This window comes from Vipera ursinii, assembly GCF_947247035.1.
Source record: "Vipera ursinii genome assembly, chromosome: Z".
Taxonomy (NCBI): Eukaryota; Metazoa; Chordata; class Lepidosauria; order Squamata; family Viperidae; genus Vipera; species Vipera ursinii.
In genome coordinates, this window is record NC_139517.1 from 12,929,715 (window position 1) to 12,998,947 (window position 69,233).

Consider the following 69,233-nt stretch of genomic DNA (forward strand, 5'->3'; position numbering starts at 1 on the left):
ACGCCTGACGGGCAGCGAGGCCGGTTTCCCCCAGCTGATTGGCCGAAGCGGAGCGGTGAGTAAGGATGGGGGAGGGGCGGCGGCCTGCAGGGTCAGCGGCGAGGGAAGGAGAGCAGCTGCCTTGGTCGCGTGGCATCCCCTTCCCCCGCGGGCGGCTGGGGGCGGGGACGTCCCGTCGCCCTTTTTTTTTTTTTTCCTTCCTTCCTCCCCTCGCTTCGTCTCAGCTGCTGCCCCCCGACTCCCTAGCTGTCTCTGCCGGATCTCCTTCCTCTCTGCGCACGGCACGCAACTCCGCCCACAGCGTCATATCCTTCCGCCGCCCCCCCCCCCGCCTCCGACTGGAGGGAAGCTGCTGCAAAATCCCTCCGCCGGAAGAGAGCCGAAGGATAGTTCCTCCTCTTAAAACTCCCCGTTTCGGAGAGAGCGGAGGAGGGACGTCGTTCCCTCAACACCACCACCACCACCCCGCGCGGAGTCACTTCCGTCCTGTGCAGGGAGGGAGGGGGGTTGTCTGACGTCACAGCCTTACGGCGGCGAACGTAAGGCGAGGGAGTCGAGAGTTTCCTCTCAGCCATCTCGCGCGCGCGATGACGTCATAGCCGCCTCAAGCGGGAACACGCCTCGTCGACGGGGAAGGCCTCGCGGAGTGGCAGCCGGCTGATGACAAAAAGGCCGCTGACGTCATAAAGTGGTCATGTGATACCATATTCCAACAAGGCAGGGGTCTTCAAACTTGGCCCTTTTATGACTTGTGGACTTCAACTCCCAGAATTCCTCAGCCAGCTTTGCTGGCTGAGGAATTCTGGGAGTTGAAGTCCACAAGTCATAAAAGGGCCAAGTTTGAAGACCCCTGCAACAAGGGAACGATTCTGGGCAATTCTCAGTAGAGGAGAAGAACATCAGGAGCTGACCCATTTAACTCGTGCTTGGCTGTGGTGCCTTAGAGCAGTGTTTTTCAAGCTTGGCTTCTTGGAAGGTGGGTGGACTACAACTCCCAGAATGCCCCAGCTGGCTGGGGGGCTTCTGGAAGATGCAGTCCACCCTTCTTAAAACGTGCTGAGGTTGCTCCCCATTCTGGCACCAGGAAGCTAAAACTGAGACCTCAAAGCAAGCTTACCCAAACTTACTAAATTGGGCACAATATTTTATACAGTATAATAAATATTTTTTTTCACAGCAGCAGTTTATTATTATTTCACAGTAGACATTAACAACATCTATAGATTATGCAAAAAAAGACAAATCAACCAGGCCAAAAAAGACTCCAGCACCTCTCCAGGGGTAATCAGCAGTCGGATCAGCATTAACTCCAAGGTCAACATCAGACCAACAGTCAAGTAAGCAATACCCCAATCAAGAAACTGCCAAAGAGCCAACAGTAAACAGCACAATCAAAGAATCCCTAAGACCGCCCCACCCACCCAGACAGGTACGACACCAGAATATAAACTGACAGCAAACAGCACTCCTTACTACCGGTAGCACTGATAATGTTACCTAGATAGGGTAATGAAACGTCTGCAAGGAAAACAAGCAAGCTCAGCACCAAGGACCTCTCAGCAGTTTATTGGTGTGGAGTGACATTACTTCCAGCTAATGTGTGCAAGGCAGTGTATGCAGAGATTTCTCTAGCTGTGCTGTTAGCGTCTTCAGAAAAGTTCTTAAACAGGATTTAGCAAGAGATGTCCTGTCTTTAGTCCCAGTTGCATGCAAAAGTTTAAGCACCTTTAATCCGTAAGTGTACAGAAACTGACATAACCTTTGTGATGTACAAAGTTTAGCTCAACAGTTCTGCCATTCACGCTCAGTTGTTTACAGATTCTAAATAAGAAAACATTCTAATTCCATTTTAAATTGTATTTGATCAAATTCCATTTTAAATTGCTTTTATCAAATTTTATTAAAATAATTTGTTGCTGGAACTTTGCATTTTGATATGGCCCAAGGACTAATCAATAAAGACTTATTGTTAAATAAGGAAACAGTGAATGTAGTACTGCAGAAATCTGGACATCCCTCCAGCTGATTTAGTGTTATTTTTTTTCCTTTTTCTCTTGTTTGTTAACAGTGCTTACCAAGTTGTAAATAAAGCCCCAAAAGCGATTGACTATACAGTTAGTCACATGAGGACAATTTTCACAAATACTACCATTCTTTTCACCTCTCAGATTGTGATTGTTCGGGCTATTTTCAACAAATAGCTGTTAAGACTGAAAACAAAGCTAATGTAATTTAAACTTAGAAGGCAGGGGAAGGCTACAAAACTCAGTAATTCCTGCTAGCAATTTTAACTGTGAGCAACATTGTTAAGAAATCAAAATTGTATGGAATAACTGAAGGGCAAGATTTGTGTTGTGATTCAGGGTCAGCCTGTGGGTTCGGCAGTTGGGTCGGACGACTCAGAGGAGGAGGAGGGGGGGTGTTGAAGACCTTGCTGAGGGGGTTGAAGATCTTGCTGATGAGAGCCCTCAGCCGGGCCCCTCCCACTTGGTCACCACGGAGACCCAGCTGTGTGAGCCTGACAGCGTGGATGAAGATGATCCACAGCTGGCCCTGTTCAAGGACGCCCGACGCAGGAGGCAGTCGGTTAGGAGTAGACAGAGGAAGGCAATGGGGCTCCTCGGAAGGAGGCAGAGAGAAGCCACGCCCTGAACTCTATAAGGGGAATGTGTGGGAGGGCTGGTTTGCTGAAGGCAACCGCTTGGATAGTTCCTGTTTCTTAAAGCTCCTGTTTCTTGGTTTGTCTTGTTCCGTTTGATTTTTTGTAGCAATAAATTTGGCAGGCGTAATTCCAGCCTCTTGCCTTCTTGTAAAAGGGGTTGTCCCTGCCTTTTCTGCAGGGCCGGTAGCAGGCTGGTACAGAACAATTTGGAATATATAAACCAATCTCCAACCCCATCCCTCTGATAGAAATGATCAGATCTACACAATAGAAATCACTGCAAATGAGCCCCTGTAGCTGACACTGGAAGAATATCCACAGGTCCGCTGTTTGGTGTTGCTTGTTGCCCCATTTCTCAGCCTTCACAACATATGCAGACTTTAACTCCCAGAATTTTGGTAGGTGAAATCTACAATTCTTATTCAACCATCTGTGTAGAACAATTGTCAGAAGAAAACCTCAGAACAAGTGACATCAGGAACAGAAATTTTCAAACTTCTCAGGTTGAGGAAACTCTTAAGTTTTTCAAAAAAATAAATAAATCCCTGATCAAGAAAGCATTTGCATTTGAGTAACATTTTTTTTAATGACAATAACCACTCATGGAACTTCGAGTCTTTCCATAACCCTAAAGTTTCACAGAACAGAGTTTAATAAACCCCGATTGAAGGTATGCAAAATAAAATAAAAAGCTGAAATAGTTTTGTCCTTTGAACTGATGAAACCAAGGCTTGAACCATTCAGCCACAGCCACGTAAAATACGTTTCGAATAACGGAAGAATGAAAAATGTGAAGAAAATATCATTTTTACTAACTGTTAGGCAGGAGAAGTTGCTCTGTTATGCTTTTGGAGCATGTGGCGTCTTGTGTAGATGCAAGGAAAAATAGGTTCCCCAAATACCAACATATCCCACAGTGAAAAAAATTGAAACTTGAGTTTGAAACCACACAGCTTGATGTTGCTGAGGTTGAGAAACACTGATCTAATTCTAAAGAGCAACACAAGTACTGTTAGTGGGGGAGATTATCTTCTATAGATAAAATAGCCCACAATTATGGAGACACCTGTAACTCTCGTTTTTGGAGAGAATGGAGAAGCCATTTCTGCCTCTAACAGAGGCCCCTGACTTCCTTCCATTGGAATGAAGCTGGATCCAGGCATGTGCAATGAAATCACAGACACACATGCCTTCAAACTGGGGGCATCCAAAAGGAAACATTCTTAAATTTGGGGAAATATGATCACCTGCCAACAGGTTCCCTGTTTTTCTGTTACTGCAAGTGGCATGGAGCAGTTCCCCAACCTTTTTGGCTTTGCGGACCGGCGGGGAAGGGCGGGGGAAAGGGGATGGTTCCGTGTGCGTGGCGGGAAAGTGCATGTGCACGGCTCCATTTGCGTGAACAGCGGGTGCATGTACATGCTCGCCTGCTGCTTGCACAAATGGGGATGCATGCGCATGCTTGTCCACCACTTCCACAGCCCAGTTCTGAAAGGCTCCAGGCCCGGTAGTGGGCCGCTGCCCACAGGTTGGGGACCCTTGGCATAGAGCAGCAGGGGTCTTCAAACTTGGCTCTTTTATGACTTGTGGATTTCAACTCCCAGAATTCCTCAGCCAGCTGGGAGTTGAAGTCCCCAAGTCATAAAAGGGCCAAGTTTGAAGACCCCTGGCACAGATGATAGGGTGCTATACAAGTCTGTTGCATAATTTATTCTAGAAATATATTTTGATAGTAAATAGAAGCACAGAGCAACATGGAAGACAACCAAATGTATTTAGGGCAAGATTTTTTTTTTCCAACCGAAATAATAAAAAAGTCTCTTGCTACTAGTTGAAGGCTGCGGCACCAACCACGAAAGAAAGAGATTAAGAGTACTAGACATTCTTATTTGAACAAGCTGGCCTGGCCTGATGGGGGATGGGGGGTCTTTTGTTATTTTAATATTTGTATTTACTGTTTTTAGTGGGCATATATTTAATCCTTTTTTAACTTTTGTAACTCTATTTTTTATGCTTGCCCTGTTCACCGCCCTGAGTCCTTCGGGAGAAGGGCGGTATATAAATAAAATTATTATTATTATTATTATTATTATTATTATTATTATTATTATTATTATTATTAGTTAGTTTTTACTATCTGTGTCTTGAAACGAATGCTTCAGGGAAAGTCAATCACAAGAAACCTGGCCCTGTGGCGTCAAATGAAGCAGATCCATTGCTGCATCTTCCGTTTGCTAGATCTGGATGGAGCACCGGCCTTGAAACTTACCTATGAGCTGTCTCAAAGGTGCCTTTTCAAAAGGCAACCGTACTGTTTTTTTTCCCTTGAGGAAGAAGTTTTGCTTCTCACCCAAGAAGCTTCATCAGTTCTGGCTGGATGGTTGATCTGACAGGATGTTTGGGGGTGGGTGGGGAAGGATATTACACTGTTTCCCTTGTCTACAACGCAATCCTTTCAGCAGTTCCAAGATTACACACCCATGTCCACACTGGTTCAGGTGACCTCCAAGTAACCTCGACAGCTTTCAGAGAGAGTAGTAATGACCAGATGACTGCAAAAAAAATATAATCTTTCCATCCATCCACACACACACCGCATCTTGTCGGAACTAATCTTTTCATCACCACCACCACCGGCCAGACAGAACTGATGAAGCTTCTTGGATGAAAAGCAAAACTACTTCTTCTTCAAGGGGAAAAAAAAAACCATTGTCCAATTGCCTTTTGAAAAAACACCTTTGAGACAACCATGGCCTAGATGACTGAGAATCTCCATAGACCAGGGGTGTCAAACTCAATTTCATTGAGGGCCGCATCAGCATTGCAGTTGCCCTCAGGGGGCCAGGTGGGTGTGGCCTACTGGGTGGGCGTGGCCTACTGGGTGGGCGTGGCTAGAGTGCGTATGGCCTACTGGGTGGGCGTGGCCAGCTCTACATCGTTCGCATCGAGGGTGCCTATAGGGGCCTGGGCAGGAGTGGGAGAGATCTGAGGGTCTCTGGCAGAAGGAGGGTCTCTGGCCAGGGCCAAGGCAGTGGGGGCCGTTCCCTCACTGTTTCCAGGATGGCTTCGTGGGCCGCATGAAACCACTTTGCGGGCCGGATCTGGCCCCCGGGCCTTGTGTTTGACATGTCTGCGGCATAGACATTTCCTATGAGCTATTTTTGCTACCCTCATAAACAAGATCGGAAAAAAAAAATAATTGGGAACAAAAACCCACTATTTTTTTCCTTCCAAGCATAAAGGTTTATTAGAAATATAGATTAATACAAAAATGCAAACAACTCCCCCACCCCACCATGCCTTACAGAACACAACCCCAGGAAGTCCATTCAAACTTGGAATATTGAAGCAGGATTCACAGCCATTTATGTTTTAGCAATCCTTTCTGAGACATCTCCTTCCTGAGCTTTTTGACACATCTTCCCTTCCATTATTTTGTTTTTCCCCCCTACCTCCGTTACAAGCCTGGTTTTGCTCTTTCTCGCCTGCCATTCCTTTGCAATCGATGGGTTTTCTGGTTGAATCAAAATGGCAACCACAGAACAGGGGTAACTTGATATCCTCGTCGTTGGATGTGTCCCTGTGCTGAATCTTGATCAGATGATCCACATCCTCTTCCTAACTCAGGCCCTGAAAGTCTTGACTGTGCGTTGGAAGCAGGATGCGAGGAATGGACGCCACCAATTCTGGGGCCCACCAACATTTTCTTCTTCAGACTGGTGAGCCAAAGGAAAAAAACATCAGGCCAGGAGGCAGTTAGCTGAGGGAGGGTGCTGCGTGGCATCCAGCCCCATGTTCATAAGAACATTTATCTGTGGTTGGGAAGGCAACATAGGATCCCCGGATGATGAAACACCTGTCACTGAAGATCAATAGGTAGGGATGATAGAGAGAATAAAGAGAACCAGGGGAAAAGATTGGAGTGCTTGGGGTGACTTTGGTGCTTGGGGGAAAAAAAATTAGACAATTTATGAGTAGTTTGAGGGATAAGTGCTTTGGGGAAGGTGGGAAGGAAAGGACTCCTATAGATACTTTTCTGTAGACTCGGCTCAACACACTTCCTCCTCAAACAGGGCATCCAGTTCAGCCAATTTTTGCTGTAGCATCTCCTCCAGTTCAGCGGACGGGGGCTGGGCCCGTCTCCCCTTTGCCCTCCGTCCTTTCCGGAGGCGGGGTTTGCGTTGCTTACGGGGAAGGCCCACCTCCCTGAACTCCATTGCCCTCTTCAGCTTGCGTTGGCTGGTGAAGACAAGGGCTCCGTTGCGTTCCAGGGGTACCTCAAATATGGTCTCAAATGACCTGCAAGGAGAAAGAGGAGATGGGACACCAAATTTAAAAAGGGAAAAACCGTCTCTGAGGTTCCCAATAGCGAGACCAGCTTAGGCTGGTAGCTGTCACACAGGAACTGTAAAACTGCTCCCAATATTTAGCAGCATGGTGTGTGTGTGTGTGTGTGTGAGAGAGAGAGAGAGAGAGAGAGAGAGAGAGGGAGAGGGAGAGGGAGAGAGAGAGAGAGAGAGAGAGAGAGAGAGAGAGAGAGAGATGCCAATGTTCACGCAATCGTTAAGTGCAGACCACATTCTGGATGTAAGGCATGGAAGTGCGATGTCATCAGACAATTTTGGCAATCTTCTCCGTGGGTGCACACAAGATCAAGAGCGAATGAAAAGGGAAGGGGGATAAAATGTGAAGACAAGGAAAAACTTAAAAACACCTCTATCGCAAAGTATTCACTGCTCGTTTGTTAAGAGAACCGCTTGACCCACCCCATGGATGAGAAGATTCTAAAAGGGACAACATTTACTAGGGCGCAGTGGTTCTCAACTTTTTCTTCACCATGGACCCCCCCCCCCCTTTCAATACCTTTTGTGGCTACGGACCAGCAAGACTTAACAAGATTTAAATCATAACATTTCTTCACGCCTTCGCAGATCCCCTGTGACAACATCACAGCCTTTCAGGGGTCTGCGGACCACAGATTGAGAAACCCTCCTATAGAAAATAGCCCAGAAATTCTGCATGACGGCAGTAAATGGGAAGCGTGAGATGAGCCTAGGCTGGCATAGTTATTCAGTGTGGAATTCCATAAGTCCTCCGTGGTCCATCAGCTAGCTAAGTGTGGTTCACTGGTGCATTAGAGTCCAATGCAATTAACATAACGTGCATGTTGCTTCCACAACAGGGAGCAAATGCTAACGCAGTGTTTCTCAACCTCAGCAACTTTTTTTTTTGTAAAAGTTTCATTAATTTTTAAAAATTACAGTCTTTGGAGCTTAGTAAACAACATCTTGTCTGGGTTCAAATATAAATCTGCTCAATACTACACAATAGTATTTTTCCCCTGATCCTCCTTTCTTCTCCATTATTTTTTCCATTTTCCCTTCATTACACCATTACAATTTTTGGTACTGTTAATGTATACAGAGTTAGATATAAGCATCTTCGTCAGGTTTTACTAATATCATACAAGTAATAATATCAATTCCTAAATCAGTATCAGTTCATTGAGCAATATCCTGTTTTTCATGCTCCTGTTAAAGTTCAATTTCCCATCAGTATTTGAAATATCTTTATCAGTTATGATTTCCTCAATATTAAGTACATTTCTGTAGCTGATAGTTTTATCCAAATCAATCCTCCTCTTCATATTTCCCATATCAAAAAAAAAGGGGGGGAATGCTATCTCAATTCTAAATCATATCTTTCATTATAACAGTCTAATTATATCTAAAAGTCTTTCGTTCTTTTAATCATTCAAAGAAGTATTTAAACATACAATCTCCCCCCTAAAAGGTCAAATCTTCTGTTTTTTTAAATCTGTCGCTTTCTTTCTTTGCCAAGTCACTTTCCAAGCCAGGGCAATTGGATTGCCCAGGAATTTTCTTTCTATTTTTGTAAAAATTGCTTGGCACAAGGGAGACAATTTAGGTAGGGTATTTTGGGGGCGGGGGGAATTCCACCTATTTATATTCCTTAAACAACTCCCAGTTCTTTCTCCCTCGATTTCTCTCCGTGATCAACAAGGCACCCCTCTTCTTCATTGCCTCTTTGGGGCGATTTTAGGCCCTTTTTAGGGCCCCCAACAGGGCGAAATCGGGCACGGAAGGCAGAGCCCTGCCTTCCTACATCCTGTTCCACCGTGACGCAAACCGGAAGTCTCAACTTCAGCAACTTTAAATGTGTGGCTTTCGACACCCAGAATTTCCCCAGATGGCATTCTGGAATGAAAGAAGTGTGGGCTTCACTCATGCTGGCCTGGGGGATTTCTGGGAGTTAAAAGTCCACGCATCTTAAAATTGCCGAGGTGAAGAAACTCCGTGCTAAAGCAACACGTAGCTGATACTTCACTAGTGTTCTTTCAACACTGCTCCTCCAAAGCAATTGTCTTCTACCATGAAACAATCCGGTACTTTTATACATGTCAGCTTTCTTCCACGGAGTGCCCTTCAAATCATTTCTCTCGACCTTCCCAGCCAATCTTTGGTTAGAAACTGCCAAAGCATTTCTTTTTTTCAAGTGTGTTGACTCTACTTGGCTACTGTGAGTCCTAGATTGAACACAAATGTTGTATTGTGCTTTACTTAACTACGGTTTGCAGAACTCATATTTTTTTTTCCCCACAAAGCTGTTGAGCCATTAAACCAGAGTGTATAGATGGTCAGGTTCCACCACCTTGTGACTCCACCATGTATCAGCCTGGGCAACCTGGAGCAGGGACCATACAAGCCATTAGCCAGCCTTCTCACCTCTTCTCGGTGGGTGTGTGATAGTTCTTGTTTGTGTAAATCTCCTCCAGACTGAACTCCTTCTTGTTCAGCCTGAGAAAGCAGAGAAAGAAAACATATTACCTAGGGATAAAGATATCTGTGAGATAGGAGAATTGTTCTGCAGAAAAAAAACATTTTCTCACAGGGTATAAAGTTATAGTCTGCTCAATTTTCAAACAAGTTGCTTAGCCTGCCATTCCATTCGATCTTGTCAGGACTGCCCACTGGGCCATACTGTCCAGAGCATCTTTGAAAAATATCTCCGAGGCGAGGTTCCAGGACTCCCTTCTCTTTTAAGTCCTGTTCTTAAAAGTCCTTCGGGAATAGGGCGGTATAGAAATTTAATTAAATAAATAAATGTTCTTCAGCGTTCAAAAAATAAAAAAGGTGGACTCTGATCCACCACCAGAAGGTGCAAGTCCTAGATCTGTTTCAATGCAATTGAAAAGCAAACGACCCAGCAGCAGAACTTTAACTCTGGGGCAAGGCCCAGCCCTTTCTGCTTACACGCTGCTCCCCCCCTTCCCCCACCCCCGGGGTTGGGCTCAGGGAGAATCTGGATCCTAGGTTCGCAGGCCGCCATTGGGTTCTTTTGAAGCTCACCCCCCGTCTTTCTGCAGAAGCATTTTCATTTGGGGCCCGTTCTCCCACTTTGTTTAGGGCATGGTCTCACCTGGCTGGACGGGGAAGGCCCATGGGGGTGAGACTGGCCTGGTGCTTGGCTGGCGTCTTGCGGATTTTTATGCAGGACACTTTCCCTACAGTGTTCTCTTGGGATCCCTGCGGGTTTTAGGGAAATTAAAGTGGGGATAAGAATGGGCGTGACGGGACCCAGCCAATCCCGAGAGAGAGACAGAGAGCGCATCTTAAGCCACCACCCCCCAACCCCTCACTGCACAGCGCTTCCTCTGTTAGGCCCCACCTCAAACGGTGACTGACCTTCATCTCATCTTCCGAAAGCATCAACCGCTGTGATGCAACCGCGCCTGGCCCAACGGCGGGCACCCTTTGCCCACCATCTGGGGAGAGGGAGGGATTCCTGAAAAGACAAAAGAAACCCATCATGTACAGGTCAAAAACAGTCCAGATGTTCTCCCCGTCGGAGAAACCTGCTCATTCGGTTCAGAGGAGGACAAGGAAAAGAATTCAAATGAGTCTTTTTTCCTCCTCCTCCTCCTCCGTTTCCAGCTGTGTTACAATTACAAAAACCCTCATCCTCCGCATGGACAACCCGGAGCTGTGTAGTCCAACACTTCTTATAAGGAAAAGAAAGCAAGCTGGCTGAACAGGAGGACCCATTAAATATGCAGCCCTTCGTGGGAGTTAGTTGTAAGAGAGGTGGAGCAAGGAAGAAAGCGAAAGAAGTAACGAGTCTCCTATGCAGATTCCAGAGCTAGTCAAGAATCGGAAATGCAACTATGCCTTAGTCTTAGGGACAAGTGGACCTCAGGGGATCCCGGCCTGGTGTAACCTTGATCTTAAAGAACAGCTTTCCAATCCTCTTGCTCAAAATCATAAAAAGAAGCAGACAATGGCCTCCAACGTATTCTTGGGACTGCAGGTCGTCCTCGACTTACGACCACAACTGAGCCCAAAATGTCTGTGGCTAAGTGAGACAGTCGATAAATGAGTTTTGCCCCGTTTTGCGACCTCCCTTGCCACATTTGTGAAGTGCACCATTGCAGTCGTTAAGTTAGTCGCCCGGCTTCTAACTGCACCTGGCTGCCGCGTTGACTTTGCTTGTCGGAATGTCGCAAAAGGGGCATCACGTGAACCCCCCCCCCGGGACACTGCGACCGTCATAAATTATGAACCAGCTGCCAAGCGTCTGAATTTGGATCATGTGACCACGGGGATAATGAACTCGGTGTGAGCGTGAAAAATGGTCATAAGACACTTTTCCCAACACTGTTGTAACTTCGCTCACTAAATGAATTGTGGTTAAGTCAAAGATTACCTGTGCACCTCCTTTAGTCCAGGTCACGCTGGCTGGGAATGGAGTCCAAGAATAAGTCACCCCAAATCTCTCAACATAAGAAAGATGCTGTAAAACGGGTCCCCAACCCCCAGCCCACTACCAGGCCCTGGCCCGTTTGGAACCGGGCCACGGAAGCAGCATGCGAGCAGCTCCATTTGTGCAAACAGCATGGGTGTGTGCCCATTACTCACGCAAATGGAGCCCCCCACCCTGTGTGCTCGCCTGCTGCTCGCATGTTAACCATTCCCTCTCCCTCCCCAACCCTGCCGGTCCACAAAGCCGGAAAGGTTGGGGATCGCTGCTATAAAAGATCCAGCCTTTCCACGGGGAGGGATCAAGGATCCTGTTCCCTTCTTGCCCTTCCTTTCAACCAGCAGCCAGGAGGTGAAGCGTTATGCCTCTGCCTTAAGGATTACTCTCGCCTTCTTGGGGTGGGGTAACATACATCTTTGGGGAACAGGGAAGGAAAAAGCTTTTACCTGGAATGCGCCGGGTCAGGTTCGTGACAGCAGGATGGCGCGAGGGAAGAGCAGGAGGACGGATCACAGTGGGCAGCGTGGACCAAGGGTCTTGGCAAGAGGCGGGCAGGGGGAGTGCTGAAGGGGTACACTTCCTTACGCAGGCAGGGCAACGTGGGACGGTCCAGTTCTCGGGATACTTCCAGACTGCAAACCGTGTGTCGGCGTTGCCGCAGCTGCGGCGAGGGAGAAAGCACCAAAGAGACATTTTGCCAAGAGCGGGCTCTAGGAAAATCAGGGCAGGAGTAGCTACGTCCAAGGCGGGGCTGCAAAGCTGGCTCTCCTTGGCTCAAGCGCCACTGGTGGATGGGGGGTCTCCCGCTCACCACCAGGCGGTTCGCTTCTTCCTTCTCCTCCTCCTCGCGGCAAGAGCTCCTCTTGCGGGGACGCGGCTCAGAAATGGCAATTTTCACCTCGATCTTGACTCCTGGGCGAGGAGGGGTGGCTGGCGGAGTTGCGGCCGCTTCGTCCACACTTGCTGGAGGACGCGGGGACGGGGACGGAGACGCCTCAGCAGGAGGCAGGGATGGTTTGGACGGGCTGAAGAAGATGTCGGCAAAGGCTTCAAGTTTCGAACGCATGCTTTGGAAGACTGGGGCCAGGCCCCAAGGCCTGAAGCGGGGGACCAAAGACGGACGCAAGAGAGTCAAAGCCGAGGTAAGACTGGATGCTTGAGAGGACGGACCTGATGGAAGGGGAAAGAAAAAGCTGTTGCACAGGAAGCGGGTCGTAGAGGAAAAGCAGAAGTATCTTGAGGGCCATTTACACGAGATGTTCAAACACTGTTCCTCTTTTCTTGCTCGCTCTCTCTGCTGCATAGCAATATTGCTAAATAGTTACAAGGGCATAGTAGTTCGCCTTCATTTTCATCCTCAACATTTGTCTCTTATGCTAGCCAGTATCTCAAGACTAATAAATAAAGTGAAGAGGAGGCATTCTCATCACCGATCAAGATAGAAAAGAATTCCTTTTCTCCTTACATTAGTGTTTCTTAACCGTGGTGGGCTGGGGAATTCTGGGAATTGGAGTCCACACGTTTTAAGTCGCCACGGTTAAGAAATATTGCCAAATACTTTGGTGTGTTGGCCATGCAGCCCTTGGCCACAGGAAGGGCGATCGCTTTTGCTATCGGTGTTTAGGTGTAACGTGTACTGTGCGCGCTGCCAGGTGACCTTTTTTTAGTTCAGAGCTCCACCAACCTGTGCAGTGCTCCTGGTCACGTAGATCTGAAGGCACCGACTTTCCTAAGTTTGACGACTGACGAGGCAATTCTCGCTGATCACTCCTGAGCAAGAGCAGAAAGAGTGTGAAGCGATGGGCAATCATTTTCGCTCTTCAGTTTAATGATGTGCCGGAACAACCTAAGACTCCCACTCTGGAGGATGTTTGGCAATCGCGGTACCTGGAAGGCTAACACACCTGGAGGGCAGCCCGTGAAGGAAAGCAACTCTCGAGATCTGTTTGGCTGCACAACCGTAATCCTGGTGAAGGGAGGAGGACGGTTTAGTCATTCCTCTACCCTAAAGTGGAAATGCTCACCTGCAAGGGGGTGGAAAGTTCCTCAGCAGCTCCTTGCCAGTGCTGGCATCCTGCCGGCGAGAGAAGAGGTCTGAACCAAAAGGTGGCCACCTTTCCCTGACCCCCACCAGGTGAAAGGTTTGCCCCCGTGTTGCATTCCCCAAGGTGATTTCCCCGCAGTAAACTCACCTGGGCTTGGTTCAACTGAGAGTCCTCCAAAGCAGGGATCGGCTGATGAGCCTCCTCTCCTGGGCTGGCCCCTGTTTCCTCTCTCCCGTTTATTATAGGGACTCCGTTCTGCAGGCGCTGCCTCTTGGCTTGCAGGCGCTCCGAATCATGGCAGTGAGGGGGGCAGAGTCTTTGGTCCCTCAACGGCCAGCCAACTGTGTGAGCCAACTGCTCCGGAGGTCCTTGGCAGGGCTGGCAACCTACCTTAGGGAGAAGCGATCTGGGGGAAGCAAGACAAGACAGGTAGCTGCCGATATCCACAAACCACACTTGTCAACCTTTTGCCTCCTGGCTCCTTGGCTCACCTGCACACAGCGCTATCCTGCCCGTTTCCTGACCAGGAAACTTTGGCCTCATTCTCCCATGTCAGCTGGAGGGGTTTTGAGGAAGGAAACAAGGCAGGCCTTTCTGAAAGGGAGCATCTTTGTGGAATCTCCTGAACGGAAAGAGAGAGAGTCCAACTTTCAAGCAACTTTCTGAACATCGGTTAAGAAGCCTCTTTCCCTCATCCCACAAGCCAGTCGTGCGTTTGCTTCAAAAGAAAAATTCTCCCTTGGGTAGAAAAGATAAAACTAGTCTCTTGCCTGCTGTGCCGGGCAGAACCACAGATCATACGATTGACTCCCCTGATTTGGTTATACAAAACATGGCACTTGAACAATTTCCTGCACTCTGAGACCCTCTAGGTTGGGGAGAGACATTTAGGCCGCGAAATCTACCCATCTGTTCTGTGCAAGTGTCCCAATTTCAGAACAGAAGGTTTGTGAAGAGCTTTGGAGAGACAAGATTGTAAGAAGTGTTCTTTTTCCTGTCGCATTCTGCCCCACCATCATAGGTCAGTACTAAAGACGTTAATAATTCAACCCCCAAAAACGCATGTCAGGTTATATCATCGTTATCCCGCAAATGGTTTGAAACAGGAAAAATAAACTTGTAGATTTGAAAAGAATTCTAAACATAAAACAACTTGGATGAATCAAAAGGTCTCTGCTTAATAAGAAAGCCTCAAGCCTGAAACAATCCCAGACAGCTTTCTGGGTCATCTGGTATGGGAAGAGACATCTGTAAAAATGACATTTTTAAAGTTGGGGTTTTTATTCTTTATTTATTAAGCAAATTTATATAGCTGCCCGACTCACGCCTAGATGATTCCAGGTGGCTGTATCATGTTTCGATTCACGCATTTCATTTGTATTCAATGAGCACCAGCTTATCACCACAGAACACCCAGTCCCAGCTAGTAATGAGGGAAACTGCCATCTTCCTATGCAAAGCCTGGGAGGTACATCATCCATTCAGCCTGGCAGCCGATCCCAGAAACCCCTTTAACATTCACTCGGGGGTTTTACAGCATCCTTACAGGCACTTGGGCTGTGGAAAAGTCTTCCAGATCAACAGCCAACACCTTTCGCTCTTCCTTCTCCATGGGAGACGCCACGTGCCACAGGGTCTCTCCCATCCCATCGCAAGCACCCCTGCCCTCTGCCGCCGTGAGCGGGGGGCCTTGTTGGAGCCGCTGCCTCTTCTTGGGTGACCACCTTTCATCCTCACATAAGGCGGGTGAAGTTCTTCTGCCTCTCTCCGGAGGCTCCAGAAGACGTACAGGGGTTCTCTCCTCCTCATCTCCAGGCCTGCAAAAGGATACAGAGAGAAAGTCTCAAAAGGACAGCCTGATTCCTCCTCCTCCTCCCTTTCTTCCCACTTCGAATTCCTGCACAAAAGACGTGGCAACCTCTCACCTGAATATGACTTTCCGCCGCCTGGCTATCCTCTCAAAAGTGGATAATGGCAAAGGATCTCCAACAGAGGTTCCTTCAAGAAGCGTGCATTCCATGGCTGGATTCAGACCCAACGCCTTTTTTTGGGGGGGGGGGTGTCAGGGATTGGGAAGCCCCTCCATTTTTCCACCAGAACCTCACTTCTCACCTCTCTGTAGAGTGAGTTAGGAGAGAAACCAAATGAATAAATGTTTACTTATTTCATGCACATATATATAGAAGGGTATGGCTGACTGATGAAAACTAATAAGTTTGAAATGCATATCAGTCTCCCTTAATTCTTTGTTAGCAATTTAAAATTTACACAAATATGAGCTGTCACCGGTGTGACTACTGCCTGTCGATGGCCTTCAGGTTAGGCTGACACAGGAAATAAAGATTTGTCCCATGTTTGGGGCCTAGCAAGGTAATCTAAAAATAGTTAACAAATATATATACATATACATATACATATACATATACATATACATATACATACACACACACACACACACACACACACACACATATATATATATACATATATATATACATACACACACACACACACACACACACACACACACACACACACAGCTTCTCCTCTGCGTTTTGAAATAATTGGCAATGAGAAAAACTATACTTCATTTAAAAATATCCCCAAATCAAGGTAAGAACAATGGCAGAGTAAATGGCTGGGAAATGCAACATTATTTTTTTTTAAAAAAAGATGGATTTTGTATGGCTAAAAGATAGCAAATTTGAGGCTTGGTATGCCCCAAAGGAATTCTACTCATTTTGTTGTAGTGAACTACTGTAAGTATTTCTCAAGGAAATATAAAACAATCACAGAAGCCTTTAAAAAAAAGAGGAAAAGACTGATAAAAAGTGATCACGTTAAATAAGTTTGGTAGCGTCAAAATGCTGAGGAATTTGAAATAGCCCAAAATACACTACTAACTAAAGACATGTTCATAAGGCACCCAACCAACATAACAGAGCCTCTTTAAAGAAGGATATTCAGTGGAAGTAATTAAAACTGTTTTTCAATCTTGGCAGCTTTAAGATTTGTGGGCTTCAATTCCCAGAATTCTGCAAATTGCAGTCCACACCTCTCAAAGTTGCCAAATTTGCCAGTGTTGAGAAACAATCAAACTGTTATGCATCCATAGTTAATAGGTCTGTTATTCCCCCACCTTCTTCAATTTGGAATTTTAATCGTTTAATTTTTTTTAAAAAAATCATTTTTAATCATCTTGGAATCAAAATGCATTTATTTAAAAGATATTCCACCCTCCACCAGTTTCTATTCTCATAAACTATTAACCGATCTGAGTATCCTAAAAAAAAACAAGAGAAGGAATTCATTTTTACTAAGAAAATAAAAATAAGCTACACTTCAATGGAAGTGACTTACTTCCTGTTTTTTGACAGCAGATCAAGTGTGTGTGTGTGGGGCCTGCTTTCCTAAGAACGATGGCAAACCCTGCTCTCATGTTTGAAAGATCTGCTATTTTAAATAAATTATTCTTCTAAACCAGGGTTCTCTACCTTGGTAACTTTTAGATGTGTGGTCTTCAACTCTCAGAATTCCTAGGAATTGGAACCCACACATCTGCCACGGTTGAGAAAAAAAAATGTTCTAAATGGTGCTACACGGAGGTAAGTGAGGAAGTGGGATTATGCCTCAGAGAAGCTAATTATGAATCATTAGCAATCATCTAATTAGTATGCTGCTGAGACCCATTCTTCCTCCCACAGCAGTTTTCCAGAATAAGGCAAAGTTAAATTCAGATAGTGCTGGGAAGCTTTCCCAGCATGCCAGAATGTTCCTCTATACCAGGGGTCTTCAAACTTGGCCCTTTTATGACTTGTGGACTTCAACTCCCAGAATTCCTCAGCCAGGCACACTGGCTGAGGTATTATGGGAGTTGAAGTCCACAAGTCATAAAACGGCCAAGTTTGAAGATCCCTGCTCTATACAGTCTCTCTCTCTCTCTCTCTCTCTCTCTCTCTCTCTCTCTCTCTCTCTCTCTCTCTCTCTCTCTCTCTCTCTCTCTCTTGTGTGTGTGTGTGTGTGTGTGTGTGTGTGTGTGTATTTGACTCTTGGTGACTGCTGGACTAGTCTCAGCAGTGTTTTTGGCAAGATATTTGGAAGTGGTTTGGCATTGTCCACTTTCTAGGGCTGAGTGATTGGCCCAAAATTATCCGGGTGACTTTGTGCCTGAATGGGACTAGAACTCACAATCTCCCAGATTCTAGCCCGGTGGCTTCTGGTCTGTTGCCTTAGCTACTACATCATACTTACTGCCCTATATAATGGGATACTGGCACTGTACTTACCAGGACAGAACTCATACCCCCACCACCACCATCACTCCACATCTTTTAACAACAGCAATACTCATGATAGGCTAACATGTACAAGTCAATTTGAGTCATCCAAAATTGTCAATTTTACCACCACCATTCAAAAAAACACAAAATAGTACATTAGCTTTCAGGTTCCTTAGACTTCCAAGCAAGATGCCGGAAAAAGCAATTTTTCTTTTGCATCAGCCTTTTCCCACCAAGCTGACAGATGACAAATTCCTGTGAAGTGAAAAGCTTTCACACACTTTCCTACGCTGGGGGTTTACTTAATAAAATACTTAAGAACAGACTTTTTTCCCCCTTACATGTAGCAACGCAACTATGATTTTCCCTCTTTTTCTTAAGGTTGCTCCTCATTATTGATAAAGAGGGTTTTTTGCAAATATCACAAAAGTTAAACGTTGTCAGTGTGTGTGTGTTGGGGGGGAGAGAAACAACAAAGGCCAAATCATGGGACAGGACAGAAATATGGACAGTATTTAATATTTTGTTGTTATGTATATGTAGGGGTGTGGGTCTATACATATGTTGTGTGTAGTATGTTTTTTTGGGGGGGGTGTCATGTATGTGTCTCACTCTGATAGCGGGCAACTAAATTTCATTTTTGATGTGCGCCATTGTGCCCACAGTACAAAATGACAATAAAGATTATCTTATCTAAATCAAGATAACTCACATCAGTGAGTCTTGCCAGTCTGAAATTAGAGGCCAAGAAAAGTGCCAGTTTTGCCAAGATGATAATTTTAGGAAATGTCCATCCTGTTTTTGCTAGAGAGCCTCCACTTAGCAAGGAAGCAACTATTATTCCAACATCTCTCCCATCCCATTCTTTGTCTAAGGCAGGGGTAGGCAACCTCAGCTCTTTTATGACTCATGGACTTCAACCTTGGCTCTTTTATGACTCATGGACTTCAACTCCCAGAATTCCTGAGTCAGCATAGCTGACTCAGGAATTCTGGGAGTTGAAGTCCATGAGTCATAAAAGAGCCGAGGTTGCCTACCCCTGGTCTAAGGGTACTCCCCCCCCCAAATCTTAACTTTCTGCATCACTTGGCTAGGAAAACACACCCAGAATCCCTTACTGGGAGTCCCTCTTGTGTTTGTGTGACTCTTGGCATCCGTTTTTCCAGCCTTCTTCCTTATTAAGCAAGCGGAGGGAAGCAGCAGAGGGCATAACACACCCCCCCCAGGGGCAGAGGTAGGCAACCTTGGCTCTTTTCGGACTCCTGGACTTCAACTCCCAGAATTCCTGAGCCAGCCATACTGAGGGGAAAGGAAGAGGTTTCCAAGCTGAGCCATGGTGGCTCAGGAATTCTGGGAGTTTATTTATTTATTTATTTATTACATTTATATACCGCCCTTTCCCGGAGGACTCAGGGCGGTTTACAGGGTAATTAAAAACCAAAAATACAAAAGTTAAAAAACCAAGTTTAAAAAAGATTAAATTTATCCCTGTATAAGTAAAACCCCAATTAAAATAAATTAATCCTCAGCCTGGGCCCGAGAGCTCGAAGAGCCAGGTCTTCAGGTCCCGGCGGAATGAACGGAGGTCGGGGGGAAGTCCTCAGCTCCACTGGCAGCTGGTTCCAGAGGGCAGGCGCCCCCACTGAGAAGGCCCTATCCCTGGGTGTCGTCCGCCGGCAATCTCTTACCGGCGGCACCCTGAGCAGACCCTCCCTGTGGGAGCGCACTGGACGAAGGGAGTGTGAAGCAGCTTTCACAAGAGATCGATGGAACGTTAAGGTGCTTCCAAGTGAAATAGGCAGAATGCAGAGATGCAGTCATTATGAAGCTTTATTCATCGACAGGTTATATAAAAAGAGCTATATGGCATGGAAGCATCCATGCTTGTATGGTAGAGAATGCATGCAAGAGAGAAGATAGAAAAAGAAGCAGAACTAGAACAAAGAAGCAGCCCCTGGGCAGAGGTATTTATGGGGGGTCTCGGCCCCTCCCTAGCCATAAAACTCTCTCGCCAATGGGGCTGCTGCAGGGGAGCAAAGAAGCCTCTTTGCTCCATCTGATGACTTGTTTAGGGAACTGCCATGGGCTGGCACAAAACATGTAACAGGGAGCTTGATGCCGGCAGCAGGTGTTCCCTCAGATATCCCGGACCCAAGCCATGTAGGGCTTTATAGGTCATCACCAGCACCTTGAATCTTGAGGGCAACCGGGAGGGCAACCGGGTCATCACCAGCACCTTGAGGGCAACCGGGAGCCAATGCAGACCCAGCGGCTGCATTTTGCACCAGCTGAAGCCTCCGGGTGGTCCTCAAGGAAGAGTTGAAGTCCAGGAGTCGTAAAAGAGCCAAGCTTGCCTATCCCCTGCCCCAGGGCCTAGGGCTCGAAGCAGCTTTAACCTCGGGCGCCATACAGGCACTCCCTCAAGCGCAGCGTGGAAGCGATTCCCGCAGAAAAGGCGTTCGGAACTTTTAAAAACCGGGAGGGCGGGGATTTCCATTCCCAGAATGCTCCAGCCCGCCTGGCTCTGTTGCGAGTGTGACGTCCGCCCAAGTTTGAAAAACACCGGGCTAGGGCTCAGGCAAAAAGCCGAAGGTCGCTTTGCAGCTTTGGGGTACCTTCCGACCCAAGTTGATATCAGAGACAGACACACACACACAGAAACACACACACACACACACACACAAAGACCACGCGCGCGCGCGCAGCCCCCCCCCCACTTCTTCGCCCTACATCAGGGGTCGGCAACCTCGGCTCTTTTATGACTCGTGGACTTCAACTCCCAGAATTCCTGAGCCAGCATAGCTGGCTCAGGAATTCTGGGAGTTGAAGTCCACGAGTCATAAAAGAGTCGAGGTTGCCGACCCCTGCCCTACATAGAAGAAGCCGCGCAGCCGCTCCCGCGCTGACGGTCGCCAAGGGAACGAGCCGAAGATGCCCAGCTGCCAACGTTAACGGCAGGAGCGCTGCCTTCGGTTCCCACAACGACTCTTCCCGGGGGCGTCCCGGCATCCGCCAGGCAGACCCGTTGAGCGCCCCTCTCCCCTCCCCCTACATGCTCCGCGGGGGGAATCTCACCTCCATCCTCCGCAGGGAAGAGACAGCAGTCACGTCGCGAAATAGACGACGACTCCCCCACACACTTTCTCCGCTTACCAGCTTTTCCTCCTCCCTCAGCCCTTCTTTTCTTATCACCTTCACGGCCCGGCCCGGTCGGCTCTTGCTCCAGATCCAGCCCGTCCAATAGCGGCCCGCCTTGCTTCCTTGCAGCAGCCAATGGCTTCCTGTTTTTTTTTTTTTACTCCGGTGGCGGCTCAAGAATCGCCATCATTACTTAGGGCGAAAGTGGTGGGCAAATCTGTAGTCAAGGCCTGTATGTGGCGCCGAAGAGCCCGGTCGGGAAGGGCGGGTTGGTTTTGGTGCTTGGGGGTTCAGGAGGCGTGTCTTTAGAGAGAGAATGGGCGGTTTTGAAACCTAGTCAAGCCTTTAAAGAACCCGTTTCAATTTAGTTCCATTTCCCCCTATCCCAGGGGTAGGCAACCTCGGCTCTTTTATGACTCATGGAGTTCAACTCCCAGAATTCCTGAGCCAGCTATGCTGGCTCAGGAATTCTGGGAGTTGAAGTCCACGAGTCATAAAAGAGCCGAGGTTGCCGACCCCTGCCCTATCCCCTCGAAACTGATTTCCCGTCTACCAAAAGGTTATCGAAAAATATATCTTATCTTGTCCCGAATTTCCTCCATTTTTTTTAAAGGGTCCACGCTTCGGTGACGTCACTGCCTCACCGGCAGCGCCTCGTTCGGCTCCAGAGGCCTCTGTTTTTATTATTATTAACAGGATCAACCTCGTCAGTTCCGACTCAACGGTCAAAACGGGGCGAAAAAATGAAACTAGACATTGCGTTGCAAGGAAAACATTATAACCGCTCTCTTGGTTCGAGTCAACGGAGTGTTGAAGTCAATAAGGCCGAACATTTTGGGTGTGGGCAAGAAAAGGGAGGCTCTCAAAATACGGCACCCCCTCTAAAATCGGTAGCCATTTTGGAATAAGGCAGATTTTTAGATGGCGCCGTTTAGGGCGCCGCCATTTGAGGGGAGGGCCAAAGATTTAAAGACCCGGTACTTTCGCCATCTCTTTACTCTTTGGAAAGACGTTTTTGTTTCCGTTACTGTTTCTGAACCAGATTACTCTGTTCTGGGGTGAAAGCTTGATTTCAAAGCAGATTTTAAACGCCTGAGCCGATGGGAGAAAACTTAAGGATGTGGGGGAGGAGTTGGATCTTCAATGGTATATGATTAAAAATAATCATAAGTATGTACATCTGACTCATATTCTCTTTCAATACTACATCATAATTTGCACCGTTCTGAAAAAAAGAAATGGGGCAGGAGGTTTGTACAAGGGGTCTGGATGACTGTCCGGCATACTTTCTGGGTTCCAGTGCTGAGCAGGGGGTTGGACTAGATGACCATTGAGATCCCTTCCAATTCAACATCCTGTTTCTTTGTAGATAGATGTGCTTTTGAACACATGATCCTCGACTTATGACCACAATTGAGCCCAACATTTCTGTTGTTAGGTGAGGTATTTGTTAAGTGAGCTTTGCCCCATTTGACCTTTTTTGCCACAGTTAAATAAATCACTGCACTTAGTAACATGGTTGCTAAGTGAATCTGGCTCCCCCATTGATTTTGCTTGCAAAAGGTGATCACATGATCACATTATCATGGGACTGCTGCTACAAAGGTCGTAAGGGTGAAAAATGGTTATAAGTCATTTTTTAAGTACTGTTGTAACTTTTAACAGTCACTAAATCAAGTTGAGGATTACAAGTTCTTGATTTACAGTCACAATTGACACCAAAATTTCTGTTGCTAAGCAAGAAAGTTAAATGTGTTTTGCCCTAATAACACAGTTAAGTGAATCTGGCTTCCCCACTGACTTTTAACTTTTTTGACCATACTCTATGAGCACCTTTGCATTGGGAACACACAGTGTTTTGTTACACAAAGTGTTTCAAAAGCCTGTTACTTACAACAACGGTAAATAGCATTTATTTCTCAGCTGTAGGTTTCTCTTCAAGATGCCCTCTCTGGATCACTATTGTATGGTGATTATTCAAAGAGTATCCTTATGTGAACTTCAACTCCCAGAATTCCGCAGTCAAAACGCTGAGAGTTTTATTTTATTTATTTTTATTACATTTATATCCCACCCTTCTCCGAAGACTCAGGGCGGCTTACAAGCTTAGCAGTAGCCTTCATTCTATGTATATGCCTGCTTATTAGGGCTTTCATACACCCCCCAAGCGGCATTATTACAAAGTCAGCTTAATTGCCCCCAACAATCTGGGTCCTCATTTTACCTACCTCGGAAGGATGGAAGGCTGAGTCAACCTTGAGCCTGGTGGGACTCGAACCTGCACTAACTGCAGGCAGCTGGTGTTACTTAAGGAGGCATCAGCACACTGCTCCACCAAGTTGAAACCCACACGTCTGAAAGCTGCTGAGTTTGAGAAACACTGTACTAGAGGCATGACACCTGTTATCTGCGGAGCAAATGGAAACCGTCCCTTCATAGAGCGGCAAAACACTCTCGTCTCTGCCTGAAGCGGTGTGGAACTTCAACCGTCGGAATCAAAAGAGTCCAGCCTGACTCCGTGCAGGGAACTTCCAGGGCAGCCTTTCTCTGCGCTAATCCCTTGCTTCTTTCCCGACCTTCCTTATGATTTAATCTTATGATTTAGGATTACCTTATGATTTATGACGATTGTATTTTATGATCATGATTTATCACTTGTTGCTTGCATCTACACTGGGAGCTTATGCACCGCAGATAAACTCCTTGTGTGTCCAATCACACTTGGCCAATAAACAGACCTGTCCTGTCCTGTCCTATCCTATCCTATCCTATCCCAAGGGGGATCCCGACCGCGATAGGCTCCCTTTTCCAGCCGCGCGTTCCGTTAAAGCAGGGGGTCTTCAAACTCGGCCCTTTTATGACTCGTGGACTTCAACTCCCAGAATTCCTCAGCCAGCATGCCTGGCTGAGGAATTCTGGGAGTTGAAGTCCACGAGTCATAAAAGGGCCGAGTTTGAAGACCCCTGCGTTAAAGCGACGGGGATGTCCCGGCTCTAGGAGGGCTTAGTAGAGGAAGAGGAGGGGGAGGGGGCGGGACGAGGAACTCGGGCGTCCAAACCCCTGCTCGGGTCGGCGCCTCTCCCGCGGTTGCCCCTGTCTGTCCGCAGCCGCTCACTCTCTCCGCCAATTACAAAGCGGGATGAGGAGGGGGGAGCCGGCCACCTCAGCCAATCTGCACGAAGCGACCGCCTTCTGTCATTTCACCCCCCCTCCCCTCCCCTCCCCTCCCCTCCGCCCAGCATTCCTCCCGTCCCCTTCGGAGCCTTGCCGCCCCCCCTTCTCGAGGCAGGGTCGCTACTTCGAAAGGACGGGCGGATCGCGCGGGCTTTGGGGCGGCTGCCCAGGGCGGGGCGGGGATTCTTGGAATCCTTTTTTGCCTGGTTCTTCTCCCTCCCTCTTCCCGCCCTCCCCTCTCCCCCATCGCCCTGTTCCCCAGCATCGGCGAAGATCTCCCCCTCCCCTCCTCTCCAGAGGCCCGGGTGAGCCCGGATCGCAGGAAGCAATCACATCACCTCTCGCTCCACGTCCTTCCCCGACTGATCCCGATCTCCTTCTCTCGGGCCACCCCCCCCCCACCTCCCGGCTTCAGCCCAAGCCCTCCCCTTCCACCCCGTCCCAAGCCTCCCCAACTCTCCGGGTTGCTCCGCGCAAAAAAGAAAGATCGCCTGGAAAGGAAAGCCACCCACCCACGTGGGCGGGAGAAGCAGCTGTTGTCGTGGGTCCCCACCTCACCCCGGCTGTGGAATGAAGGCTAAACTTTCAGGTGAGTGTCAAGACAGCCAAGCGACGGGGCTCCTGGGGGGTCAGGGGCTCCTGGGTTCAACCTGTCAATCTGGGGCCTCTTTGAACCTCTGGGAAGAAGCCTGCCTTGGTGAGTTTGATTCCCTTTTTTTAAAAAAAAAATAATACAGGTAGTCCTCGACATACGCACCACGGCTGAGCCCAATATTTATGTTGCTAAGTGAGAAATTTGTTGGGGTTTTGCCCCGTTTTACTTGCCAACACGTGTTAAGTCAGGGGTCTTCAAACTTGGCCCTTTTATGACTCGTGGACTTCAACTCCCAGAATTCCTCAACTAGCATGCCTGGCTGACGAATTCTGGGAGTTGAAGTCCACAAGTCATAAAAGGGCCAAGTTTTGAAGACCCCTGTGTTAAGTGAATCACCGGCAGCTGTTAAGTTGCTAACGGGGTGCTGAAGTGAATCTGGCGTTCCCCATTGACTTGGCTTGTCAGAAGTTTGCAAAAGGTGATCACATGACCTTGGGACACAGCAGCGGTCATAAATATGAACCAGTTGCCAAGCAAGCATCTGAATTTTGATCATGGGGATGCCTGCTGCGGTCGTAACTGTGAAAAATGGTCCTAAGTCACTTTTTCCAGTGCCTTTGTAACCTCGGTCACTAAATGAACTGTTGTAAGTCGAGGACTACCTGTACAGGCAACCTCCTTTATTTTCTAGCAATCACAGTCCAGACAGGACTAGGTCTTGGGGTCCTACTTTGCATCCTCCATGGAGATACCATATTGCCTTTAGGTCCTTCTGGAAACAAGGGTGATGCTAAGAATTTAACAAAAGTCTGGACTTGCTTCAAGGATACAGCCAATTTGTGGGAGGGCTTTGAGTGCTATACTCAAAATTTCACCTTTTTGTTTATGGATTTGTTTTCTATCCCGTCTTTATTACGGCCTCGTTGACTTCGTGGGGCTGTCGCAGAGTAACTGATGGCTGGCAGTTGACAAGTTACTTGCTTTCCAGCAGCTATATTAAAGAGGAAGATTGCTTTTAATCTTAAGCCATTTATTTTTGCCTGAGCGTTCACGATAGATGAGGACAAAGGGAGCACAGGAAAAACCTGGTTCAAGGGAATGAATCCCTGTTCTAGAAGCTCCCACAGAGGATGAAGATGGGAGCAAGATAAATAACCACGAACCTTGAACATCTCCAGCCATACACCCAATTTAAAAATTCCAAACATCTTATATTTCTTTTTACTCCAACAACTAGTATAGGAGAACCCGAGGAGAATATGGGAGGTTCTTAGAATATTTTGATATCTAATTTGGACCTTATGCCTAACTTTTTAATAGATTCTCTTTCTTCCTTTCTGTATTTTCAGATGGATGAACCACTGGTGAAAGGTGAGGGCAAGTCCTGGGAATCCTTGGGACTGAGTGCTAGACTGAAGAAGGGAGTGGAAAGGATACGAGAGATCAAGGTGCACAAAGCCAAAATTTCTAGGGAACAAAGCCATGTGTTTTTCCCTGAAGTTTGAAGGAACCAGCTGGATATGAAACAGGCATATTTTCCTTGGCTGTAATGGGATTACTGTAAGGCAGCGTTTCCCAACCTTAGGAACTTGAAGATGCTATGCTGGCTGGGGAATTCTGGGAGTTGAAGTCCAAGCATCTTCAAGTTCCTAAGGTTGGGAAACGCTGCTGTAAGGGACGCGGTGGCTCAGTGGGTTAGGACGCTGAGCTTGTCGATCAGAAGGTCAGCAGTTTGGCGGGTCGAATCCCAAGTGCCGCGTAGCAGAGTGAGCGCCTGTTACTCGTCCCAGCTTCTGCCAACCTAGCAGTTCGAAAGCACATAAAAATGCAAGTAGAAAAATAGGGGCCACTATGGTGGGAAGGTAACAGCGTTCTGTGTGCCTTTGGCGTTTAGTCGTGCCGGCCACATGACCACAGAGACGTCCTCAGACAAGCACTGGCTCTTCAGCTTTGAAACGGAGATGAGCACCGGACCCTAGAGTCGGAAACGACTAGCACGCATGTGTGGGGGAACCTTTACCTTTAATGTGATTGCTAAAAGCATGGTTAAGTTTAGGGTATCAAATGCCTTGTGCATGACTGTAGAGCACACAGATTTGAAAAAATGAGTGCAGAAAAGAAACAAAACCAGGCATTTAGAAGTTGTGATGTGAAACACATTTGGCATTTCAATTGCTTTCCCTGTGAAATGTAATTGGAACATATATCTAAGTCTAAAATAAATAGGCTTGACTTGCTGAGTGTTTAGCATTCATGTTGTTGTGTTTCAATTCACAGAATTCCTCGTGGACACTTAGTTGTAGCAATTTACAACCTAGCGATTACATCTCACTGTGTAAATTCTTGCTTGCATTTGCATGAGTAACTTGCAAACTGAAATATGTTGTTGACATTAACTTTTAAGATTGGTCGTCAGATGTTGTGTCTGTCTCTTTGTTTGGGAACTAACTGAACCTAAGGTAAATGCTGAATCTCTTGTTCTGCTCCTTTGGCTTTCCCAGCTGGATTCTTCTTCCTTCCGGGATAGATTGCCTGCCAGAGTGCATGGTAATGAAGAAAAACGATTGATTAGAGTAAAGACTGAAAAAAGGGAGAAAGCCGATCTGGAATTTGAGATGGAAATTTCTGCAGGCGGAAAACTGGTGAGTGGAGACAAGGAAGACAGAAACATTGAACGTCTAGCTGGATGGGTGGAGGAACCAACTTGTAAGGAAAGAAGTAGTTCTTTAAAGATGGTTATTATTATTTGGATTGTTTTGTCTCTGCTCAAACCAGCTGGGTCCTGCGCCTTCACGAGGTTCCTCAACTCAGGAAGAGATGAAGGTAGAAACTGAGGAGCAGAAGGTACAAGAATTTGAGGTGCAGAAAGTCACCATCCCGATAGAGGGTTCGGTGAGTAGTAAGGAAGTGCAACTGTGGGAACTTCAAGAGATGGGATGGTTTACTCCTAGCCCAGGGGTAGGCAACCTCGGCTCTTTTATGACTCGTGGACTTCAACTCCCAGAATTCCTGAGCCAGCTATGCTGAGGGGAGAGTTTCCAAGCTGTGCCATGCTGGCTCAGGAATTCTGGGAGTTGAAGTCCACGAGTCATAAAAGAGCCGAGGTTGCCTACCCCTGGTTTAAGGACTTCTGCCTTGAGCAGAGACTTGGACAGGAAGACCTCCAAGATCTCTTCCAGCCCAATGATTCTGTAATTCTGTACCTTGAGGAATGGTTGAAACTTGCCCTGAGCTTTGTTCAGCAATCTTGGGAATACGAGGTTCTCCTTTAGGTCCAGACCTATACCCTGAAGATAGCTTTTTGGCTGACCCTTGCAACAGCACGACTTTCTGGTTATTTGATGAAATAGTTCCGCAGCTATGCATCGGGACTAAACATAGCAGAGTTCCCAGGATCTGACTGTATCATGGTTCACGTACATGTCACACAGAGCATATTTTACCCTAGTCTTTGAAGGAGAATTTGGCCAGGTGCCTGTTTCACTTCAGAGGGCTGAAGCACTGGTAAAACTCCCTTAAATCAACTTCCAAGTTTGATATCCTTAAGATGGGTCAGGATTGCTTTTTTCCAGAATTCCCAGCTGATGTTATTTAGATTTTTTTTTAGTTCTTTTTTCTTGTGCCTGTTGGATTCACCCACCTCTTGTATACCAGAAGAATCCGTGTGGGAGGAGACAAAAATGTCAAGATGGCTGCAGTGACTGCAACCAAAGCCCATCTCTTTGCACATGACAGATTGAAAATGGGCGGGGCTTCAACTGTGTGGTTGTAGCTGCCATCTTGAATTTTTTGACCCTGCCCTTTTAGGCATCTCTGATCCACACATAATAATAAATGAATGTATAAGAGGCCCACATATTATGAAAAGTTGAGCCTAAGTATGAAAAGTTGAACCTAAGTTTTTATCTTGGATGTTGAGCAGAACATAGCACATATTAGTTCCTGGGCTGATTGAGAAAGAAATTCTAAAGTTTGCTTCCCTACCTCAGGATAGAGTTGGGTGGCTGATAGTTAAAGTGATAAGAAGGAAAAAAAAATAATTTTCCATTTCAGGTTTTCTAGAGTAGCACCCCTGACTTTCTTTCCTAGACATCTCTGTTCACCAAAGAGATTTGAATATCCATTGTACAATTGAAAACAAAAATGAACTTGTAGACGGGTGATCTTTCCCTATTCTGAGGCAGAAAGAGGGAGGGGGATGTTAAAAGTCAAGATGGTGGCCACAAGAATGCCCATACAGGAGTCCTCAACTTACCACCACAACTGAGCCCCAAATTTCCCTAGATAAAGCAAGACGGCTATTAAGCAGGTTTTGTATCGTTTTACTAACTTTCTTGTCAGAATTGTTAAGTGAATCACTGCAGTTGTTAAGTAAGTAACACGGCTGTTAAATGAATCTGGCTTCTCCACTGACTTTGCTTGTCAGAAGATCACAAAAGGTGATCACATGATCCCCTGAATATTGCAACCGTCATAAATACATGCCTGTTGCAAGCATGTGAATTTTGATCATATGACCACACGGATGCTGCAATGGTCATAAGTGTAAAAACTAGTCATAGGTGACTTTTTTTCAGTGCAGAATGTTCACTAAACAAATGGTTGCGAGTCAAGGACAACCTGTAAAAAGTCTTAATTCTTTTTTGACCCTTTTCTGCAGAAGCCCCTGCTTGTAAAAATTCCGTTAGCTACCGTGCTTGACAAAAATGCCACTTTTGAAAGGATGGAGCACAAATTAGCTGCACTTCCTGAGCACCCATTTTAGAATGAGGTCTAGGCAGGTGTGTCCTTTTTTTTCAAAACCCTCCTCCATGCTTTCTTCTCCATTCCTGCAGTCTTCCTCTTTGCACCCAAACACTTGTGGCGTGTGTGGGAAGAGTTTTAGCCGCCGCTCGAACCTGGCCAAGCACCAGATCATCCATACGGGAGAGAAGCCGTACCGTTGCAATGACTGCGGCCGCAGCTTCAACCAGAGCTCGGCACTCACCAAGCACCAGCGGACGCACACCGGGGAGCGCCCCTATGTCTGTGGGGACTGTGGCAAGGCCTTCACAGCTAGTTCCAACCTCCTCCAGCATCGGCGTTTCCACACCGGGGAACGGCCCTATCGTTGCGAATTGTGCGGCAAGGCCTTTTCCCAGAGCTCCAACTACAACCTGCACCGGCGCGGTCACACAGGGGTTACGCCTTACCAGTGCAGCGTGTGCGGTAAGCGATTTACCGGGAGCTCATGCCTTACTCGCCATCAGCGGACTCACACCGGAGAGAAACCCTACCAATGCCAGGAATGCGGGAAGCGCTTTTCGGGGAGTTCCACGCTGGCTAACCACCGGCGTACCCACACGGGTGAGAAACCCTACGGTTGTGTTGAGTGTGGCAAGAGGTTCACCCACCACTCCAATCTGGTGGACCACTGGCGGGTGCACACGGGGGAAAAGCCCTACGTGTGCACCGAGTGTGGGAAGAGCTTTCGGCTGAGCTCGCACATCATTCGCCACCGTCGCACTCACACCAACGCTCGCAGCCCCAGCATGAGCCATGACCTCCTCTGCGAGGTTGACCCGGCTTTTGAGGATGGCGGCATCGAGGGCCACCACGATGGAAGCATTGGGACGCCGCGCATGACTGGTCGTGATACTCTGTGTGCCGATATCAGTGTTACCAATGGCAATAATAGCTCCGATGAAGAAGGCAACCGGCTTCTTATCTGCGGCCACTGTGGTAAAGGTTTTCACCTGGAGTCTAGTCCCCGAAAACCCAACCAAGATGACTTGGCCCTGGGGGAAGGGCCTTATAGTTGTACTGAGTGTGGTAACAGCTGTTGGACGTAGCTAGTTCCTTAAGGTCCAGTTGCAAAGACCAGTGTATAAGAAAAGAGAATGATTGATCTGTCAGTAACAAATTGGGACATAGATTAGGTTGGAAGGGTAATTCTGGCTCCTCGTTCACGGAACGGGCTAACATTTGGCAAGGGGCTGGCCTTGAATCGGCTTCTTTGGCACCTTGAGTTCATCTCCAAATTCCTACCCTGGTTTCAGGTGTGAAATTTAGGTCAGTATTTTTTCAATCTTGGCAACTTTAAGAAGGGAAGTCCACAGATTTTAAAGTTGCCGTGGTTGAGAAACAACAATCTTAAGTAAAAGGGTGGATTTCTCCGCTCAGATTTCTTTTCTGGCAGGGAAAGTTGCAGTGACCGAGGGCATTAGAGAACAGGTAGAGAGGCCTGTTGGGGCTTGTCCCATTGAGCGAAGAGTAAATAAATAAACAAAAGACTGGCTTTGTATCAGTCTCTCTCTCCCTCTCCTCACCTCAATTCTTCAGGAGCTTCTAGAGTAGCTGAAAAAAGTGAAGCATGACATGGATGTAACCTAGTATACTGCAACGCTAAAGAAGTTGAGAGGAGACTTTTTAAAACTTGTCCCTTGGTCCCCGAGAAATAATTTGCTTTCTAATAGTGGCTGATGTTTGATTGCAACGCAAAACAAGCTACACGCTTGAAGAAATTCCAGATGGACAAAGCAAGGTTTTGCTGAGCCACCAGGCAGGAATCCGATCACCGAAGCAAGCTTATTTTGTTAGCATGCGTATAGAATTTTTTACATTTCCTGGAACTTTATATTTGGGTCCATGTTTAGCTTTCTACAGGAGACACAAAATGTCCCAAGATCGCACTTGTTTTCTCCAATACCTCGGTTATGCTCTGAAGAGCAGCCTTACCGATTTTCTATTATAGAGACTGTTTGAAAGGCCACACTTATTCTGCTTGGATAAAAATTGAAAACAGTATCTTTTAAAAAAAATGCACACTAGGCTAACCTGAATAAATCGTGCCAATTAAGCCTGTTGTAGAAGGCTGCTTATTGTGTGTTATTTCGCCTGTTGCCCCAAGTAAGGCAAGTATCTCTGTAAATGGGAAGCCTCAAGTCATGAACATTGCAAGTCTTGATGATATCCTTAGTTACCGTAATTTTTGGTCTCAGCCAGCACCAGCTCACACAGTACAATAGCCACACAGGGAGTCTCAACTTACAATCACAACTGGGACCAGAATTTCTGTTGCTAGGCAAGGTGATTGTTAAGTGAGCGGCATCTGATTTTTATGACCTTTTTGCCATGGCTGTTAAGGAAATCACAGTTGTTAAGTGAATCATGCAATCGTTAAGCGAATCCAGTTTTCTCTATTGACTTGCTTGTCAGAAGCTGACTGGGGAGGTCACAAATGATGATCATCTGACCCTGGGTTGCTGCAATCATTGTAAATACCTGCCAGTTGCCAAGCACCTAAATTCTGATCATGCAACTGGGGATATTGCAGTTGTCATAAGTGCAAGGACCAGTCAAATCAGATTTTTTCAGTGCCGTTTGTGACTTTGAACAGTCTCTAAACAAATGGTTGTAAGTCAAGGACTATCTGTAGTTTATTTTACCTGAATTTATTGAAGGAAACAATACAGCTGATTAACACAACATATTGCTTGAAAACCACAAAGCTCATGACACTTGAGTTAGTCACTATAGCCATGGAGCAGACTGTTCTGTACAATCAGTAGGGCTATAAATGGTGAATATGAACTAATCTTTCTTGAAGGACGCGGTGGCTCAGTGGGTTAGGACGCTGAGCTTGTCAATCAGAAGGTCGGCAGTTTGGCGGGTCGAATCCCCAGTGTCACGTAGCAGAGTGAGCGCTTGTTACTCGTCCCAGCTTCTGCCAACCTAGCAGTTCGAAAGCACGTAAAAATGCAAGTAGAAAAATAGGGACCACGACGGTGGGAAGGTAACAGCGTTCCGTGCGCCTTTGGCGTCTAGACATGCCGGCCACATGACTACGGAGACGTCCTCGGACAAGCGCTGGCTCTTCGGCTTTGAAACGGAGATGAGCACCGGCCCCTAGAGTCGGAAATGACTAGCACGCATGTGCGAGGGAACCTTTACCTTTACCTAATCTTTCTTGACCTCGGTAACTTTTTAAGATGCGTGGACCAATTTTCAGAATTCCCCAACTACCTACCATTATGTTAAGAAATCTCTCAATTCTGTAGAATGCTAATACTCAAAAAGGTAGCTGCAATATTTTTTCCTGCTTCCAGTTATGCTGCCCACTATATTTTCTGCTGTCCCATGTAGCAGAACAGATTAAGCATATTTATGTATATTAAATTTCTTTCCTGAGACTGTCATTATATAGTCTCCCACAATGATATAAAGAAAAACGCTCCTTAAAATTAATTTAATTTAATTTTATTAAATTTATATACCGCCCTTTCCCGAAGGACTCAGGGCGGTTTACAGGGTATTTAAAATCAAACAGTACAAAATACAAAAGTTAAAAAACAATTTAAAAAGATTAAATTATCCCTTAACTAAAAACCTCAGTTAAAAATTCTCAGCCTGGGCCGGAGAGCTCAAAGAGCCAGGTCTTCAGGTCCCGGCAGAATAAACGTAAATAATAGCAGATTAAAATAATAAATAGAAGACAAAGAGTGGCTTAAGGCATTTCAGAATTATTTTAAAAGTTTTAAAAACAGACTTGGTTAGAAAAACACCTTTCCTGAATCAGAGTAAATGAGCACATAGTCTGGGGGGAGGGGCCATTGCAGGAGATATTTAAAAGGATCCTTAAGATTTGTCAGCAATGATGATTTCAGATGCAAACTTCAGTTAATGATTAGAAAGTGCCCGGTGAATACAGTATGTGAGCTTTAAAAAAAAGTACCAAAACTATGAAATTACCAAAGCAGAAATGGGTCATTGAATCATTTTCAGATCAAGTAAAATACAAAGCTAACACTTGATTCCAAAACGGCAGTCAAGCAGGCAGATACAGATAAAATTGTTTATTAGATTTGTTTGGCATCCATCTTGGCAAACTCCCCGAGGTGACTGGGCAGCTTACAAATATTAGAAGTCACTACAATTTTGAACAATAAGTACATGTCCTCAATTTACAAGCATTCATTTAGTGACTGTTTAAAGTTGCAATGGCACTTGTCCAAGTGAGCCAAAAATGAATAAAGTGCTAAGGTAATCAAAATAATTCAGTAATCCCATCTTTCCCTTGTTGCTTTTTTCCAAACAACTTTTTGAAATGATAGAATTGGAAAATACATTTTTCAGATTAAAACATTCTAAATTGGTTTACAAATATGACAGTCTGATTCCTGAAGCTTACTTTCTTGTAAAAAATACAAGAAAGAATTTGAAAGAGGGAAGACAAACACTATTAAAGGCACTGAATATGTGAAATAATTGTTTTGTTTCTGAACAAGCAAAAGACATGTTTGTATCTTGGCTGCACTGCACAAGCCTTAGGCTATGCTTGGGTGATATTTATACAAGTAGTTACTTCACTGTATTAAGATGTTTCTTAAAGATAATACACATGCAAATAATACATTTTGGCTAGTAGGAACAACAAATACAAATACATGCCTGTAATAATTCATTATATAACTGATTTTTTAAATTAGTCCACTTAAGGGAAAAAGAAGCCTCAGTGGAAATAATCTTTGTTACAAGAACATCACTGAAATAAATGGTGCAAATTCGATCAACTTTCCCAACTTTTTTTAGCTTCTGCATAATTATACTCTTTGGAGGTGGTGACATGACATGCCAGGAGGGGGGGGGGAAGTGTCTTGCTATTTATGCTCCTTCTTTTTAAAGACCTTCCTAGGAGTAATTTTCAGTCTAACAGTGTTTCTCAACCCTGGAAACTTTAAGAAGAATGGACTTCAACTCCCAGAATTCCATGCTGTCTGGGGAATTCTTGGAGTTGAAGTCCATTCATCTTAAAATTGCTAAGGTTGACAAACACATAGGTTGGTCTGAAAAGTGCTTCAATGAGAAATGAAAAAAAAAATATAGTGTGTTTTCTCCATCACAACAATCTTAAGTTGGACTGAGAGGAGATAGCTTAATACTTCGGGCAGAGGATGGACTTGAACCCACACCTCCCTACTTGTCCAACACCTTAATCAATCCCACATCCTAGCTCTCCAGTTGTTCCTTCCAAGTTTCTATTAATTTTAGCCACATCAGCTGTTTGATAGCAATTACAGCCCATCAACTTAAAAGATTTCAGTCTAGGAAAAGCTGGTCTGAATCCTCCTTTGGACTCTTTCATATTGCTCTCATAATCAAAATATTGAGGATTAATAAGATTTGTCAGAGACTGAGACCTATATTTCTTTCCCCCCTTTGAAAACAGCTGGATCTTATGAGAAAAAAATTGTAAGAGTTGAAAAGTGCTTTGTAATGAATTCTAATAAATGATGAATGGAAAGGAACTGGAAATCAGGATTAAATGAATGCAGGCAACTTCAAAGATGTATACAGGTAGTCCTTGACTTATGACCACAATTGAGCCCAAAGGTTCTATTGTTAAGTGAGACAAGTGTTAAGTGAGTTTTGCCCCATTTTATGACCTTGCCACAGTTAAGTGAATCGCTGCAATTGCTAAGTTAGTAACACAGTTTTAAGTGAAATTTAATTCCACATTAATTTTGCTTGTCAGGTTGCAAAAGGCAATCACATGACCTCAGGACACTGCAACAACTGTCATAAATATGAGTCAAGCACCTGAATTTTGATCACATTATCAAGGGGATGCTGCAAAGGTCATAACTCCGAAAAACGGTCATAAGCCTTTTTTTTTCAGTGCCATTGTAACTTAGAATGATCCTTAAGTGAACTGTTGTAAGTCAAGGACTACCTGTATACATCTGCTTTTGTACATGTCCCTATATTTATGTCCTGGTGTAAGTTTTTAGGTAAAATTGGAAACAGTCTTGCATAATTCTGTTGCTTCGCTGCTGTCACCTTTCTTAGGGTGAACATCTCCATGACCAGCAATCCTGCACCTGCCTCTCCCTTTCCGATATAGCCCAAAGAGCTTTTATCATTAAAAGATGGGAAGAGCCAACTAGGGATAAATGCCGAAGGAGGGCAGGATGCGGATCCAACTCTCAGGAACACAGTTCTACGTTTCTTTCACGGAATATACATTCTTCTGCTTGAAAATGAGAGCTGTGTTAAAATCTCATTCAGGTGTAGGAGCAAATGAAATAAAGCGTGGATTAAAAACTAAAGTCCAGGAAGGTGAGTTGGGAGGCATATGAATTTAATAAAAAAAAATTTTTTTACAATACATTCTGATCTTTTAATGCCACAGGGGTCTTCAAACCTGGCCCTTTTATGACTTGTGGACTTCAATTCCCAGAATTCCTCAGCCAGCAAAGCTGGCTGAGGAATTCTGGGAGTTGAAGTCCACAAGTCTGGCTGAGGAATTCTGGGAATTGAAGTCCACAAGTCATAAAAGGGCCAAGTTTGAAGACCCCAGTAATACCATCTCAGGCTCCGCTCGTCCTCCTCCTCCTCCTCCTCCTCCTCCTCAGGATGATATTTTGTGTCACGCTCCTTCCGGCAGAAGAGAGAACCAGTCAAAGAGTTTCCGGTTTCTCCCCCTTGATTGGTGGGTCTTCAAACGGTAAACAGCCAATGAGAAGTGTCCCTTAGTCCCCTCTAGCCAATCCGCTCTTTCCCCAGCCTCTTCCTGGACAAATCTCCGCCCCCCCCCGAGAAGCGGAAGGGGTTCCGTGTGTGTTTAGATGTAGGAGAATGGGGGGAAAAGGGTCGGTTTTATGCTCTGTGTCTGCGGGAGAATCTTTCGTTTGAAACTCCTTGAAGCTGCGTTTCTCCCCCCAGCCCCCCCTTCCCGCCTTTGCCTTGCACCCTCTCCTTCCTTGCTTCGGTTCTCTCCGCGATTCCTAAGTTACCATCCTGCATTTGCCTGATGGAGGGGCAGCACATAATGGCCCAGGTTCACATCCAAGCCCCTTCGTCCAATTCCGTAGCCGGGGAAGAATCCAGACGGTTGCCGAACCCCGTGCGAGTTGCAGCCAGGGAAAGCATGGCCGGAGGACGTCTCTTGGACAGTCACAGCCTGGATGGGATAAGCCAGGTGTACGGGGCATCCAAGAGCCAGGAAGGAAGGAGGGCCACTATATCAAGCGCCTTGGAATTGGAAGGAACAGTGAGTTACGATGGAGACCTGACACACTTTGTGGCCAACAACCTGCAAATGAAGATCAAGATGAGTTCTCGGGGCAGTCTGGACGATACAGAGCCCGCCTCCTCTTCAATGTCATCTCAACACTCTGTCCGAGGCAAAACTGCAGACATCCCTCCAGTGGACCCACAGGTCCTCCGAGATCTGGAAAGGCTGACCACGGATGTGGCCCAGAGAGTGGACCAGATGTTGAGAGCCTTGAACAGCGCGATCCAGAATATGACGGCGCTCAGTGTAGGATACATCCAGACCTACCGAGATGCAGTGGACAGTTTGGGTGAATCCGTGGATATGAGCATCAAAGGGATGTACACTCTGATGGCCAGGTGCGAGGAGCTGGACCGCTCCATGCAACCTGTTCACATCCTTGCTAAGCAGATCCGGGAGATTAAGAGGACTCTGGAGATCTTTGAAGCCGTCTGCAAATAAGGCCTTGTTTGGAAGGGATTAACTTGTGGGGAGTAAAGAAGAGTGAGCATTGGACTGCCTGGGATTTGGGCTTTGAAAGGGAAACTTGTGTTTTTATGAAATATTTCAAGAAATAAATTATGGCAATACTATCCTTGTCTCCTGTTGTGATATTTGCCCTTTTCAGTGTTTACTAAACCTTTCCCAACCTAAATCAGAATGTTGGAGACCCTCCAATAATCACCAGGATTTTCCTGTCCATTTCTGTGGCTGTTTTGCCCCCCCCCCCCCACAAAATCTCACACATGCTACATGGTCTCTTGTACTAACAATGGTTACCACTATCCATCAAAATATTGACATGCAAGGCAGAAAATATTTTAGGCTCTCAAGAGTAACTTCCAACTCTTCCTGCAGAGTCCCTTTTTTCACATTATACCTAAGTCCCGTTATTTTTTTTCCATCATAAGACTATACCAGGGGTAGGCAACCTTGGCTCTTCTATGACTCGTGCACTTCAACTCCCAGAATGCCTGAGCCAGCATGGCTGGCTCAGGCATTCTGGGAGTTGAAGTCCACGAGACATAAAAGAGCCAAGGTTGCCTAGCCCTGGACTAGACCCTGAACCAATAAGTCTCTCAGGAGACCTCATAGGCCAGTCACACTCAGCCCAACCTACTTCACAGGTTTGTTGTTGGGAAAACAGGAGGAAGACGTGTGGGATATGTTTGGTGCCTTATTTGCAAAAATAATAAAGCAGGATACGAATTTTTATCATTTATACGCTGCTGTGAGCTATCTGGGAACTGATTAGGCGCCATGAACTAGTGTTGTTCTTTTCCTCCAGAACTGAGCAGCTTAGAAATTGCAATCATAAATAAATAAAACCCTAATGCAGGGGTCTTCAAACTTGGCCCTTTTATGACTTGTGGACTTCAACTCCCAGAATTCCTCAGCCAGCTTTGCTGGCTGAGGAATTCTGGGAGTTGAAGTCCACAAGTCATAACAGGGCCAAGTTTGAAGACCCCTGCGGCCTAATGTGTCACATTCAGATTAAACGTAGGAGAGCTGAAATTGAGCAAATGAATTGGGGGGGTGGGGTCGGCATTATAGCCGCCTCTCTTCTACGAGACACGAGACGGAGGAAAAGCAACCCCCAAGGGTGCGAGATAAGCCGAAGAATACACGTGCCTCACTCGGGTTATTTATAGAGCTGTCCGAGAAGGGGGCGGAGTTAAGGACGAACGCGCGCCCTGAGCCGTTGAACGCCTCCCTCGCGCCCTCTCTTCCTCCTCCTCCTCCTTCCCCCCCCCAGGCGAAAGCCCGCCGTCTGTAGTAAAGTTTTCACCAGGTGCACGAAAGGGGTGTGATTATTTTGGCGGGCGCCCAATAAAATATCGGGAAACATTTCAGGATCCCAGTGAGTTTGAATGAGGCTTCGTGCTTTACATATGATAAAGAGGGCATGTTGTTTATACAATATATGTTAGATGTTTTGTGCCAGCCATGGCAGTTCCCCAAAAAGGTGGCGAGAGAGTTTTATGGTTAGGGAGGGACTGAGACCCCCCCATAAATACCTCTGCTCAAGGGGCTGCTCTTTGTTCTAGTTCCGTTTCTAGTCTAGTCTAGTCCAGCTATGCTATGCTTGCTTGCTCTCTGTTCTCTCTTCTGCTAGCTTACAATCCTGGCATGGAGGGCTCCATGCCAGGAAACTCTTTCTATTTACTTTATCGTTAAATAAAGCTTTGAATGATCGCATTCTTGCGTGATGCCTTTCACTTGGAAGCACCTTAACGATCCATCGACCTCGTGAGGCCATTTCACAATATAGAATATGCTAATATTTTTATTTATTTTATTTTAATTCCATTTATAGCCCGCCCTTCTCCGAAGACTCAGGGTGGCTTACAAGCTTAGCAGTAGCTAATATGCTATTTAGGACAGAACTAATAGAAAATGTTGGGGTGGGGGTGGGGGAAAGCAGATGCAATTGAGAAAGAACAAATTTTGGTTCTATCAATTATCAAACCTGCCCATGTTCACTTGGAAGTAACATGGGTTATTTTTTTTCATTAATGCAGAGTCTGGCTTCTAGGGTGTTCTGCACCACTGATCTGTGCTCAATTGTACACAGGTGGATTTAAAAAAAGGGGGGGGGTGAAGGTTGTGAAGGCCAAATACGGCTCTTTTTAGGCTCGTTCCTTGGCATGCATATTTTCCAGTGAGACAGACTGAGACAGGAAGATCATTTTATTACAATTTATCAGAATATTCAGACCAAAGGGGTTCCTCTTATTCAAACAAGGAACCCTGATCCTTAGCTTACATCCCCTTTTATTGCTAACAAAGAAAAAAAAACCCGAAAGAGGAAAGTTGATTGGACAAGATAAAAGTAAATCCTCCTTTGTACAGTAAATCAACCGTAAATGTTCTTTGAAGTTAGATAACCAAATGCCAGCTGACACTGAAACTTTTTCTTATCAGGAGATAGTATCCAGCCATCCTTTTATAACATCTTTTCAGTGTAAGGATGTTAGAAGCTATCTAATCAATCCACACAGCCATAGGATAAGAAGTCTACAGGTTTTATTACCATTTTAAAAGAGAGAAAAGTGAGTCAAATCAAAATGCAAAGCATGTTTAAAATGCAAAACAATTGTCTGCTAACAAATTACAAAGCCATGCCATGTGCTCCTCAGTTGTCAGTGGCTGCTAGTATTAATGAAATTTGTATTAGTTAAATTTATTTGCCGCCCATCTTACTATGAAGCTGTTCTGGGGGGGGGAAATAATAAATAATAGTGACATAATGTCCAGAAGGTCGCAAAAGGTGATTGCATGACCCTGGGATATTGCAACTGTCATAAATACATGCTAGTTGCCAGGGCATGTGAATTTTGATGATGTAACCACGTGGATGCTGCAATAGTCATGTGAAAAATGGTAATGTCACTTTTTTTAATGCTGTTGTAACTTCAAATGGTCACCAAACAACTTGTTGTAAGTTGAGGACTACCTGTACTATAGTCAAAGTGGAAATTTAACAATGAACTTCCCACAGAGAAGAATTCAAAAGCCTAAATGCAGCTGCCAAAATGATTAAAATTCAGAGACTTGGCAACTGGCTTATACTTATGAAAATTGTGGTGTTCTGGGGTCATGTGATCACCTTTTGTGACCTGACAAGCAGTGTCAATGGGAAATTCAGATTCACTTAACAACTGCAGTGACTCACTTAACAGCTATGGCAAGAAAGGTCATAAAATGGGGCAAAACTCAACTGTGGTTGTAAGTAAAGGACAACCTGTAGTCAGCCCTTCTGGCCAAAGGCACCTGGCTCATTCTGCTTTGACTGTGTTTTTCTCAATAATCCTTCCTTGCAGAGTGACAGTTCTTTTTAAGTAAAGAACTGCCACCCTGCAAGGAAGGATAGTTGAGGAAAAACCACAGAGAAAACAGTGTTTAGTTTCTAAATCCCGTTTGAATACTATATAAATACTGTTATTTGCAACGGCAGTAATACTGAACCCTAAGCGGCAACCTGAGTGGGCCTGAAAAAAAAATAGACAGAAACCAGAATAATGCTTCAAAAAAAAAACACCCGCCAATAACTTTGAAATAAAGGGCCCGTATTAAATTCTATAAGTCCGTTGAGGAATAAAGCCGTTTTTCTTAACGAGGGTCGCACCCAAGCGGTACTTGGGGAGCCGACTGAGTTAAAATAGTAGAGCTGACAAGATTTCTGCTGCCTAGAAAGGACCCAGGAGGAAGTACGATTGGAGAAGGGTCTTAATCATGAAGGGACCTTCCTGTTCCAAGCGGATCTCTATAGCTAGGCATCTAGCAGCCTCCCCGTGCCCACTCTTTAAGGAAAACAAAGCCAGTGGGGGACACGTCAGGGAGGGCACAACCAAGCAACAAGGTTTGACATGGCTGCGCTAGCAGTATCTCTGTGGACAGCCTGAGGAGAAGATGAAAGGGCTTGTGGACATGTGGGAATCAAAAGAACAACCTGGTCAGGAAATTGCAATGACAGCAAACTGGGGATGGGAGAGAAACTTAAGGTGGAAAGCTCCAGTCCATCTCATTCGCTGTATTATTATTTTTTTTAATTGTCAAAATAACCTTCCTTTGTTAGAGGAATGGCTTTGAAATAAAATTTAAAAAAAAATCGAATGATTTTGGTAAATAGTGTTTTTTTAAAAAAAAAATCTATTATGCTAGCTTCAATCTATCCTTTCAAACTGAGGAGGAATGTAGTTTTTATATAAGGAACAGAAATCTTGTTTCGAATGGTTGGGAATTGTGACATACCTCTACACTGTAAAATGTAAGGGATATATTGGGCATAATTATTTAATTGTTCTTTAACTTTTGTACTTTGTATTTAATATTTATTGCCCTGTACACCGCCCTGAGTCCTTCGGGAGAAGGGCGGTATAAAAATCTAATAAATATATAAATATATATATATATATAACTTGAGCGTGTGAAGAAATTCTAGCAAACATGTGCATGTGGGAGGGGGGAGAAAATAATTGGGGGGGGGCTCTGGAGACTCAAGACACTTTTTTTTTGAGAAAGAATTTCACAGACATCTGTATTCCTCATGTTAAAGAAATCTGGTTTTTTTCTTCCCCCCCCCCAGAATCAGAATTCCTCAGAATTAACTGTTGCAATTTTCCCACATGGAAAGTGGAAAACCAGCCTATGTTCTGGATCTCCAAGACTGTAGTGAAAGAGAGACATTAAGAGGTGAGGAATAAATTGAATATATTTCGCTCAGTAAGTGTGTTGTGAACTTGGAATTCTTCTTTCAAATTTGATTTTTGTCATTATTAAATGTCCCTAGCCTAGTCACAATTTCTTAATAGTTTTTTTAAAAAAATATATATTTATATTGGGCATATAAATATATACCTTTATTTCAGTTCTATCATAGAAGAATGTTGACATAGATCTTGGATTCTGATAACAAGATTTAGTTTTAAGTCTATCTTTTAAATGTAAAGGTACTTCTAATTTTTAATCGTATTTGCTTTTAATATATTGCTGCTTAAAGATATTTTATTGGGGCTGCTGCTTTTATTATGTTAAATGTTATATGTATGTATGTATTAATGTTTGTGCTCTGTTTCAGTTGTTTTAAAATGTAGTTTGGTTTTACTCTGCTGTCCTAGAAAATCTCAAGAGTATCATAGAACTTTAATAAATAAATGCATGCTCTTCCCCCAACCTGTGATTCACAATCAAAGTCACTTTACAGTTACCTCTTTTTTTTCCTTGAGGCTTTAAATATTAAATTCTGTATGCACCTTATGGGAGAAATTCCAGACACTTAAAATATCTTTTAACTAAACTCTTTAACTTCTTTGTTTTATTACAAAGGAAATAAATTTTGCTGGCTTTGTCTCACTAAGAAATATGCTAATGACTGAGTAAGAATAAAAATGAAACACTACCATTTTTCAGAGTTAAATTCTGCTTCATTTCAAGACTTACAGAGATTCTTCTAGATGTAGGTGGACAATAATATTTAAATTTTCAAATATTTCTATGTTTTACAAGGATCCAAGAAAATGTATGTTCAGTCATCATAACTTAAATGGGAAAGTCAGTTAAATAAATTTCTGATATTTAAATTAACCTCTACACATCCTCTTAGCTGGTGTGGGTTTGTAGCACTGTAAATCAGGAGTGGACTTGATTAAAAAAAATCCTTGATTTTGCCATCAATTATTTTTCAGATACAATCAGATTTCCTAACGTAACATACAGTAAAAAGCTTAAATGTATTTGGTGAGAATGAGATTAAATTGTTGTGATATAACTTCTTACTTCAGGCATTGAGATGACACATGAAAACAAAGAAGAGGTAGCAGGATCAGAGAACAAACAGAGAGGAGACCAACAAATGCAACATAGAGACTCTCCAGTGAAAGGTATTATAATAGAAGACCATCAGAAGGAAAGCACTCGGCATGAGATCTGTAACGGTGAATCTCTCATATCTCTGGAACAGGAATCTACAGATAATCTTTCTGACAATGACAGAGTACCCAAAGCTACCATTTGTCCTGACTGTGGGAAGAGCTTTAGTAACAGCTCTCACCTAATCCGTCACCGTCGCGTCCATACAGGTGAGAAACCGTACAAATGCCCCCATTGTGATAAAAGCTACCGCCAGGACTCTCACTTAGTTCAGCATATGCGTTCTCATACAGGTGAGAAGCCATACCGGTGCACACATTGCGGCAAGGGCTTCTCACAGAGTTCCAATCTCATCATCCACCAACGGACACATACAGGCGAACGACCCTTCACCTGTCCAGAGTGCGGGCGGAGCTTCAGCCACAGTTCGGATCTCATTCAGCACAAGCGGATACACACCGGGGAGAAGCCTTACGTCTGCTCCATCTGTGGAAAATGCTTTTCTCAGAGCTCAAAGGTTACCCAACACAAACGCTTCCATTCTGGGGAACGCCCATTTTCCTGTGGGGAGTGTACCAAAACCTTTCGTCTCCGGGCTGATTTAGTCCGTCATCTCCGTGCTCATACCGGAGAGCGGCCTTTTGGCTGTCCTGAGTGTGGGAAACATTTTGCGGAGAGCTCCCATCTGATCCGTCACCAGAGGATCCATATGAGCGAGCGTCCCTTTCGTTGTCCAGACTGTGGGAAAGGGTTCAATCAGAGCTCCAACCTCCAGCAGCATCAGCGGGTGCACCGAGGCCAGAAACCCTTCAAATGTGATGAGTGTGGGAAAGGTTTCGGCGTAAGCTCGGCACTCTTGCAACACCAGCGGACTCACACAGGTGAACGACCCTACTGCTGCAGCCAGTGTGGGAAGAGTTTCAGTGTCAGCTCCACCTACCATATACACCAGCGTATTCATGCAGGACAAAAGCCCTATTCGTGTGCAGACTGTGGGAAAGGGTTTGTGCGTAGTTCAGCTCTCCTTCAGCATCAAGCAACTCACACTGGCGAGAAGCCCTTTCAATGTCCCTATTGTGGAAGAGGGTTTGGACAGAAGTCGGCACTTTCTCAGCATCGGCGAGCCCATGTGAGGAGAGGGGAGACACTGACCTTGATAGCAGGATGGGAGACGGCTGGGATGGAAGAGGAGGGGGACCAGGGAGTGGGAGGGGAAGCAGACCGCCTGTGGCAAGGGAATGGAATAGGGATTATGGAGCCCGAATGGCAGGGTGTTGGGGATGAGGCCACGAGTCAGGAATGGGGGGAGGACGGGGATGAGGCCCTGAGGGTGGAGTGGCAGGATGATGTTGATGAGTTGCCACAGTTGCAGGAGGATGGCAGAGAAAGCACAAGGCAGATCTGGAAAGATGGTGTGGAATCCTCCACGGGGACCGAGTGGCAGGACGATGAGGAGGAACAACTGGAACAGGGATCACAGGGGGATTGTGCTGAAAGCGTGAGGCTGGAATGTCAGGAGGACGACGATGATGATGATGACAATGATGATGATGATGACTATAGGAGGGCAGAGGAGAGTTTCCAGGACGACAATCTGAGTATGAGACTAGAGTGTCATGATGATGACGGTGGTGGTGGTGGTGGTGAAAGCGTAGAAGAATACGTACAAGAGGACAGTAATTCAGAGACGAGGGGAAAAGGTCGGGACGAGATCACAGCGCACGGCTGGCAGGATGACGGAGGTGAAAGCGTGAGGGAAGAATGGGAGACCACTTTGGATCATTTAAGGCAGGAGAAATTAATTGAGGAACAGGAGTGGCAGGACAGCGAAGAGGATAGTGAGAAGCAAAGTTGGCTAGGCAATGGGGAGGGCAGCTTGGAGAGAACAAGGAAGAAGCCGGAGACCGAGTCACCCTGCTGAAGCTGGGGGGTTTCAGGAAGTGAAATGATTGACTGGCATACAGTAGAAGAGAGTAGAATGCCTACAGTGCTCAAAATGGCTCAAAACCGGCAAGTCATCAAAAGTGATTGTGGACAAACAGCCGAACCCTACCTAGATGCAAAGCGGTCATGTCCTTCTGCAACAAATATTTGTCGTATTTGTTGTATATTTATATTTGTAGGATATTCTGTGGTGTCTGCTCTGCTCTCCACGTGAACATGTCCCTCACTCCAGTCCCTGCATGCCTGTGCTACAGAGCGAGGTGTGGTGGCTGCCTTATGGTCAAGCTATACGATCCGGCTCCCTGTATCATTCCAAGCCTTGTGCCGTTTGCCGATCAGAATAATTCCAAAGGGTGATTTTATTCAGCCTGTTTTTAAACATTACCCACGTACAGGGTGTATAATTCTTCCCGATCCAGCCCAAGTTTTCTTTAAAAAAAAAAGTTTCACGACACTTCCAAGGTAAGATGTCTTTTTTTTTTTAATAAATAAGTGGGTGCCTTTCCTTACAGTGGCAATTCTTGCTGGATTCGAGGAGTTGATTTGGGAGAAATCTTCCTTCAATTCAGTCTACAAGCTTTGAAGTTATTGACTTAGGAGGTTGGGATTCGGGGATGGGGCTAAAAAAGTTAATACGGTCGTTTTATTTTCGCAATTGTTACTTAGGAACCCAGCAGAATGTGGGGACACTGTTAAGACTCCAATATTTTACTAGAACACCTTTTGAGACTTCTGTTGCATGCTCTGAATCTCTCCCAGCTGTAATTATTTTTGTAACGTTCTAATCCTCTCTTTTCTGTGTCTCCTTCTGCTGAACTAATAAATGCTCTTTTTGATTCCACTCAAGCACCCTGCATTCTTTTAAATTGAGCCAGGATTATTACTCAACATACTTCAGATCAGTTTCAAGATACTTGCATATAACTTGCATATATACTGATGGGTTCTCCCTCCCCCCTCCAAAGAAGCAGCACAACAAACCTCTTTTCAGAGTTAGGGAATTTCATTAGTGATTTGTGATATATGGAGATTCTGGATATGTGTATTTTTTTTTTTGTTCTGGAAAGTTGATTTCATTTATTAAAGTAAAAATTATCTAAAACAGCCATTTATTTTGGCCACCGTCTGTGAAATTGTTAAGTACCGTAATTTTACCTTTTCACATTATGGTTAAAGACTCTCTGAAAAAGTGACATTATGGCAAATACATTACTAAAATATATATTTAACAAGGCCCCTTGTTGTAATATAGTGAGGAAAGAGAAATTCAACAAAATTTCCCCCAATACTTAAAGAAAGACTAAAAATAAGGGCAAAATTGATCAATGAAAAATTCAGACAATCCCAGAGTTTGAAAGTCATGTAAGTTTGATGCCACACACACTGCCTATTTTTTGTTTTAAGTTGTATCCTACTTTACGGATTCTGTTCTGCTCCAAATTTTCTGATGACAGAATACTTTACTTTAACCAGCAACAGACAATCATTAGTTACCCTTCATGTTTTTTGTTTCGATGTTTTAGGGGTGGATGTTCCCATCCCCTTATTACATTCCCTCCCATAGCAAACATGGGAAGAAATATAAATCAAATCAAGAGTATTTAGAGACATCCTACAGGGCCAAAATGGTGCTTAAGATGGTGAAGCTCTTGACCAGCGGTCCAAGCCATTCTGTTTTCTCTCCTTCTACTCTTTGAGGATTTTAGACTCCGGTAAGAAAGCCGAAGTGGTAAGCTGGTGATCGGATTTGGCCCCTGTAATCTCCAAGGGGAATTAATGTGGTGGAATGTAGTCTGGATTCCCAGGAGGGAGGGGCCACATTCCAGAGGACCAAGAGACAACGAAGTTTAGATACTTTGGGAGGATGAGGCTCAAGGCAACTCCTCCTTAAAAATTCTCAGAGTATATTGATGCTAGTAGTTTGCTTTAGTTTGGCAAGATTTCTGTCCATAGGTGAGGAACAATAAAGGAAACTGCTTTGGAGTAACTCAGCGCATCTTTCTTGGTTTTGGAGCCTGACATTTTTTTATCTAACAGTCTGTAGGTAGTTACTGTCCAGAATTCCAGAAAATTTCTTTCATCCCTTGCCAAGTGGGGGAAGGTAGAATTGGCACAATGCCCCTTTTAAGCCTTACCCATTTCTAACGTGCAACCGGTAAGATGAACAAAGGCCAGAATCCAAAAAGCTACTATTCTCTAGAAAAGAATCTTAAAACGGTATGCACACAAAACAGCTGATTTGTGTCTGATCAAGGGATTAGCAGAGAACACAGACAAACACATTGGTCTGCCTGCGTCTTGTTCTGGTCATCTCATCACATGTATCTTGTCATCTGCCGCTGCAAACACATATTATGGCTCTCTTTCTAAGACGGTCAGTAGAAGCACTTGAAATAAATGCCACGATGGCTTCTTTTTTCTTTTTTTAAAAGGGAAAAGGAAGTCTTCATTACCAGCACCACAAAGTTTACTGTTTTTTTTTCTTTTTTTGCACACAGCATTTACAACAAATAGCCTGGCTGCAGTCTCTAGAGAGGAATGTGATTTGATCACTGGCTCTCATTTTCATTACTCAATGGTTCCGTAAGGAGTTTGCTTTCGTTCTCTTTCTCGGTTGCTGACTTAGAACTGTCCTCCTTTGCACCATCCTCTAGATTATCAGCTGCTTGTAAGCCATTCTCATTTTCTCCTTGAAGTTCTATCTTCTGTTTATAATTTCGTTTGAAGAACCCACACTAATGCAAAGTACGAAAAACCATTAGAAGCAGAAATTAGATTGGGAGACTCAGCCTCGGCTTAAAGATGTTGAATGGCTAAGGAGATCCACTTTGATCTAGTGGTTAAGGCAGGGCTTTTCAACCTTTTCACCCATTGTACCACTTTTAGGATGTGGCAACATCCGAGTACCACCAGTCGCCTAGCAAGGTGTCAAAAACATGACCAAAAAAATAAATAAATAAAGGAAATATGTGATGAAGTACAGGTAGTCCTTGACTTACAACAGTTTGCTTAGTGACTGTTCGAAGTCACAATGGCACTGAAAAAAGTGCCCCCCCAAGCCACAGCTGAGCAAGACATCTGCCTGCCCGCCCGGTGGTGCTCTTCCTCCTGTCCGAGGTTTTCATTGTTGTGAGCATTTCTGTTGAGGATTGGCAGCGGGGGTGTGTGTGTTTGGTTTTTATTCCACCCCCCCTCTGCTGGGTGATTGCAGCAGGTTTTGGTCACTTCACATGACCCTGGGACAATGTGACCGTCATAAATATGAATCAGTTGCCAAACATCTGCATGTAAATCACAAGAACCTGGAGATGCTGCAAGATTCCAGCTGATCGGCGCTTCTTCTGGGCTCAGCAGAAGCACCAGGATCAGCGCCGAGCTCCGGCTGGAGCCTGGTGCTGATCCTGGCATTTCCACTGAGCCCTGACAGCCCTGAAGAAGTACTGATCCTGGGGCTTCCGCTGAGCCCTGACAGCCCTGCAGCTCCAGCCGTCTCTCGCTCAGGCTTGTGCGGTGCTGCCACTGGTTCAGCTCATTGAAAAAAATAGCTCTTATCTGTGGGCTGTTAGGCTTTTAAATGGGACATAATCTTATGCAGAATTGACTTGGGAGGCCGGTGTGTGGTGTAGTTGGTTCACATAGTGTGGTGGGATGGAGGGTTTGTTGTCACTGTGTGTTGGGGGGAGAGAGCACAGGGGGAGGCTCAGCTAATCTCAATGTACACATGTTGTACTTTGACAATAAAGGTTTATTATTATTATTATTATTCCCCTCCCCAGCTACCACTTTTCTAGGACAGTCGCGTACCACCTGCCAGATGCCAATGTGCCACAGGTGGTACCCGTACCACTGGTTGAAAAGCCCTGGGTTAAGGCACCAGGCTAGAAAGCGGGAGATGGTGAGTTCTAGTTCTGCCTTAGCCAGGAAAGCCAACTGGGTGACTTTGGGCCAGTCCCTTTCTCTTAGTCCAAGTCACCTCATGGAGTTATTGGGCACGGGAACGAGAAGGAGGAAGGTGTACTGAATATGTTCGCTGCCTTGAATTATTTGTAAAAATAATAGAAGTGGGATACAAATAGATAAAAAAGCATGTCTTGCCTTCCAGCCATCTTCCATTTTTACAGCCTCGATTTTTAATATTGGATGAACGTTAAATATAGTTCATAGTTAAGTAAGTAAAATGGTAGAGCATCTAGATCAGATTTAAATCTGAACCATCTTAAGAATTTAAGAATTCCAATCATTCTTTCTTGGAGCTGTGAAACAATTTGCCATGCCAGAGCTATCGACAATAATTAGCAACAATTGGGAAATTATCCCTCTCAGTGGTACAACCCGCATTTTGCAAACAAAAGATCCTAGGCTTAATTTCTGACATCTCAAATTAATGTTCAGAAATAATCCTAGCTGAAACTGTAGCCCGACAATATACTTCGGACATTATAAAGTAGTATTGGATGAATTGAATAATTTTTGGATGGTAGCAATGCTAGTTTGAAGTATTACTGATCAAATCATTGTTTTAATCCTACTGACCAGGAAGAGCCCAACTCTCAGTTCCTCAAAAATCGCTCTAGATTTTTGAAATAAAAGTAATCTTACCTTATAAAGCCCTACAATGCAGAGAATAAGCAAGATCAAGCCTCCGACGGCACTGCCTATTATAATTGGGAGATAATTCACCATGATTATCACCTCTACTTCTGTGACCTGTAGGGCATATAAAAGAAAGGGAGGCACAAAGTCACAATCATATCTTTACAGCCGGGGACACCCTTGAAATAAACATTTAAGATTGGCATATGGCCATCTTTTCTCCATCGAATTTTTATTAAGTAGTTGGTTTAAATAAAAATAACAGCTAGCCGAGCAAGTTTCTTATCAGCTGAAGGTTTTGGTGATGCAAACTTTTATTACCTCATAACATTTTCCCTTCCGTTCTCCTCCTTGATTTATTACTACTTTGCCTTTCAATCCACTTAAGGTAGCTAACACTCTTGAAAAAGCAATTAAACTCTCCCAAAACACCAATTCCGGAAGTGTGCTGAACATATTTTGTAATAATTTTAATTTAATTTAATTTAATAATATTTATATACCGCCCTTCTCCCTGAGGACTCAGGGCGGTTCACAGGGCAGAATAAAATACTAAATACAAACGTTAAAACAAGATTAAATAATTGCCCATATTAAAACAGTTGGAATCAAATTCTAAAGCATCAAGTTAAAATTAAAACACAAGAATAAAAACCCCACCAATCCCCATCAGGCTAGGCCGGCTTGAACAAACAGAAACGTCTTGAGATCGCGACGAAAGGAGCGAAGATCGGGCGCCATCCGGAGCTCTACCGGTAGCTGATTCCACAGCTCCGGAGCGCCCACAGAGAAGGATCTCCCCCTGTCTGATAATGTCTGATAAGGAGATTTGGAGGATCTTGAATATTTATCCAGTTGTTTTTTGGGTTGGTTCTAACAAAGCCTACTTGCAAATAAGATTTTGGGTTGTATTTGAAGGGATGGTATGGCCTATTTAATACAAAAGGTAAAATTAGTATTCTAATTCTAAAAATCATGGGACATAGGGCTTGTAGCCAGTATGATCAGCTGACCATATTAAAGTAAAGAAAAATGTTCAATAAATTTAAAAGTGTTCTGCAACCTTTCTGTGAACTTCCTTGAATGGTTCTAAGAATGGTTCCATCCTAAATAAAATAGACGGATTGATTGGAGGAACATTATAGTAGAAGCAGTGCTTTTGATAGATTTTCAAAGTTTTAAAAGTAACGTGAAAATTTGATCTTTGGTCAACATCGACTTGAATCACCCTATCGAGCGTAGCAGGTCGGCGGCAAAATCATGAAAACGGTGCACGCGGGCTGCTTGTGTGTCAGGTCCAATGCATGCGTACTTTGTCTGCGCTGGTTGTGATGGTGCTGCTTGCTTGTGGCACTGCTCGGCTTGTGATTGGTCGTGTGGTTGCACGCTGAGTGCTTACTGCAGGCAGCCATCGTTATGTTTTTATTTTATTTTATTTTAATTTTATTTTTATCCCATTTATATCCCGTCCTTCTCCAAAGACTCAGGGCAGCTTACAATTTAAGCACAAACCAATGTGCTTAGCAATAGCCTTCATTCTATGTATATGCCTGCTTATTAGGGCTTTCGCCCCCCCCCAAGTGGCATTATTACAAAGTCAGCTTATTACTCCCAACAATCTGGGTCCTCATTTTACCTACCTCGGAAGGATGGAAGGCTGAGTCAACCTTGAGCCTGGTGGGATGCGAACCTGCACTAATTGCAGGCAGCTGGTGTTACGTAAGGAGGCATTAACCCACTGCTCCACCAAGGCTCTTTGTTGCACTACTGATGTGTGTGGGTGTGTGTACAGCAGGCATGTCAAACTCGTGATGTCACGTGTCGTATTGTGACTTTTTCCTCCATTGCCGGCAATGGGGAGGGCGCGGTTTCATTGTGATGCATCCGGCCCGTGGGCCGGCAGTTTGACATGCCTGGTATACAGTGATTGACTACGTGCGAAAGGTAAATAATTTATTTTAAAAAGTCGGTGAATTGAAAATCTTTTTTAAATTTTTAGTGTAAAAGTGTGACCCCAAATTTAAAAATGAAAAAAAAATACTAATTACTTCTCAACCACTGGTCCTGCTAAGAACTAAATATATACATACGGTATTTTTAAATAAAAGATTAACAAGATGTGAGTTCCGGCACCTTTTTTCTTCCGAAAAAAAAACACTGAGTAGAAGAGATAACAATACCATAAGAATACTGTATAGAAAATTCTTAGAGAAGGAGGGAAAGAAATAACTTCAGTCACAAACCCACCTGAACTTTGGCAAATTCATGACCATAGAAATTTTTATATCTTCCGGTTTCAAATTCAACCCACAAGGCTGTGCAAAGCTTGGTTTGAAGAGAGTCCTAACAAGATAAAAGGATAATGAAGTTTACATTGCATCAGGCAGCATAAATCATATGATGAATATCTCAGTTTAAAAAAAAAACACAAGTCATTTGCTTTCAAACACGTGTGGGTGTAAGAACTAAATTCAAAATCTTTGTGAGATTAAGTAGCCTGCCCAATAATGTTTGCATCTGCTTGAGGTTTTTAATTATAAACGTTGTAGATGGAAAGCCATGTTAGTTTATGATGTCCCCAAAATGGACGCTGGTAGCACCTCTTAAGTAAAATCTGGTAATCATAAGACGTGCAATTTTGTTATGAAGGAACTACAGTCACTTCATCGAATGCAATAATAGATGGAGAGGGGAAAACAAGGTTATGCGAGACATATTACAAGTACTGTGTGAATGGTCAATTCTAAGATCACAATTACAACTGTGATCTTCAGAGAAAGCTAGAAAACTTTAATGTGTATAACCATTTGATGTTCAGCAATTTATCACTCAGTTGTGCTGGCGATTGTATTCCTACAGCATGCTAAGCTAAGCCAAAAAAATCATAACATGGTGTAGTAGCAGGTTATTTTAAAATCTGGGTAATATGTATGACACCAAGATAACTAGATTAGACATTTGCTTCGATGACAGACTCTTTCCTAATACCTCATCTCAGTTTATTGTAGGTCTGTAGTTTTTTTCCCTTTGCAAGCTTAATGAATGAATGTCTCTGCCTACCTATTCAGATATTGAATAAATTGGAACTAACATTTATTAGAAGTGGAGGGAAATAATTTTTCCCATTCTCCAAGTTTCAGAATTAAGAGGAATAGAAAAAAATTCCTCTTATAAATAGAAATCATTGTTATTGACCTGTTTTTACCTTTGTATTGTTTTGGGTAGACATCATCCCAGTAATATGGATCGTAGATGAATTTATCTGTCCAAGATCACATTTGTAGATAAGATATTCATCAGTTGCACAATACTAGAAAGAAAACAGTACAGTTAAAGATATGTTCCAGCTGCACTTACCATCTTTTTAAGGAATTGTTAGATTTCTTAAAATGACTGTTTATTTTGATCAAATTAATATTCCCATACATAGCAGGCCTCCTGATATACTGCCTTGTAAATAATAAAACCGCCAAAGAAGAAACGATGGAAGACATTTTTAGATCACAGCCCTGTCCCAGGCTGGTAAGAAGAAATTGTTTCTTACTATTTCTTCAAAAGATCAAGTCAGAAAATAGAGTGTTACTTCTTTCATTAAGATGGGAGTAATTATTTGGAGAGCTAGTTGTTTTAATGATCAAGCAATTCCATGATGAATCACACCATTTATTTGAAATATTTCAGAAACTGGCCATGCCCCCAAATGATCTACACAAATAAAAATAAAAAGGCAACTTATGGATGACATAATTCCAGAAAGATTTCAGTATGTTTCAATCCATTCATATGTTCCTAGCATAGAATGCCCAGTTCATTCAAGAAATCTACTTGGATGGAAGACACTGAGGCGGTTTAGCTAAACTCTCTAAAGTAGGTCTCCAGTCTATTCTACTACTCATAGGGGAGGAATCGTGCTAACTTAGCCCCTTCCTGTTCTTTATCTCAGAGGGATTGGAGTAGTATCCTCTGTGTCCTTTAGGATCCTTACTACTTTTGAGAGTGTCATAAACATTCAGCTTCTTCCATCCAACTGGATTTCTTGAATGAATGAATCTTTCTTTACAAGGAACAGAAGACGAAATTAGTTCAAAATTAGATACCCATTAATTCTTGAATAGCTGATCGTTAAGCACAATTCAAAATGAAGTTGCTCATTCTTAGCCTTCCTTCCTTCCTTCCTTCCTTCCTTCCTTCCTTCCTTCCTTCCTTCCTTCCTTCCCGGTATGTCCCTCGTAACAACTTTCTTCATTCGTCTCTACCAACCTCGTTTATCCAAATATCTCCCCTAACTGCCAAATATCCCAAAGATGCTTTTTTCACGAGGCAACTGGACTTTCTTGTTTTCCTTTGAAGACGTGTCACTTCTCAACCAAGAAGCTTCTTCAGCTGAAACATCTTCAAAGGAAAACAAGAAAGTCCAGTTGCCTCGTGAAAAAGCATCTTTGGCATAACTATGACCTGGATGACTGAGAATCTCCATAGACATTTAACCCCCAAAATACTTTATTTGCCTTACTGTCCCTAACCCAGTGTCTTAACTCCCAGATTCCTATGAAGACTCTTAATTCCTATGAAGTGGATTTCCTTTGTTTCTTCACAGTTCTGCTTGAGGCTCACCTCTTCCATCAAACCTTTAACCTATTCTAAATTTTGAAGCTAAAACTCAAATACTTGGGCCACCTAATGAGAAGGAAGGACTCACTGGAGAAGAGCCTAATGCTGGGAAAGGTTGAGGGCAAGAGAAGAAGGGGACGACAGAGAATGAGGTGGCTGGATGGAGTCACCGAAGCAGTAGGCGTGAGCTTAGATGGACTCCAGAAGATGGTAGAGGACAGGAAGGCCTGGAGGAACATTGTCCATAGGGTCGCGATGGGTCGGACACGACTTCGCAACTAACAACAACAACAACAACATTCTAAATTTACCGAAGCATCAGCATACAAGAGTTATCAGTTCCTTCCTGAGAATCTTTAGATCCTCTAGGTATAAAACAATGGTTGGGAGATATGTGAAAATTGTACTTAGATTCCCCAGATGCCTCTGAATATAAGCTTGGTCCAGGAGAGGTTTTAATCCTAAAACAATGCTAGTAGTCTTTTTCATGTGCACACATCAAATCCACTCCTGACTATTCTCCATTTCAGCCTAGTCTGGAGGGACAAATTCTGTCTTTGAGTTATTGTTGCTAAAAGAAACGGGTTTGGCAATCTGTAAAGCCCAATCTACCCTCTGCTAATTCCTAATTTACTGGAATCAAGGCTTGTGAAATAAGTACTTGTTTTTCTTTGATTTATCTCTGCTTCTTTTTCTCTTTCATCTCCCATCTGTTGTTTATATAACATGAACCACCCAGTGCACGAGCCTGCACGTGTACAGCAGCATATTTTTAATTACTGAATAATGTTGCGTCACATTTAGAGATATAAGCTACCTGAATTAGCTTGGGGTAGTTCTTCACAGTTGTGTTAGTTTTAGCAGGCTGGCAAATCACATTAGGATCCTAAAAAAATATTCTGTATTAGGTAAAGGTAAAGGTAATGCAAAACTTATATATAGTCCACCAATCTTTGAGCTGCTAGAAAAGTATGCCAGCATAAATTGTGCATCTTCTTTTTCTCTGCAGTGGTGAGGCAGGTGAGTTATTTATTCTATGTACAGGAGAACCATACATATTGCATTAAGTAAATTAAATAATACATTATCTTTAAGAATATAGTTGGAAAACTACACAGTGAAATTTCAAGAATTTTTTTCTACATTAAGGTAAAGGTAAAGGTTCCCCCGCACATGCGTGCTAGTCGTTTCCAACTCTAGGGGTTGGTGCTCATCTCCGAAGAGCCAGCGCTTGTCCGAGGACATCTCCGTGGTCATGTGGCCGGCATGACTAGACACCAAAGGCGCACGGAACGCTGTTACCTTCCCACCGTAGTGGTCCCTATTTTTCTACTTGCATTTTTACGTGCTTTCTAACTGCTAGGTTGGCAGAAGCTGGGACGAGTAACAGGCGCTCACTCTGTTACGCGGCACTTGGGATTCGACCCGCCAAACTGCCGACCATCTGATTCTACATTAATCCACCCCAAAAATGTTTTTTTTTTCAAAAGAGTATTTTAAATACAGCAAAAGCACAATACAGCAGCCTCAGATTACTTGTCATGATTTTCAGTTAGACATAAGATATTAATTAAGTACATAATTAGATGGGAACGTAGTATGAGAATGGAAGTTACACAGGAACCATTTCAGTGATCTGGAGGGCTCAAAATATTGGCTTACCTATGTAATACAAGGAGTCAAAGTAAACTGTAAACTTTTTTAATATAGAAAAGTATACCTGGCTCATGTCAAATATGCTGTGGTACCTACCCTGCCTTTGTAAACGTATTTTCTCCTCCTATAATCCCTAACACACTTGTGTTTTAGAAAAGGGGACATTAACGCTCTTTACCTTACACAAAATCATTTAAAGATAAGGATATACGGTATCTTAGGGGAAATTCATAGTATTCTTTTAAAAATTTAAATGATAATTGTAAAAAGTGTGTGCCTGTGTCTGTGTGAAAACCTGTAAGATGTGGGTATGACATTGCTAATCCAAGCCCCACCTCTTGTATAGGTGCACCGTAGGTTTGGATCACAGGGCTGCACCTGCTAAATTGCAAGCTTTGATCTCACCTCCAGTAGATCCTTTTAATGGAGCCAAGCAGATTGCCTAAAATAGAGCCTCGAGAGTTTAGATTTGAGCACAGAATAACAGTTCACATGTTGCATTAAGTAAGCTGACTTACCGCAGTTAGGACTTTATCAAACTTCCATATCAATCCAGCAGGAGCTTTACTTGGCACATTGACATACACCGATAGTGTAGGAGGTGGGAACGCCCCTAGGGCCCAGTTAGTTACCTGGAAGTGAAGGAAGGGGAAGGGCAAAGTAGCAACAATGGTGCATTGAAAACTCTGCAAGAAATACCATTTGCCTGCAAGCAAGAACTGATGGGACCACAAAAATAGACAAAGTAAGAGCAAATGAAGAAGCCAAAGTGCCCTGGAACTTGAGAATTCAAACAGAAAAAGCACCTGGCGCACCACACTTAACCACTTGCATTAAGAAAGACAAAAATATCTTGATCGTGGACATTACAATACCTGGAGACAGCAGAAGAGAAGAGAAAGAACTAGAGAAAATCATCACATACAAAGAACTGACAAAAGAAAGCAAAGATAGTACCAATAGTAATAGACGTCTTGAGTGCAATCCCAAAACATCTGGAGCATCACTTGAACACCCTCGTCACTGACAACATTACCATTGGTCCATTGCAAAAAAAGGCAGCTTTGCTTGAAACAGCTTACATCCTGCGACAAGACCTTTAACACCACCAAACAACAACATCTGCCTATATCCCAAGTACGGTACTTGGGAAAGATTTGGTAGATGGACAAAAATACCAAACCCAATCTCAACATCTGGCTGACTGTGCAACCAACCGTTTATATGGTTGGTAATGTTTAATGTTGTAAGCCACACGGAGTCACCTGTGTGTGACTTGGGCAGCCCTATAAATTCCTCTAATAAATAAAAACAGATAAAAATAAGCCTTTTGGGCCACATTCTCCCAAGTCCACTGGATTCTAAGCACCATGAAGGACATCACAGAGTTCTTATTTTGAGGTAAATCTTGCAAGTGCTGACTCACTTGGTAGGAGTGTGTTATGTTTTTGTTTTCTTGCCGCCCAGAGCTGAAGTCAATGTATTGGCTAGATGTTTCTAACCTGCAAGAGACAAAAGCAAGAATGGATAAGCAAGGAAGGAAACACCCCACCCCCCCAAAAGTGGAATTTATGCCACAGCAAGAGGTCTTATTATTACTAGTACCCTTCTCCTGCTTGAGCAGGGGGCTGGACTGGAAGACCTCCAAGGTGCCTTCCAGCTCTATTCTATTCTATTCCAAATTCTAAGAACTGTCCACAATACAAGCTGAAAAGGGAAAAATAACACTGCAGTCAGTATTTGCAGACAGAGGGCCCCTAATAATGTTAAAGCGAGAAACATTATGCAGCCATTCATGTTGTGATTCAGGGTCAGCCTGTGGGTTCGGCAGTTGGATCGGACGACTCAGAGGAGGAGGAGGAGGGGGGTGTTGAAGAGCTTGCTGAGGGGATTAGACAGCTTGATGAGAGCCCCCAGCCAGGCCCCTCTCATCTGGTCACGACACAGACCCAGCTGTGTGAGCTTGACAGCGTGGATGAAGATGACCCACAGCTGGCCCTGTTCAAGGACGCCCGACACAGGAGGCAGTCAATCAGGAGTAAACAGAGGAAGGCAATGGGGCACCTCGGAAGGAGGCAGAGAGAGGCCACGCCCTGAACTGTATTTAAGGGGAATGTGTGGGAGGGCTGGTTTGCTGAAGGCAACCGCTTGGATAGTTCCTGTTTCTTAAAACTTGGTTCGTGTCTTGTTCCGTTTGTTTTTGTAGCAATAAATTTGGCAGGCGTAATTCCAGCCTCTTGCCTTCTTGTAAAAGGGGTTGTCCCTGCCTTTTCTGCAGGGCCGGTAGCAGGCTGGTACAGAACAATTCAGTCCTTTTTTAACTGGTTCTCTTCGTGGAAAGAAAGAAGGCAAGTGGGGGAAAAAAGAGAGGGCTGCAACTCAAAGTTGACAAGGTGTGGACTCTGCTTAATATTCTATGAACCCTCCCCATAGCAAATCATACAATAAAAACTTCATTTAGAAGCCCAGTCTTGGGACCAACCAAAGTGTCAAACTGCCGGCCTATGGGCCGGATGCATCATAGCGAAACCATGCCCGCCCCATTGCCAGCAATGGCAAAAAAAAAGTCGTGATATGTCACGCAACGTTGCGAGTTTGACACCCCTGCTCTAAAGTATATTCTGCGTTTGTGATGATGCCATAATAAGCAGCTATTGAAAGCCAAGGAAACGTCATATCTTCTGGGAAATGAGTGTGTGGAAGATTCTGCAGGAATTTCAAACATAGGCATTTGTACAGTTACATGTTCAGAGTGTGACTGATTCACAAGCACTAGCTTGTTCTGGATGTTAGTGTTCTGTACCAGCCTGCTACCGTCCCTGCAGAAAAGGCAGGGACAACCCCTTTAGAAATGGCAAGAGGCTGGAATTACGCCTGCCAAATTTATTCACATAAAACAGAGTAAGACAAGACACCAACCATAAAACATGAGCTAAGAAGCAGGAACAATCCAAGCGGTTGCCTTCAGCAAACCAGCCCTCCCACACATTCCCCTTAAATACAGTTCAGGGCGTGGCCTCTCTGTGCCTCCTTCCGAGGTGCCCCATTGCCTTCCTCTGTTTACTCCTGACTGACTGCCTCCTGCGTCAGGCGTCCTTGAACAGGGCCAGCTGTGGGTCATCTTCATCCACACTGTCAGGCTCACACAGCTGGGTCTGCATCGTGACCAGATGAGAGGGGCCTTGCTGTCCAATCCCCTCAGCAAGCTCTTCAACACCCCCCTCCTCCTCCTCTGAGTCGTCCGACCCAACTGCCGAACCCACAGGCTGACCCTGAATCACAACAGTTAGATTCATTCTGCTTAATTATGGAATATACTACAGTGGCATACAACTCTGCTATCCTTTCCAGGAGAAAAAATGGAAGAAAGGGCAACCAGAGTCTTACCCTTTAACGATGATGTTGATGGGGTACTTTACAGGGATGCTACGAAGAGCTTTGTTGTTTGGAAGAGTTTCGTTGTCCTCATTCTCACTATAAGAGAGTAAGGCAAGATTACACAATGCAATCTTAGAACTAGTTGTTCCAGAGATGATCCAGACTTCTGCATCCATAAGCAACAAGAACAACCTCCCCCTCTACCTGAAGAGAAAGTTTTTCGATGTGTGTGTGCCACCTGCTCTAACATATGCTGGCGAAACATGGACGCTAACCTCACAATCGATACAAAAGCTACGAAGGGTACAAAGAGCCATGGAAAGATACCTGCTCGGCATTGCAAGACAAGACAGAAAGACCTACATGCGGATTAGAGAATAAACCACAGCATATGATAGCATCAAGAGAATAAAAGAATTAAGATGGAAATGGGCTGGTCACACAGCGAGAAGAAATGATGGCAGGTTGGATCAAGGCAGCCACCGAGTGGATCCCATTTAATAAAAAGCATCCACGAAAGAAACCTAGAACAAGATGGATCAACGACACCAGTAATTATTGCGGGCCCAACAAGCAAAAGAAAGCTCCAGACCGTAGAAAATAACTTTCTTACATATATCCATAGTTTTTAGTTTACACATATTCTAATTGTGATGGATAGGATAAAACTTGTCTTTTAATTTACAAATAGACAGTATATATGAAGGGAAAATGAGAGGAAATATTTATGGTAGCAATTTGAAATCTGTACTAATGATATCTGTATGTAATTGAATTACTACTACCCAGCCACCACGTTGCTTTTCAAATATGTGAATGTAATATCAGAAAATCAATAAAATTTGTATATTTAAAAAAAAGAAAGAAAGCTCAAGACAGTATTGGCTGGAAACATGCAGGAGAGGCCTTCATACCACAGTGGATACAGAAAAGGCTTGAATGAAAGCAACAAATACATTTTGTTATAGCCAACATGCATATAATTCTTCTCCAGCATCTGAAACAGGTAGCCCTTGCTTAACAACCATTTGAAGTTATAAGGGAACACCCCGCCGCAAAAAAAAGGTATTTATAACCCAGTTCCAGAGTTCTGAGAGCTACACAGCTAGTTGCAACATTCTGCAATCACGTGATCATGATTTATGACATTTCCCACCCTTTTTGGCAGGGTTCCAAAGAAAAACGCTCATGAATAGATTTTTGTAATGACTGAAGTGTTCACTTAACGACTACCATGTTCAATTAATGACAGCTACAAAAAAAGTAAAATTGGATGCGGTCATGTGGGTGCCTTGAGTTATGGCCATCATGACATATGATGGAAATTTGGTGTTCCGTTATGGTCATAAGTTGAGGACTATCTGTACTACATTATAGTAAATAAATACTAAATTAGCATTAAATTATAATAAATAGAAGCTATACGCTGGTGGCTGCTATCGTGGTTTCCTCTGCCGCAGCAAACTAATCTTTTCTTTCAATCCACTTTCCTCTTTTCTTTAAGATCTTTACCTTTTCGGATCCACCCAATTTTACCATGTGCACCCTGCCATTTCTCCATGATTTTCCTTTCCAAAACTTCATTAATTTTCCATCTTTCCTCTCCCTTCTCATCCTGAGTGGAAGACTTAAGATTAGGACCACTCATTTTACCTTCTAGGTAGCAGCTAACATAATAAAGCTGCAAGAGATAAAACACAATGGTTCAGTAAAACAAGTAATTGAAGTTTACCTGGTGACATACACCACCATCTCCAAGCTTTCTTTCCAGGCAGCGTTGTCGAGCACACCAAACTGAAGCTGGATCACAGTCTAAGAGGGAGCAGGTCAACACTGAGATAGCCTGCCAAGCATTTTATGGTCTCTTTCATTCTATGTCTCTGGCCTTTGACATATCAGATCAAGCACTTTCACTCCCATTAATCTCACTAAACAATAGAAGATGCATATCCTTACATTCGGAATTATAATATATATAAATATATAGTCAAATTTCTTTTTGCTGACAAAGAGTTAAATGGGATAGCCTCCCATTTAACTCTTTGTCAGCAAAAAGAAATTTGAATACACAATGTTTTGCAGTAGCAACTTGAGACCTGCTTAATGCTCCTAGGTTGGAGCTGCAAGGCAAAAGAAATCATAATAATAGAACTGCAGTATAGCAATTTCAAAAACCCAAGGTGCATCAATCAAACCAGTCTGACCAGGGGAAAAAAACATATATATATATGTGTGTGTGTGTGTGTGTGTGTGTGTATGTGTGTGTGTGTGTGTTTATATATACATATGTATGTATATTACATTTTCTGCCTTTTGCACCTGATCTTCTAAATTCCACAGCCAAGATGCTTAAATTGTCTCTAGAGTCATTGGGGGCGGGCACAGTCACCCAACAATGCCATACCTAAATGTGATTGGGATGTTCTTGTTTGACACCATGTTGGGTCAAACACCACTGATGTAAGTTTGTAAGTTCCTGTTTCTAATTTAACACAATATATGAGCCAGCCATTGTGCATGATTCAGGAAACCATGGCTAAAGCAAATGGTGGCTTATTGTAAAGTGTGAAGTAGCCCATAATTTCTTTCAGGATACCGGTTTTGCTATAGGTCTCATCTTTCAGCAGCTTCTGCTTCCAAAAAGTGGGTAAGGTCATAATCTCTAGTTTAAAAAGGTAAAGGTAAAGGTTCCCCCGCACATGCGTGCTAGTCATTTCCAACTCTAGGGGCCGGTGCTCATCTCCGTTTCAAAGCTGAAGAGCCAGCGCTTGTCCGAGGACGACTGCGTGGTCATGTGGCTGGCATGACTAAACGCCAAAGGCGCATGGAACGCTGTTACCTTCCCACCATAGTGGTCCCTATTTTTCTACTTGCATTTTTATGTGCTTTCGAACTGCTAGGTTGGCAGAAGCTGGGACGTGTAACAGGCACTCACTTTGTTAAACGGCACTCGGGATTCGACCCGCCAAACTGCTGACCGTCTGATCGACAAGCTCAGCGTCCTAACACACTGAGCCACCGCATCCCATTTAATCTCTAGTTTAAGAAGATGCTATTAGACAAATAATAATGTGCAAGAGGGTCAGCTGTTCCATACTGTGTGCTGTAAGATGACCAACTGATTTGCAAATTGTAACTCATCCCTAGGAGCACTTTAGGATCCTTGGTACCTGTAATGACTAAGCCAATATACTTCAAATCATGCCTTCTACTAAGCCAGAGGTAGGCAACCTTGGCTCTTTTATGACTCGTGGACTTCAACTCCCAGAATTCCTGAGCCAGCCATGCTGAGGGGAAAGGGAGAGGTTTCCAAGCTGAGCTATGCTGGCTCAGGAATTCTGGGACTTGAAGTCCACGAGTCATAAATGAGCCAAGGTTGCCTACCCCTGGACTAGGCCAATATAATGGTATGTGGGAATGACCTTGCCTTGTTCCTTCAACTATAGTGACTTTTGAGTGTAGTCTATTGCCCAGTCACAGCACAGGATTGCCAAGGTTTGCAAGCAACTGTCCGTACATTTTATGACTCAGCACGTGGGCTTAATTTTAATCCAGTGTGTCCTGCAAACCCAGGAAATTCGGTGAGCGGATCAAACCATGGCTTAAGTACCAGTAAGCATTTCTTGCCATACAGCCATCATCCTGCACTGAAGATGGTGAAGAGCCACCACTACAAGCCCCCTACCAGCCTCACTAGGATGATCGTATACCTTCGTGCTATTCCTGAAGATGGGATGACTGACGTTGCAAGCAAGGCCTTGAAAGTCCGGGCGATGAATCATTCCATTACAGCTCAGGGAAACGTGAGGATTGGACTGGGGAAAAAAGAGAAGTGGTGGTGAGATTTGCTTTAATTGCTGCTAGTTTCTCCTTTCCAACTCAAGGCCAGTTATCCCGTGCTGGAACGTGGACCAGCATCACAGGAAGGAGGGTCTCTTTTCCGGGGGGGGCAGAGAGTGGCACTTGGAATGACTGGTAGGTGGAGGAGGCCCCTCCCTAGCAGTTCACAGAGTGTGCTGTATCTTATATTTATGCAGGTAGTTGCTTTAATCTGGCAAGATTCATGTCAGTCCCAAAGAATCAAGAAGGACACCTGGAGTTACAGGTAATCCTTGACTTAGGACCACATCTGAGCCCAAAATTTCTGTTGTTAAGCGAGACAGTTGTTAAGTGAGCTTTTCTCAATTTTACCACAATTGTTAAGTGAATCTCTGCGGTTGTTTAAGTAGTAACACAGTTGTTCAGTGAATCTGGCTTCCCCATTGACTTTGGTTGTTAGAAGATTGCCATAGGTCAGGGGTAGGCAACCTTGGCTCTTTTAGGACTCATGGACTTCAACTCCCAGAATTCCTGAGCCAGCCATGCTGAGGGGAAAGGGAGAGGTTTCCAAGCTGAGCCATGCTGGCTCAGGAATTCTGGGAGTTGAAGTCCACGAGTCATAAAAGAGCCAAGGTTGCCTACCCCTGCCATAGGTGACCTGGGAGTCCTGCAACTGTCATAAACGCGAGCCAGTTGCCAAGCGTCTGAGTTTTGATCACATAACCACCGGGATGCCGCAACAATTGTAAGTGTGAAAAATGGGCAGCAGTCATTTTTTTTCAGTGCCATTGTAACTTCAAACAGTCACTAAACAAACTGTTATAGTTTTATAGTTTATAGTTTATTAAATTTTTATACCGCCCTTCTCCCTAGGGACTCAGGGCGGTGAACAGGGCAGATAATAAAAGTACAAAACTACAAAAGTTAAAATAGAATTAAATTAATGCCCAAGATAAAACAGTAAAATATACAAATATTTAAAAACCCAAATAACTCCCCATCAGGCCAGGCCAGCTTGTTCAAACAGGTGGGTCTTTAACCCGCGCCGGAAGGAGCGGAGATCCGGTGCCATCCGGAGCTCCACCGGCAGTTCATTCCATAAGGCCGGGGCGCCCACAGAGAAGGCCCTCCCCCTGGGGGCCACCAGCCGGCATTCTCTGACTGGAGGCACCCTGAGGAGGCCCTCTCTGTGGGAACGCACAGGGCGGAGGGGGGTTGACGCCGGCAGCAGGTGGTCCCCGAGGTATTCCGGACCCATGCCATGTTATAAGTCAAGGACTGCCTATACTTCTGAATAGTTCTTTATTGTTCTCTTATAAACAGAATCTTGCCAGACCAAATCTGTATAACTATAGACATACTCTATGAATTGCTAGGGAGAATCTGCCTTCACTCTCTTCTTGCCTACCAGACCTTCCCAGCTTTGCTGTCTCTTTGGCCTCTGGGAAAGAGCCCCTCCCTGCTTCAGCTCCGGACTGCATTCATTCATTCATTCATTCATTCATTCATTCATTCATTCATTCATTCATTCAATATGCTGTCCATCTCACCATCAAGCGACTCTAGGTGGCTTACAACGTCATAAAATTCTCTCTCACTCTCTCTTGGCTCAATCCACCTCACAGGGTAGTGGCTGTGAGGAAACTAGGAGGAGAATAACGCTTAACAAGTGACAAAATGACAATTCAAAACAATTAGAATGTTAAAAGCATTAAAAAAACATTGAGCGCTAAAAGTTAAAACGTTAAAATTCACAACAAGCCGAGTAAAAAGGACCAATATGTAAATGGAGGGCAGGTGGGATCTTCTAATCTACTAACCACCTCCACACTGGGACACCTCCCTCGGGCCTCAAAGCCAGGTTTACAGGCCCTTTCAGAAGGCCAAAAAGGTGGTGTTGGATCCCACCTCAAGGGACATGATATTCCAGAGGGCGGGAACCATGGCAGAAAAGGCTGTTCTCCCTAACCCTGCCGGTTGGAATTCCCTGGCTGATGGGGCCCACAGCGTACCCCTTTGGCCAGTGTGGGTGGGGTGGGCTAATCCCACCGGGGTGAGACCGTTCATCAGAACACATGCCATAAAGAGCTTACACTCACCACATAGTCTGACTTTTGGGCCATTAGAAACACAAACATCCCAAATTTTGTGGCTTTTCCTTTACCACAATTCTTCCAATGGGTAAAAGGGAGCTGCTGAAATATATGCTATTCCACCTGGGGGGCACCCACTGCAAAGTCCTGCCTTCAAAAAGGTGGCATACGCACCGAATATTTGCGAAAAGAAAGGCCTGGCAAATGGGGCACGTAGAGAGTCGTAAAATAAGCATCTTCCCGCTGATTCACCAATTCCAAATTCATTTCTAGCGGACGGTGAGGAGATGCAACCAGTTCCTCAGACCTATTGTACAGGAGAAGAAGGGGTTAATGCTATTCCGTTCCCAATTTTGATAAATGTACAGAAAACAGAGCCAAATGCAGAATAACCAGAGTTGGAAGGGACCTTGGAGATCTTCTAGTCCAACCCCATGCTCCGGCGAGAGACCTATACCATTCTGAACAATTGGCTGCCCAATCTCTTCTTAAAAATCTATTCCAAATATGGTTTTACCAGTACAGTATAAAGCCGTACTAGCACTTTACATGTTCTTGATGCTATCCTTCTGTTGATGCAGCCTTGAGATCCGGCAAACTTGCTAAGTAGCCACCAGAGTGTTTACACAATGCAATTTCACCCTGGAGCCTCTAGAACTGTAGAAAATGGGGCAGAAAAGAAGCTAGGGGTTTCCGAAAGATCATTTATTCAACTCCAGCAGCCTTAAAACTCGAGGATTCTTCCTTGTAGACATGCTTGTAATTTGTGGCTTCATTCAGCTTCGTTCAGCTTCACATTACATTTATACTTACCCTGAAGAATGGAAGGTAATTTTCAGGTCAGCCACACAGACTTCATCCGTTCCACAGTTCTTGTCAAAAGGAATCTGTTGCATTGGAGAAGATAGGAAATATTTCCATATGTCCAGTGTAATACCTTGCCCTGCTGAAATTTGCCAGATTGAGGCCCACTTCCTGGCTCCTTCCCAGCTGGCTTTAAGCTGGTACATCCCACCTATCTCCATCCTAGGGACATCAGTTGTCCCTAACTGCTGAAACTCAAATTCACTCAAAACAATGTCATTTCCTGTGTTCCCAGTTCTTCCACAAGCCACTAAGCACATCTGTCTTCATGGCTAAATCTATGGGGTCCTTGGTGCTCTCTGAGCTTGGTCGACATTGTCAGGGATAGCAGGGCATGAGATTTGCTCTCATTTTATATTCTAGTGCAGGGGTCTGCAACCTTGACGACTTTAAGACTTGTGGACTTCAGCTCCCAGAATTCCTCAGCCAGCTGGCTGAGGAATTCTGGGAGCTGAAGTCCACAAGTCTTAAAGTCGGCAAGGTTGCAGACTCCTGTTCTAGTGGCTTGTCCTGTCAGTGTCAGTGGGAGTGGCCTCGGTAGTTCCTTAACTGGGTTATTGTGTACTGTTTGCTTGTTTGGCAGTTCCTCGATCAAGGTATTGTTTGTGTCTTGATAGTCGGTCTAATCTTAATCTGTTAGCCAAACAAGCTAACAAGTAGACAACAGCCCGATCAAGGAACCACAAAGACCATTCCCATCAACACTGACAGAGGAAGCCCCTGGTATGTAAACAGAGAGCAAACCCCACTCCCTACTAGCACTGATGATGTTACCTACTTTGGTGATGAAATGTCTGCCAGAAAACAACCAAATTCAGAGGACACCACAATTCAGTCCTGATTTTCAAATACTCTCTTCTATTGATAGCTAAATCTGTTATTCCTGCCCCCCCCCACACACACACATAAAGAGGTCTCACCTCCACCATTGTCCTATTGCTTAAAGGATTCAGAATTGGCCTGGGAGGTCCACTCTTCAGCAAACCATCTTCCTCAAGGGAAAAATTCACCAGGAGTTTGATGGCTGACAAGTAATCCTCAATGCAGTTCTGAAAGACAGAGGCAGGAGCTGCTTAAGCAAGGATTCTTGTACGATAATATGGCTCGTAACCATCACATTAGCAATATCTGAGGGCAGACTAGCCAACATTCTCCAGAAGAGGCTGGTGCCTTCCTTGTTTCACCAACGCACAAAAGTCTAGAATCTGTGAACAGTGCAGGTAGTCCTCTACTTACGACCATTTGGTTTAGTGACCAAAGTTACAACAGCGCTGAAACAAGGGAACTTATAACTAGTCCTCAAATTTATGGCCGTTGTGGTGTGCCCGCCATCCCAAGATTGTGATTCAGGCCCTTGGTGAATGACACGTATTTAACACACTTGCGGAATCTCACAGTTGTGCGATTGCTGTTTGCAACCTTCCAGGCCGGCTTCCAGCAAACAAATTAATGGGAAGGCTGCAAGTTCAGTCTTACGATGCTTCACTTAACAACTGCACCATTTAACAATGAATTCTTTGGTCCCTATTGTGGCCATAAGTCGAGGGCTACCTGTAGATTTCATATTTGGAAGGAAGGTTACTTACTGGAAATTCTTCTGTTTTTCATTTCACCCTTCCTCCTCTAGATGTAACACTACCACCTGTACCTTTAGCAACACAGGTAAGAGGTTTAAGAACGAGTAGTTCTGGTTTACCGTGATATTAATTTCCTCCGATAGGCACACTGGCTTTAGAGAGATTTCTTCGGCCCCGTTTATAATATTCTTGCCATTCCTAAATTCTCCTCGGTACTTCACCCTGTCTGGGTCAATCTCCATGCGAAACAAGAGTTTTGCAGACAGTTGTCCTGGAGGGAAGAAAATGGCCAGTGTGTATAAGGCAGAGCAGAGACTCTGCAAGCCCTCTGTCTTTTTTGATGACCATCATAGCATAGGGACGCGGTGGCTCAGTGGGTTAGGACGCTGAGCTTGTCGATCAGATGGTCGGCAGTTTAGCGGGTCGAATCCCGAGTGCCTTGTAACAGAGTGAGCGCCTGTTACTCGTCCCAGCTTCTGCCAACCTAGCAGTTCGAAAGCACGTAAAAATGCAAGTAGAAAAATAGGGACCACTACGGTGGGAAGGTAACAGTGTTCCGTGCGCCTTTGGCATCTAGTCATGCCAGCCACATGACCACAGAGACGTCCTCAGACAAGCGCTGGCTCTTCGGCTTTGAAACGGAGATGAGCACTGGCTCCCTAGAATTGGAAATGACTAGCACGCGTGTGCGGGGGAACCTTTACCTTTTTATCATAGCATATCTATTGTATCAAAACTACAATTCCATCCCCTCACTCCCGTGCCTTCAAAAAAGAGTGAAAAGCCAGTAAACAGGAAGTTCTCATAAGTTTCCTTTTTCAGGTAATTTCAAACAGTCTTTAAGCAACTGATCAAGGACAACCTATATAAAACCAATTAAAAACAATAAACATTTTTTTAAGTAAAAAGCGCTAAGGAAACAAACATTTTCTTTCCTTTTAGATAATTAAAGACAACATTGTGCTAAGGGGAAAAAGTATCAGAAGGAATCATGACAGAAAATCCCCAAGGGGATTATTACAGGTAGTCCTCGACTTACAACAGTTCATTTAGGGACCGTTCAAAGTTACAACATTGCTGAGAAAAGTGACATGACCATTTTTCACACTTGCAAGTGTTGAAGCATCCCCATGGTCATGTGATCAAAATTCAGACCGTTGGCGAGTCACATTTATGACGGTTGCAGTGTCCCAAGATCATGTGATCACCTTTTGTGACAAACTGATAAGCAATGTCAGCGGGTAAACCAGATTCACTTAACAACCACGTAATGAACTTAAGAACTGCCATAATTCACTTAACAACTGTAGCAAGAAAGGTTTGTAAAACGGAGCAAAACTCACTTAACAAATGTCTTCCTTAGTAACATACGCTTTGGGCTCAATTGTGGTCATAAGTCAAGGACTATCTGTTTCAGCCAGGGGTCTCCAAACCTGCTGACTTTAAGACTTGTGGATTTCAGCTTCTAGAATTTCTCAGCCAGCTATGCAGGCTGGGGAATTCTGGGAGCTGAAGTCCACAAGTCTTAAAGTTTAGAGCAGGGGTCTTCAAACCTGGCCCTTTTATGACTTGTGGACTTCAACTCCCAGAATTCCTCAGCCAGGCATGCCTGTCTGAGGA

The 69,233-nt window shown here is 44.4% G+C and overlaps 6 protein-coding genes across 16 annotated transcripts in view; 3 read left to right on the top strand and 3 right to left on the bottom strand.

The window, feature by feature from the left end:
- Nucleotides 1–483, bottom strand: part of FBRS (fibrosin) — a 25,485-nt gene extending 25,002 nt beyond the window's left edge. Inside the window, exon 1 of one of the 2 annotated variants that reach the window (XM_083377045.1) lies at nt 1–483. This exon is cut by the window's left edge and continues 2,174 nt beyond it. The gene's annotated coding sequence lies outside the window, so the exon portion shown is untranslated. The other variant, XM_083377046.1, reaches the window with a different exon arrangement.
- A 5,404-nt stretch (nt 484–5,887) lies between these two features.
- On the bottom strand, nt 5,888–21,131 carry PRR14 (proline rich 14). Of its 4 annotated transcripts, XM_083378472.1 has the most exons (13): nt 20,841–21,030; nt 15,411–15,601; nt 15,032–15,302; nt 13,977–14,107; nt 13,633–13,891; nt 13,465–13,514; nt 13,125–13,210; nt 12,252–12,610; nt 11,887–12,101; nt 10,369–10,468; nt 10,103–10,209; nt 9,409–9,480; nt 5,888–6,961 (listed from the first exon to the last, which is right to left on the bottom strand). In XM_083378472.1, the coding sequence occupies exons 2-13, from the start codon at nt 15,503–15,505 to the stop codon at nt 6,712–6,714; spliced, it is 1,995 nt and encodes a 664-aa protein (XP_083234598.1). In that variant the 5' UTR covers nt 15,506–15,601; nt 20,841–21,030; the 3' UTR covers nt 5,888–6,711. The 4 variants fall into 4 exon arrangements, with proteins under 4 accessions (XP_083234598.1, XP_083234597.1, XP_083234596.1 ...); XM_083378471.1 differs by having other exon boundaries at nt 11,887–12,610; nt 20,919–21,131; XM_083378470.1 differs by having other exon boundaries at nt 11,887–12,610.
- Nucleotides 21,132–24,135: 3,004 nt separating this feature from the next.
- ZNF771 (zinc finger protein 771) lies at nt 24,136–32,098 on the top strand. Of its 4 annotated transcripts, none has more exons than XM_083378064.1 (5): nt 24,136–24,666; nt 26,022–26,120; nt 27,174–27,314; nt 27,448–27,564; nt 29,508–32,098. In XM_083378064.1, exons 2-5 carry the CDS (start codon nt 26,022–26,024, stop codon nt 30,501–30,503), a joined length of 1,353 nt encoding a protein of 450 aa, XP_083234190.1. In that variant the 5' UTR covers nt 24,136–24,666; the 3' UTR covers nt 30,504–32,098. The 4 variants fall into 4 exon arrangements, with proteins under 4 accessions (XP_083234190.1, XP_083234191.1, XP_083234192.1 ...); XM_083378065.1 differs by having other exon boundaries at nt 27,448–27,531; XM_083378066.1 differs by having other exon boundaries at nt 27,448–27,516.
- Nucleotides 32,099–35,944: 3,846 nt separating this feature from the next.
- LOC310649567 (BLOC-1-related complex subunit 6-like) lies at nt 35,945–37,389 on the top strand. Its single transcript, XM_083378088.1, has one exon. It carries the CDS (start codon nt 36,464–36,466, stop codon nt 37,166–37,168), a length of 705 nt encoding a protein of 234 aa, XP_083234214.1. The 5' UTR covers nt 35,945–36,463; the 3' UTR covers nt 37,169–37,389.
- A 3,535-nt stretch (nt 37,390–40,924) lies between these two features.
- LOC310649558 (uncharacterized protein) lies at nt 40,925–45,863 on the top strand. 2 transcript variants are annotated; one of them, XM_083378074.1, is made up of 3 exons: nt 40,925–41,211; nt 41,796–41,902; nt 42,991–45,863. In XM_083378074.1, exons 2-3 carry the CDS (start codon nt 41,836–41,838, stop codon nt 44,997–44,999), a joined length of 2,076 nt encoding a protein of 691 aa, XP_083234200.1. In that variant the 5' UTR covers nt 40,925–41,211; nt 41,796–41,835; the 3' UTR covers nt 45,000–45,863. The 2 variants fall into 2 exon arrangements, with proteins under 2 accessions (XP_083234200.1, XP_083234201.1); XM_083378075.1 differs by having other exon boundaries at nt 40,925–41,162.
- Nucleotides 45,089–69,233, bottom strand: part of ITGAL (integrin subunit alpha L) — a 77,268-nt gene continuing 53,123 nt past the window's right edge. For 2 of the 3 annotated variants that reach the window (XM_083378070.1, XM_083378069.1), the window contains exons 17-30: nt 67,733–67,884; nt 66,957–67,085; nt 65,986–66,059; nt 65,347–65,479; nt 62,971–63,075; nt 60,993–61,072; nt 59,270–59,356; nt 57,309–57,384; nt 56,401–56,514; nt 55,044–55,112; nt 52,821–52,925; nt 51,863–51,958; nt 49,622–49,729; nt 45,089–47,757 (exon numbers count right to left, since the gene is read on the bottom strand). In XM_083378070.1, coding sequence (XP_083234196.1) covers nt 47,572–47,757; nt 49,622–49,729; nt 51,863–51,958; nt 52,821–52,925; nt 55,044–55,112; nt 56,401–56,514; nt 57,309–57,384; nt 59,270–59,356; nt 60,993–61,072; nt 62,971–63,075; nt 65,347–65,479; nt 65,986–66,059; nt 66,957–67,085; nt 67,733–67,884 — 1,514 coding nt within the window. In that variant the 3' untranslated portion in view covers nt 45,089–47,571. The remainder of the gene's footprint in view (nt 47,758–49,621; nt 49,730–51,862; nt 51,959–52,820; nt 52,926–55,043; nt 55,113–56,400; nt 56,515–57,308; nt 57,385–59,269; nt 59,357–60,992; nt 61,073–62,970; nt 63,076–65,346; nt 65,480–65,985; nt 66,060–66,956; nt 67,086–67,732; nt 67,885–69,233) is intronic. The other variant, XM_083378071.1, reaches the window with a different exon arrangement.

Coding starts and splice junctions, on each gene's coding strand:
- LOC310649567 (XM_083378088.1), top strand. CDS start 36,464: ATGGAGGGGCAGCACATAATGGCCCAGGTTCACATCCAAGCCCCTTCG.
- LOC310649558 (XM_083378074.1), top strand. CDS start 41,836: ATGGAAAGTGGAAAACCAGCCTATGTTCTGGATCTCCAAGACTGTAGT. Junction 41,903..42,990: donor TGAAAGAGAGACATTAAGAG/GTGAGGAATAAA, acceptor TTCTTACTTCAG/GCATTGAGATGACACATGAA.
- PRR14 (XM_083378471.1), bottom strand. CDS start 15,505: ATGGAATGCACGCTTCTTGAAGGAACCTCTGTTGGAGATCCTTTGCCA. Junction 14,108..15,031: donor TTTCCACAGCCCAAGTGCCT/GTAAGGATGCTG, acceptor CTTTCCGTTCAG/GAGATTCCACAAAGATGCTC. Junction 13,515..13,632: donor CTCAGTTGAACCAAGCCCAG/GTGAGTTTACTG, acceptor TCTCGCCGGCAG/GATGCCAGCACTGGCAAGGA.
- ZNF771 (XM_083378064.1), top strand. CDS start 26,022: ATGGATGAACCACTGGTGAAAGGTGAGGGCAAGTCCTGGGAATCCTTG. Junction 27,315..27,447: donor TTTCTGCAGGCGGAAAACTG/GTGAGTGGAGAC, acceptor TGCTCAAACCAG/CTGGGTCCTGCGCCTTCACG. Junction 27,565..29,507: donor CCATCCCGATAGAGGGTTCG/GTGAGTAGTAAG, acceptor CCATTCCTGCAG/TCTTCCTCTTTGCACCCAAA.